Below are 72,089 nucleotides of genomic sequence, written 5' to 3' on the forward strand. Positions count from 1 at the left end.
GTTTTTGCTCACTTGCTTGTCTTTGGGGTGCTGTTTGGGGGGGTTCCTGGTGTTTGGGGGTTGGTTTTGGGGTCTGGGAGCACTGCTGGCACAGTCTAATTTTGATTGCATTTGTTTTTCAGGAAATCCATGGTGGAAAACGGGAGTTATGGCTTAGCTGCACAGCGCGTTTGGACAGAATTGAAAGAAGGCCGATTCTAAGTATGAGATTTTCCATTTTTGCTTTTTGCCTGTTTGGGGGTGTTCTGCTTTTTTGAGGGTGGGTTGGCGGGTCTTGGGTCATTGCTGGGAAGGTCTAATACCGGATAAAAGTGGTTTGGGGACAATCCATGCTGAAAAGCGTTTTGGCTCTTTTTTAACTTAGGGCTCGTTAGGGTTAGCACTGGCAGCAGTATTGCATGTGTTTGAGAGTGTTCTAGATTTTTGCAACTGGGTTCTGGGGTCTTAGAGCACTCATGGGAATGTGTAATTTTGGTTGCAAGTGGTTTGAAGAAAATCCATGGTGGGAAAGGGGGGATTTGGCCTAGTTAAAGATAGCGTTTGCTACTATTCTTAACTTAGGGCTCTTTAGGGTTAGCAGTATTGTATTGCATGTGTTTGGGCGGGGGTTCTAGATTTTTACGACTGGGTGGGGTCTTGGAACACTTGTTGGAATGTCTAATTTTGATTGCAAGTGGTTTGAGGAAAACCCATGGTGGAAAAGGGGGGTTTTGGCCATACTTTCAGAGTGCGTTTTGGCACGATTTGAAATTAGGCCTCTGCGAGGTAGCAGCAGTATTTTGCACGTTTTTGGAAGGGTAATGTGGGGTGTTCTAGATTTTGGGGATTGTCATCTCTGAAAGTGACAGTATAATTTTTGCACTACACAGCGTGCCTTATATATTTTTTTCTCCGAGGTGTCTTTAACACTTACTGTTGTGTTTTTCCATCATCAATTACCGGCAGGCTTTTACCCTGTGCCATCGATGTACTACTCAGGCTTACAATTAGCGATCCGCAAATCCGCATCAGGCAGGCAGTGGACAGTCAGTGTGTCTGGTCACCAAGATTGATCGACGGAGCATCCGATGGAATGAAGGAGTACCGCGAATAAGAGGAATGGCTGGATGCATCAACTTCACAAATTCAACGGGACAACTACAAAAAACAGTAACAGTATCCAAAATTCTCCTTATCTTTTAAATGATATTCTTGTGAACTTGAACTTACTTCTACGAGTGTGACTCTGTGCGTTTGTTTGATCTCTGCTTCAAATTCATCCCTCCAGCTATTTGATACGTCTTTGCTATGTTTAACACTAATTTAATGTTCTAAGTGTTTATTCTCTGAGGGCAGAGAGGCAAGTGAAATTGCGTAATTACTGCAGCCCTGTACTGCCAACTTGTTCCTTCGTAGTTACTAGTAAGTTGCAGTAAGTAGTAGTACTACTTTTCAGTAAGCTAACCATCCATTTAGTAAACAACTTCTGGCATGCAGGAGTGCACTTCCTTTATGTCCCTTTAAAGGTTTATCAATATCTTCAAATCCAAAGATTTGTTTCTCTTCATTTGTTGTTTGACTGTCCATGCTGTGTTTTTTTTCCTCTCTACCAAACTTTCCCAAAAAAACCCATTCCCATCCAATTTTCAAACCCTAACCCTCTTCCCCAGGGCTGTGTGGTATTTCATTGAGGTGTGACTGACAACAACAATAAATTCCACACACTTGCTGGGGAGGATAAGGTCAAAGCAACCAGAAGTTTATGTGCGCCATCGTGGATTGATAAAAAGAACATCCTCCTCCTACATGACGTGAACAATCTAATGCTTAATGCTTACCTTACGTTGGCACTGCTTAGGCTACAATTTAGGGCACTGTTCTGTACCGTACTATCTATTGTACTGTTTCTAATGCTACGCTCAGGCCACTCAATGTTTAATTTCCTCTTTTTTTCATATGGTGATACTGCAAGTGTGTACCACTACTGCTACCAGCACAACAATGATATTGCATCGGTCGAGGATTCAAGTCAACAACCAACCTTAATCACCATTTGCAATGCAGCCAGCCCTGGGGCTACCCCGATTCTCAAACACAAATCACAGGTAAGATAAGCATTTTGGAGAGGTAGAATAATGGGCTGGGACTGGGAGGAGAGCAGAGATTGCCAGTACTACTAGTAAAGTTCTAGTAGGGCTATGAATTCACTAACTCGGTTACTGGCACTTTGGTACATTTCAGGACTAGATGTTTCATTCATGCTGGTATGTTGGAAGAAACCAAACGTCCAGTAACCACCGCCCACCCCCACACAAAATATTATGAACGCGTATACTATGTTTTGGTATGAAAAATAATTATTAAGAAATATATTGAGGTAGTCAAAAAATGAAATAAATTAACCCTTCTGACCCCCCTACCTAACCCCAACCAATGTCCAAAAGTCCAAAAGTCCCCTTTCCCAAACACCCAATTCCCACCCCCCCAACAGTATTTAAAAAAAGGGGCAAGGGACAGTCACTTCCTCCGGTGGCGTAGTTTTGCAAGCTGTTGCTTCATGTCCCGCTGCTCTTTGCGGAGGTCCCGGAGCTGGCGCTGATGTTTTTTGGCCAATCGCTCCAGGTACTCCACTCATTTGCGTAGTCGGCGCACACGAACAATCCAGGATCTGGGGCGCGGCACTGATGTTGTTGCTGCTGTGCGGTGGTGGCGGGAGGCTGTCGGGCCACGGCTCCGTTTGGCTGGAGGCTTCTGGCTGACGGACCCGGGGGCAGTGGAGGAGGATGTAGATGTTGATGTCTCCTCATGCTCCCGAGCCCACAACCGCCGATACTCAACACAGATAGCCTCCAGCTTACGGGCCCTGGCCCGGACAGCCTTCTCCTCCAGCTTATGGGCCCTGGCCCGGACAGCCATCTCCTTACAGGTGAGCGTTTTGGGAGTAGCATCTATGAAGAAAGAAAGAAAAATACTGTAGCCAATAGTCTTTAACATAAAGTCAAAATAATTCAACGGAAGGTTGACACTCAGTAACACCAGCAAGTAGCAAAAACAGCATAACATTTTGGCATGTATCTTTCCGCCATCTTTGTAAGCCTGTGACACTGTGAGTTTCAGGAATTCCACTAGCAGCCCTATAGGGTGACTCACTACTACATACATAGTCAGAGAGTAGTAAAAAAAGGCCTTTTTTACATTTTTTCTCTTGTTTCGCTAAAGAAATTACTGGTACGTGAACTTGTGGTAGCCGCCATAATGGCAGCTCACTCAGCTTTCACCCAAGAAATACAGACACAGGCCATGATGATGAAGACTCGCAGTACTTTAAGCAGTACATGCAGGTGAGGATAGGAATGTCTTACTTTTCAATAGGGGTGGCACTGCCACTGGCCAAGCAAAATGTAACAACCTAGGCAATTAAGTGCAACTAGTCATATAAGGATGATAATAGAGAGGAAAACACTAATTACAGTTCACATTCAGATATTTATTAACACAGTTGAAAATTAATTGAAAAACACATAATTATACAGTATGAATCAAATTACAACAATGAGATTAAAATCAACATCATGACAAAAATACAGATTATATTCAAAGTTTAATAAGTGGCACAAATATATCTCCACGCGCGTTTCGGCGACCAGCGCCTTCTTCTGGAGTTGCCACACACTACTAGTTCTGTGACTTTAGAGTTTTTCAAGCAGTTTGTGATCCGTAAGTTCAAGGTCAAGGATAGTATAGATTGATTAGAACCGTGGGTAAAGTTGATTTTAGACTTATTTAAGTTCGTTTGTTTGGATATTTATAGATAGTGGTTCATACTATGAACTTTTGATGTATTGAACCAGGGATAACACGATAGCTTTTAAAATTGGTACTGGAGCCAGAAGTCAAACACATTTATGGATGAAACCCAAATCTGGGAACCGATAGATAGTTACATGCCAAGAGCGGTGGATAGATCAAAACATACGAATCTGAAATAGATATAAAACATGAGTAATGACTCCTGGTCGCTGATTATGCTGATGATAAACTGCATTAAGAAGTATCGAATAACATGTATAAGAGGTAACCTCCGGATATGAGGATTATTTTTCAATGGCAGTATTCCGCAATATGTATAAATCTTTAAGCCGACCAGGGGCATACCACGGGCTTCTTCCACCGCTAAAATATTCCTGGAAGAAGCCCGTAGTATGCCCCTGGTCGGCTTAAAGATTTATACATTTTGCGGAATACTGCCATTGAAAAATAATCTTCATATCCGGAGGTTACCTCTTATACATGTTATTCGATACTTCTTAATGCAGTTTATCGTCAGCATAATCAGCGACCAGGAGGCATTACTCATGTTTTATATCTATTTCAGATTCGTATGTTTTAATCTATCCACCGCTCTTGGCATGTAACTATCTATCGGTTACCAGATTTGGGTTTCATCCATAAATTTGTTAGAATTCTGGCTCCAGTACCAATTTTAAAAGCTATCGTGTTATCCCTGGTTCAATACATCAAAAGTTCATAGTATGAACCGCTATCTATAAATATCCAAACAAACGAACTTAAAAAAGTCTAAAATCAACTTTACCCACTGTTCTAATCAATCTATACTATCCTTGACCTTGAACTTACGGATCACAAACTGCTTGAAAAACTCTAAAGTCACAGAACTAGTAGTGTGTGGCAACTCCAGAAGAAGGCGCTGGTCCCCGAAACGCGCGTTGAGATATAATTGTGCCACTTTTTAAACTTTGAATATAATCTGTATTTTTGTCATGATGTTGATTTTAATCTCATTGTTGTAATTTGATTCATACTGTATAATTATGTGTTTTTCAATGAATTTTTCACTGTGTTAATAAATATCTTAATGTGAACTGTAATTAGTGTTTTCCTCTCTATTATCATCCGTATATGACTAGTTGCACTTAATTGCCTAGGTTGTTACATTTCGCTTGTTCGTTTATCCCTGACCTAGGAATTATTAGATTCATTTTTTCAGGGGGTCCTTGATACTTATACATACTGCCACTGGCCATACTTCATTCACTTAGCGTCTGCTCTACTACATCATACACCTCTGCTATCGACGAGGAGGATAAAGAAGATAACATCCAGGCTTCCAAAGTACGTCTATGATTCTTCTTAATGTCTCAAATGTACCAAAATTTCTTTTTGTCAACAACCAACTAACACCCTTTTCATTATATTTTGGAAACCGCCGTCTTCTTTCTTATGTTGAATTGCATTCAACAAAACCATTCTTTACAGTCATAAATAAATATTAAGACTCGCTCGTCCTTCGTTTCACCCTTCTTTAACTTTTCGTTCTTCACATCCCTAAACTACATCTGATATGACTTGGCTTCACAATAAAAATTTGCCAGCTGAGTTGAAGTGAAATAGAGGGGGCCATTGGTTACCAGAGAAGTACCGCCGCTAATGCTATTAAAAGTCAAAGTTGACTGTCTTCTCCGTGATAGCCCCAAAAAAGTAGTTCTAAATTAGTAAATGTTCTTGGCAGTACAGTGTACTTATACTAGTGTACTGTGTACTACTGTACAGTACATCATACACTCCTTTACGAGCCTACTCAAAAAAAATTCAATAAATAAGGAGTATAATAACTTACCACCATCCGCCGCCGCTGAGTCTTCCCCCCAGCTCTTCCTGTTGGCGCCGACGCATCCAGAGTGGACCCCTCCGCACTGCTGCCCCCGGCACTTGTGGTAATCTGTGCCGCATCAGATGTTGTGACGTCTAGGAAAAACATGTCATATTTTCAGATGCCATACACAACCCCCTATTTTGTCTCGAAATGGAAGAAAATGTTACATAACACATTTTTTATTACTGTGATTGAAAAAAAGTAACGGTTTTGGGGAGGGTATTAACCTTTTATATGCTTATTCCATTAAATGCTACACTTCTTCTTATGACAACTGATGAATGCTTGCTTAACGTGCACCATTTTTCTCATTACAGAAAGAAGATTCCATTGCCCTTCTGCCAGACGATTCGCCAACTACTACTGAGTCATCACCAGCAGTACTTTAAGTACTTTAAAGAAGGTGGGGGCTCACGCACAGTTATTCTAATAATTTCCTGTGTCTGTTAACTAATATTAAGTTTGAGTCATACTAATTTCATTCATGGAATGTTGTTTAAACTTTAACATCATCTTCATCCATCAGAATACTACGCTATTAAAAATAAAGAAATAATGTTTTCATTTCTTAATTGAAAATAAAACTTTAAAACTAACAAACACTGTGTGGTTTTTGTTCACGAATGAGTGAGCGGAAAGGTTTGAACTACTGCACTTGGCAGTCATGTTTCAGTGACTCAGATAGGCCGGGACTCGGAGGTAGTCTTCTTCTGTTCTTCTGGGTCGTAAAATCATTGGTCAGACATTGTAGATAGTTGGTCAGGGGAATCGGGGTTCAACTTCTGTTCGGACTGAGGTATGTCGAAAGTCGAACTGCACCTATCATCAACAATGTCCTATTTATCTTGTCCATACTTCTTCGTGTGTAGAATAGTCCCTGAAACAATAGCATTATGGGATGTGCTCCTCTCAAATCAAAAAGGCAACTGCTACCTTTTACTTGGTGTAAACAATGAAATTTTGTTTTTGGAAATTGTCAAAGAACTTACATTAAGAAGACTGGAATAGACAGCAAGTGCAACCCAGAGGACTGCACTCAGTGCCTAGAGCTATTGCTGTATCAGAGTTTTGTTTCACACCGTTTGCCAAATGGGCAAGCTTAGCTACCTACACAGACGGACTCATAATTGTAAATAGTAGTAGCACAGAGAGTGATGGTAGAGTCAGGATAAGAATGTAGAAAGTAGTCTACATTAGAAGAAGATCAAAGACTATTTTGTAAAACATAGAATTATTAGGAACCAGTTTGTAATGAATAGGAGCTGTAAAAGTTAGGGAAGTATAAGTATTAATATAACAATAGAACAACTTACTGGGGCCAGCAGAAGAGCCTGCAAGGGACTGAGCCTCTCCACCTTCTGCCACCGGAGTCTATGTCGCCGCCGCCTTGCCCCTGGGAGGTCCTGGTGATCATGAAATAATGAAACCCAACATGGATGATTGTTTTTTGGGAAATATTTGTTTTCTTTGTACTCAATCTAAAATTATGTTGGGGAAACAAATTAACATCAATTGCATCTGATCTGGTCATGGTCAGGATTCGCAGACCATCTAATAGGAAAGTTATGTAATTTACTAACTACATCAACAACAAAAAGGTTCTACTACGACTGCCATCACTCAGCAGCACGAGACGTCGCGTGACAGACACAGTCCGTCATCATGATTGCAGACCACTAACGTTTGTTCTATAACAAGTAATAAATATTATACTCAACGTATCAATCCACCACTATCTCTTCAAAGTGGCAGCAGCAGGAGTACAAAGAAGGACTAGACTTGAGTCTACTGTCTCTAGCATTACGCAGTAATGTTCTCAAATGACTAAAGAGTTGCAAATAAGTAAGCATAGTAGCAACGCCAATAACCAGGCGAGCACCTGCAATGACAGGAGCTATTTAAACATTAATTTACCTGCAATGTAATCGAATTAGCAGCATTCGTACTCTTCAGAAAAAAAATGGATTAGCAATATAACAGAGCAGAAGGAAAAAAAGCAGTTATTAAATAGCTACTTACCAAGGCCAGGGATCTCCACACCGAGCAGGTCAAGCATGTCATGCTCCAAGTCCAAGGTGTCACTCCACCGGTGCGTCACTTGCTGGTAGGTGCGCCGGACCCCAGACTCCTTATACATGCGCCGGCACACCTTCTCCCACAGCTGGCGACGCTCCCAGAGGCCGTAACCGGAAGCAATCCGCCCACCTGCTGCCACGGTTTTAGGGAGGTGGATTTGCACAGACACCATCAAGGCGGCCACCTCCACCGCGGAGAAGATCTCCCTGGCCTGGACTTCCTCCACCCTCAAACGCCTGCAAGGGAGCCGGGTACGGGGTACTGGGCCCTTCCCCTTGCCCTTGTCGCCTCCCTTAGCCATGGTCCTGGGCACAAGAAGAAGGAAAGAAGAATAGGTGTTAAAAAAATAAGAGAGAGAGCGAAAGAAATAAAGTAGGTAATAAAGTAACAAAAAGTAAAAAAAAAACACAAAATATAGATGTAGGAAATTGAAGAGAGAGATAATAAGCAAAAAAAGACAAAAAAAGTTCAGAAAAACATAGGATTACGAAGATGTGAGATGGATAGAAAGGTAGCATGCCCAAAACCATAGCAGTGAATGAAAAACAAGATGTCCGCACCCGTAGAGGATCGCGTGGGTAAGTTTGCGCGATATTTTCCACGCAAAAACGCCCATGAACACGTAATCGCGCGCCGCATACGACGCGAGCATGCAACAAGCGCCCGGAAACAGAAACACGTCATGCAAACAAGATGGCAGCGCCCATACACGACCGCATGGGCAACCTCGGGGTCGGTGCGCTGCAAGCGGTCCGCAAATAAGCAGAAAACCGCGCGAAAAAGCAAACAAAAGAAATCAGCAAATTTGCACGAATTTGCGGATTGCAAGTTCGATTTTGCACGAATTCGCGCCCCGCGAATCTTGCGAAATGGCAGAAAAACGAATTTTTTAAAAACTGAAAGCACTTAGCAGGTGCAAAACTTCAAGCTAATTTATAACCATTCCCTGTAGTGCTTCCTGAGGGGCCCCTCCAGTGTTCAGTTGCCTACTTGCAACTATTCTCTGACCCTGCTCTGACCCTCAAAGCAGGGTCAGAGAATAGTTGCAAGTATGGCACAATGCTCCTGTAAAAAAATAACTGCAACAGGAAGCACTTACAGCTAAGGAAGCAGGTGCAAGACTTGAAGCACAAATTCAGTGACACATTAACCAGCCCGAAATTAATTCATCTCAGTTGAGGCTGGGCAGGTGTGCTTTTCCCCCATAATCTACAGTGGTGAACAAGAGGGTGGTAGTTGTGAACCAGAGGGTGACAGTGCTGTACCAGAGGGTGGCAGGGTGAACCAGAGGGTGCTGTGATGAACCAGAGGGTGGCAGTGCTGTACCAGAGGGTGGCAGGTTGAACCAGAGGGTGCTGTGATGAACCAGAGGGTGGCAGTGGTGAACCAGGGGGTGGCAGGGGTGAACCAGAGGGTGGCAGTGGTGAACCAGAGGGTGGCAGGGGTGAACCAGAGGTGCTGTGATGAACCAGAGGGTGGCAGTCGTAAACCAGAGGGTGGCAGTGGTGAACCAAAGGGTGACAGTGCTGTACCAGTGGGTGGCAGGGTGAACCAGAGGGTGCTGTGATGAACCAGAGGGTGGCAGTGGTGAACCAGGGGGTGGCAGGGGTGAACTAGAGGGTGGCAGTGGTGAACCAGAGGGTGACAGTGGTGAACCAGAGTGTGCTGTGATGAACCAGAGGGTGACAGTCGTAAACCAGAGGGTGGCAGTGGTGAACCAGAGGGTGACAGTGCTGTACCAGAGGGTGGCAGGGTGAGCCAGAGGGTGCTGTGATGAACCAGAGGGTGGCAGTGGTGAACCAGGGGGTGGCAGGGGTGAACCAGAGGGTGGCAGTGGTGAACCAGAGGGTGCTGTGATGAACCAGAGGGTGGCAGTGGTGAGTGCTGAACCAGAGGGTGGCAGCAGGGGTGAACCAGAGGGTGCTGTGATGAACCAGAGCGTGGCAGTAGTGAGTGCTGAACCTGAGGGTGGCAGGGGTGAACCAGATGGTGCTGTGATGAACCAGAGGGTGGCAGTAGTGAAACAGGGCGTGGCAGGGGTGAACCAGAGGGTGGCAGTGGTGAACGAGAGGGTGACAGTTGTGAACCAGAGGGTGCTGTGATGAACCAGAGGGTGGCAGGGGTGAGTGCTGAACCAGAGGGTGCTGTGATGAACCAGAGGGTGGCAGTAGTGAGTGCTGAACCTGTGGGTGGCAGGGGTGAACCAGAGGGTGCTGTGATGAACCAGAGGGTGGCAGCGGTGAACCAGGGGGTGGCAGAGGTGAACCAGAGGGTGGCAGTGGTGAACCAGAGGGTGGCAGGGGTGAACCAGAGGTGCTGTGATGAACCAGAGGGTGGCAGTCATAAACCAGAGGGTGGCAATGGTGAACCAGAGGGTGACAGTGCTGTACCAGAGGGTGGCAGGGTGAACCAGAGGGTGCTGTGATGAACCAGAGGGTGGCAGTAATGAACCAGAGGGTTACAGTGGTGAACCAGAGGGTGGCAGGGGTGAACCAGAGGTGCTGTGATGAACCAGAGGGTGACAGTCGTAAACCAGAGGGTGGCAGTGGTGAACCAGAGGGTGACAGTGCTGTACCAGAAGGTGGCAGGGTGAACCAGAGGGTGCTGTGATGAACCAGAGGGAGGCAGTAATGATCCAGAGGGTGGCAGTGATGATCCTGAGGGTGGCAGTGGCGAACCAGAGGGTGGCAGTGATAAATCAGAGGGTGGCAGTGGTGAACCAGAGGGTGCAGTGCCCATACACGACCGCATGGCTAACTTCGCCATGCAAGCGGCTCGCGAACACGCAAAAAGCCCCGCGAACACGCAAAAAAACTAAAATTCGCAATTTGGCACGAATTCGGAAATTATGCGGTTCGCGAATTCGTATTCGCGCTATTTCGCGGACCGCGATTTTGCTGATTTCGCCCATACTTAGCAATAGTACTGCTAGTTGTTTTTGAACAATTCAGAGCTTCGCCCCCTCCTAGCGCCCTCTCCTTACTTTCAGAGATATTGTCACCTGGCACTGGGAGAGATCCGCGGGCTGTCGTTGCAGTAGTCCTCAGCTCTGTCTCTGACACAATCTCAGGCTCTCTCTCTCCACCAGAAACGTGAGTACTCCCTCTCAGGAGACTGCGCCCTGCCGCCCTGAGGCCCCGTCGAAGCTCCACGGCGGCTTTTCTCCAACGCAGGAGGGAGGCGGGGGGCAGTGTCAGCCTCAGGCTCAGGCACATCCGCGCTGAGCTAACCCTGGCGAAAGTGAGCCATCTTTCACACGCCGCCTCGAGGTGCTAGCTACCGATGTGGCTGGGGAAGGAGAGAGCTACGGTAAGGCTGCCAGGTGAAGGATTAGCAAGAGATTAGGGATTTGGAACACAAAATATGCAGAATGCCGGTGTGAAACTTCGCTCGTTACCCCAGGGAGGAGGAGAGGTCTGCTAGAGATGCGTGCACCGCCCTAACCAGCGGCCGCCATGTTTCCCGTGGTTTGGAGTGTTGACAGGCAATTAGCATAAAGCTCATGATCGGGAGGGTGCGCGGATCCTGTATGGCCATAGTGTTGGGGTTCAAGGGGGCCTGGTTCCTTCTGTCTAGTTCCCCGTTCGCGTTTTTTTCTTAAAAGTGCCAAGTGCATATGCAAATTTAAGGACGCTCCCTAGGGCTCGCTTTAAAAGGGGGCTGCCAACAGGAAACAGGTGCTTGGTTTCTTTATTGGTCCCTTGCCGTGTGGTTCCTGTTCCTGTGGTTCTACCTTGTTTCCCTTCCTTCGAGCTCCGTTCCAGCGGTCTTTTCTAGTGCTGGGTTTTGATCCCCTTTTTTCCCCTGCTCCCTTGTTTTCCTATTCCCTTGGGCATTTCTGAACCCTTTATTGGGGACCTGTTTTTGATCTTCGGTGACGTTCTGGGATTCGCGGCTGCGTTTCCTTTGAGTTTTAACGTCCCGTTATTATCCCTTTTTGTATCCAAACCATCTTGTTATACGCTGTGTTTGGGTGGTTTCACAAAGGAGCTGAATAACGGCCGTTTTTGCGCTACCTTCGTGTTCTTTTTTAGGATTCCAGGTTTTTTTTCGGTGTCTTTCGTATTCCCTTGATACCATTTTTCCCCTGTCCCTTTTTGTCCTAAGAATTGTGAATTCCACCCCCTTTGTCATTCTCGGTGTTTCCCGAGGGGGCGTGGTTGGTCTGGGGTTATGCAAGAAACAACCAATACGATTGCAGTGGAAGAATTCCTGTTTCGTATCAAGCCACTCCCGTTTGTTAACTGGGTTAATCAGGGAGGTCGGTGGTTCGTGTGTGTACTTGGCACTGGTAATCACAGTAGGGGTGTCTTTAATCTTGTCCCCTTCTTTCATTTTAGCGGTCTAGTCTGTGTCAAGCTGTCAGCTGCCAAGAAGCCAGAGGAGACGAGTTGTGTTCCCCAAGACCTTGGGTTCCCTTGTTTTGTTACCCACCTTCTCCCGGTGTCGTGTTCTCCACCATCCGTTTTTGATTGCGGGTGTTGGGGGTCACGGTGAGGGTAGAGGATTGGGACGTTCTTTACTCCTGCGGTGTTGGGCCGGTCGGCATCGGAACACATAGATATCACTATTTCTTTGTATTTAATTTGCGCAGCAACTACTGAACGGATTTCCACCATTTAACAAAAAGAGTTCTTTCTGAACCAAGGGCTACCTTTTTTGCAAAATTTGGTGCAATTCCGTTCAGCAGTTCGGGATGTAGCCGTGGCTAAAGTTTCCTATGGAAAATTGCATAGGGAAAACACGTTTTGGGATCCCCTTTTTTCTCCGTCCCCTCTTGACAAATCACCCCAAAACTTTCAAGATAGGAGTGGACCGGAGTGCCCCACATGTTTTGAAAATGTTGTGAAGATTAGGTGATCGACGCCAAAGTTATTGGGAATAGAATGCTGCTATTTTCCTATGATAACTAGGTCCTAACTATACCTACCTACTTGCGGCAATATATATATACAGTAAAAAAAACATAGGTTTTGCAGATGTTATAGTTAGGAATAAGCATTTTAAAAACGTAGAAATTCACTGAAAAAACCATAGGTTACATGGACGTTATAGTTAGTTGTACATTTGACTCATATAAAACCAGCGGAATTCGCCTGTTATAGTTAGTTGAGCTAACCATAACTGGCATGCTAGCAATGCACTGCTGATGTTGTCACATATTACATCACTCATGACAGGGTCAGTGACATCACTGATGACTTCAAGATAAAATATAACATTTAGAATAATATTACCATAGCAGTTGACACAACAAACATTTTCGAAATGATACAAAGAACATCAACACTTGTTTGTATTTTCTGCTTCTTTAAATCTTTTCTTTTCTGTTGATTTTGTTTCTGTTTTTCAACCATAGTTAACTCTTCAATCAATCAATCAATCATTTGTAAAGCGCACTACATACCCGCGAGGGTATCAAGGGACTGGGGGCGGGCGCTACTGATCGAACAGCCAGGTCTTTGAGTATCCTCCTGAAGGTCAGCAGGTCCTGGGTCTGTCGTAGGCTCAGTGGGAGGCTGTTCCATGTCTTGGCAGCGAGGTGGGAGAAGGATCTCCCACCGGTGGTTGTTCTTCATATGCACGGGACGGTAGCGAATGAGAGGTTGGCGGAGCATAGCTGACGGTTGGGGATGTAGAAGGAGAGTCGTCTGTTGAGGTAGGCTGGGCCGGTCTTGTGGAGTGCCTTGTTTGCGTGGATGAGGAGCTTAAAGGATATCCTCTTGTTGACGGGGAGCCAGTGCAAGTTTTGCAGGTGGGGGTGTGATGTGGCCGTGGTGTGGTACGTCGAGGATCAGTCATGCCGAGGCGTTTTGGATGAATTGTAGTCGTTTGATGAGCTTGGTTGGGGCTCCCAAGTAGAGGGCATTTCCGTAGTTGAATCTGCTGCTGATGAGGGCCTGGGTGACTGTCTTTCTTGTATCTGTAGGGATCCATCTGTAGATCTTGTGGAGCAATGCGGAGGGTGTTGAAGCAGGAGGAGGAGAAGGCCTAGACTTGCTTGGTCATTGAGAGCTTGCGTCGAGGATGATTCCCAGGTTGCGTGCGTGGTCGGTGGGTGTTGGGGCTGCCCCCAGTGCCGTCTGCCACCAGGAATAGTCTCAGGATGAAGGGTTGGAGCCGAGGATGAGAACCTCCTTCTTGTCCGAGTTCAGCTTCAGACTGCTGGTCTTCATCCAGTCGGTGATGGTCTTCATTCCTTCGTGGAGGTTGGCTTTGGCTGTCATGGGGTCCTTGGTGGGGGAGAGGATCAGTTGAGTGTCGTTGGCGTAGGAGATTATGTTGAGGTCGTGCTGTTGGGCTACGTGTGTGAGTGGGGCGATGTAAATGTTGAAGAGCGTCGGGCTGAGGGAGGATCCCTGTGGTATGCCGCAGATGATCTCGGAGGCTTTGGAATGGAATTGGGGAGGCGGACACTCTGGGTTCTGCCAGAGAGGTCCAATCCAGAGCTTTGTCTCGGATCCCTGCAGCATGGAGGCGTGCGCGTAGTGTGTGGTGGCAGACGATGTTGAAGGCGGCAGAGAGGTCTAGGAGGATGAGTGCTGCGGTCTTGCCGTTATCCAGCAGGGTCCTGATGTCATTGGTGGCGGCGATGAGGGCAGTCTCGGTGCTGTGGTTGCTGCGGAACCCTGACTGGGAAGGGTCCAGGATTTTGTTGTCTTCGAGGTATCGGGTTAGCTGTCTGTTGATGGTTGATCTCGGCGTGTTTCCAGATCTCTGGGAAGTTGGCGGTCCCGAGGGAGAGATTTATGATGTTGTGCAGGTCGGGTGCGATGGAGCTGCATGCTCTGTTGAAGATGTGGTGCGGGAATCGGTCTGACGGAGAGCCGGAGTGGCTTGTGCACATGGTCTTAATGGTGTCATCGATGCTTATGCTGGCCCGGGCTAGCAGGCGGTGGTGGTTAATGGTGTCTGTTGTGCTACTATCTGTTGGGGCTGTCTGGGTGTTGAAGCTGTCATGGATGTCTGCTACCTTGCGGTGGAAGAAGGTGGCAACATATTTCCATTTTGAACACACAACACATTTCTCATGAATGGGATATTCACCTAAATGGGAGCATAAAGCCTTCTCAAAAGATAATATTCTCTTACACATTTAAAATCAGGACAAACCAACAACTTTCCCCATTGCTCCATTCACTAAACCTTCTTCTGCATTCAGATTACTTTTCAAAATTACCCGACAGTTTAAACACACATCTAAAAAAAAATTCTAAGCCAGCAGTTTTTGACACAGACTTTTCCAAAGAATCCAATTTAGTCTGTAGTTTTTCTGAAAGAACCATTGTTATACCTTGATGCTCGATTTTATCAATAGCTTCAATGTGAACTATTTCTTGATTTTTCAATTTCATAAGCTCTCTATTAAATGTATAACACTCTTCCACTGTAGGCATTAAGCAAACTACAGACTTTTTTCTTTCATTTTCTTGTACATTACTTCTGCTGGTGAGTTTTCATTTCTAAACAAGTTCTTTAGTACAGGACTTTGAAAAGCTTGCTTACCATGTTTGCTCAGAACACCAATTCTTACATCTTTTAGAATATGTGTATAATCTTCATCTCTTGCTTGTCGTATATTCTGAGTGAGTTCTTTATATTCAAAATGTAATCAAAGATTCACATTTGCAATACTTCCCAAAAATTTCTTAGTGTCTTCATGTAGAAGAGTTTTAAACACTGTTTTTTTCCTTTTACAGGGGTTAGTTGTCGCAGATCTCCAAATACAATTAAATGTTTTCCCCCAAAGAGAACGTCATAATCTGTTTATAATACCTGTTGCATTCTTAAGTGTACAAAAGCAAGCATTACATTTGAGACCATGCTCACCTCATCAATAATTAAAAGTTTCATTTTCTTCAGCACTCTTGACACTTCTTAAGAAGCCACTACAGACAACTTTTGATATTGTAATTTATTGTCATGTTCCACTGGTCAATAATCTGTGCAAAGTAACTTCTTTAACATTGTGTGCAGCTAGTCCAGTTGGAGCTGTTACCACACAACATAAATGTGAACCAGTAGTTGTTTGAAGATAACTGGTCAAAACGCTAATTTAAAAAGTTTTACCTGTCCCAGCTTGACCATTGATGTACATCAGAATAGGTTTAAAAGATGAACGCAGACATTCTTTTTTTTCATGCAACAAACCATGACCTATCCGTTCTCTCACTTGCACTTATATTTCTTTCTGTTCAACATTTAATTGTTCTTATAACTTTTCCAATGTAATATTCTCCTTGTGTGCTTGTTGCATTGCAATTTGGACTTCATGCATAGCAATCGCTGCTCATTATCCAGCATTGGTTGTCCAAGAGGATCTTGACTACATAGACCACTACTTTGACTATTTTGAGAACTTTCATGAGCTATTTCAGCTATAATAGTCTTTTCCTGTTCAACTTCATCATTCAACATTTTTAAATATGTTGGAAAAATTGGACATTCAATGCAATCTTCACAAGCATTAAAACAATCTTCGTAGCAGTCAAAGTCTCCAAGTAATTCACTTTCTCCTCCCCATGGGTTAAACAGTTGCAGAAGTGCTAATTAGTAAAATTCTCGCTTATCTGGAGTTTCACAACAAAGTTTCTTGTGGTTTATAAGATTACCCTTTGCATGTTTTACTAAACAACAATGACATCCAACTACTGAAAACTGTCCTTCTTTTGAACTCTTTTTAACATTTCTTTTAAAGATGTAATGTTGAGGTACTTCATACAGACATAGCTGTGCCAGATCTTGACACCTTTCCGGATAGTATGTGTCATATTAGTTTTAATAATGTCTGTACTGTCTACCTCATTTGCTGCTAATTGTTAAATTTCCTCCAATGATTTCAACACTCTATTTCGTTTGCATGCAAGACCTAAACTTACACAAATGATTCCTCATGAGTTTGAATATAAACTTGAAGAGCACAAGTGGTCTGAACATTTATGCGATCCACTTTCTTGGTGCAAAATAATTTTCAAACTAAAGCTGTACAATTTTTTGCTAAGGTTATTCACTTGTGCAATTTCTTTCCACAATTGTTTCATCTGTTTTTTCAGATTTTGTTATATATGATGTAACATAACGTGCAACAGCAATTGAGTTATCTGCAACATACTGCATGTCTATGTTCGTATTCCGCATTTTTAAATGACTGGATTGTAGTCATTGATACACTTTGACACTTCTGTTCTTTTTAAGATATACGTATTCTTTGGAGATTTCCGAGTTATTGTGTGCCTTACAGAAGAAAAAAAGAATTTACTCTTCCTTTAGAAATGACTGGACGGGGAAAACCAAACCGACATTTGGTGTAAAATGTTCCTTTACTTTTGTATTTTCTTCTGCAATACTTTCCAAAAAGATGATTTTGGAAACGTAAAACTTGCTGTCTCAAGCTTCTTTCTCCTTCTTCTCTTGGAATCTCACATGTCACATACTGTTCGATGAAAGACAATACTGTTTCATCAGAATCATTTCCAAATTTAAGTGCATCCTTGATCCATAGTAGCATATGTATATGAGGTGCACCTCTTGCTTGATACTCCTTTCTCCAAAAGAAATCGGTAACTTCTCCAAGAGGTGGATTATTTTATTACAGATAAAAGGCATCAAAGCTTGAGACTGATGATAAAAATATCTGCATACATTTACAGGATCCAATGAACACAGTTCACCAGGAGTCTTTATTTCAACATTTGTTATATTGGAATTCGCTTGTCTCAGAAACTCAAGCGAATCTTTCCATGCATACTCTGCACAGCTAAGTGTGAAAAACCATGTTGGTGTACCTAAGTTCCGTAACATACACTTGAGTTCTCCATGACTACGATACCAATACTAATTTGTTATACATTGACATACCATCGAGTTGATTAACTGTGCTTCTAAATTTTCATCTGTTTCTTGAACTTTCTCCACAAATTCTTTCGCAGAAAGAAGTCATTGATGAACTCCAGTTTTAAGTATATGATTCACTGCATACGAGAGAGAAGACATATCACTTTCGAACAAAAGGTGAAATATGTATGGAATGCATTGTTGAAATCTAGGATCTTCAGAATATAATCTTGTTGACTGATATTCTGAAGCTGGAATCTGTGCACGTTGGTCATCATAGTGTCCACCTTCTCCAGTATGAAGCAACTGTGGAAAACAATGAGCTTCCAAGCTTTTCTCCCATACACTCATTGGAGTTCCCTGTGCTTTTTTCATTTGAAATGACTCAATGCTACTTCCTATCACTTCTTTTGAATCAAAGGACATATTGTGTAATGTTCATAAATCTCTTTAGTCCTTGACTTGTCCACTTTCTCTATTTGACGACTTGAAATTTCCAGATTCATCTTCTTAAAGTATTACCTGTTCATTCACATTTACATTTTTGTAATAAAAATTGTTCTCCATGAGATATAAGTTAGCCTTTTCAACTTTATTAACATCCACAAATTCTAGCCATATTTTCCGACTCTTTGTTGGTACAATATTTATTAAAATCAATACTGCCTCATCTTCAAATTTCTCTTCAGCAATAGTTTCAATGTTTTTCTTAAAATCAAAAGGTAAGTACACCACTCTTCCTTTCAGCTTTCTTTGCAAGTCTGTTGGTGGCAGTTTACCTGTTTTAGGCCCCATCCGAAATATAGTTTGAAAAGGATGTACAGATTGAATTAGAACCAACTCATATGTACTCAATTTGGCCAGCTCCTCCGGTATAGCTACTAATTCCAAGTTCTTTTGCACTGCTATGTTGTGTTCTTTCCTAATTTATCGTAACAATATTTACATATACGTTGTTCACTACCTAACTCAAATTGACCTTCAACAAACAAGTTGCAAATTCTTCCCACGTACCATTGTCCTGCTTTTCACTTTTCAATCACAAATCAACATTCCTACTATGACTTTTATAATTAGTACATAGTTTGGTATTTCAGAGCACACTACAATACATTTTCCATTTCTTCTTCAAACTCATCAGTGCTAATTACTTTCTCATTGCCTCCTGTACTGAGGGCTGGGCCTTACTTGAGCACATTGCTATGTTAGCATAGGCTTATTACAAGTTTAAACGCCAATTTACCTTTTTGCTGCTTTTGCGCACAACACTATATATAACTGTTGTTATAAGTTAGGCTGCGTGAATTGCTTCACATAAGAATGGCTTGTTTTCAACATCCCTAGACTTGCAGCTCGACCTTAGTCTGGACAGTGGGTGCTGAAGCCTCCAAGGTTAGCAAAACAATGTTCGGTGTTGTTCGAGCTGATCGACTTATGCACTAGACAAAACATGCATGCAGCTGCAGCTAACTGAAATCCTAGCGTCTATAATATCACACTGCATGCATGATTTAGACACTCTGAAAGGAAGCCTGTTTCCAGAGAGACAGGGAGCTATTGCAGATCCTGATGTGATTCAGTTCTGCTGATCTTGGAGGTATGGGGTCCCCTATGGGGTCCCCTATTCAAGCCTAAGAGACCTTCTATATTTTATAAACATAGTTCCTAGCTAGGGAGGGTGGCATACTAGGTGCTATATAACCTGTTCCCACCATCATTATAATATGATTTCTCCTTTTGTGTTTTATGGCGTTGTAATAATGCTGATCGTATTATTTTTAATCATATGTCTGCTTATGCTTGCACAAATACTGCATCGTAGAGCACAGTGTTAAAATAAATATTTTAAACTTTATCGTGTCTCTTTCTTTACCCATGTTGTGGACTGGTATGAGAATATAACGAAAGAGTGTTCTTGATTCCCAACATTCCTGAGAGTAACCTAAGTTGCATGTTCTGGGTTGTCTAATCATTGGTACCTTTACTATCGGACGAAGAGCTAATGTGACACTGATGCTAGTCGATTAGGGGTTCTAGGTACTGAGGTGAGTTTTTTGGTCCACCACAATTCACTGATGTCCTGGGTCTCTGTGCGCAGTTCTGTGTCTGAGCATTATCCCTGCAACATGGCGCACCTAACGTAGTGGTCTTATTTTTGAGACAATCGAGTACTGCTTATAACAATCCACGACACCCTCACTGTTGTTGACGGTTGACAGTGGTGACAGTTTAACCTACCTATAGTTAAATAGGTTCTTTCAAGCTTGACAATTTAAAAAAGGTTCTTCTTGAGTTACTACCTTTAGCGCTACATTTCTTTCACATTGTACTTTTAAATCTCCTGTGTCGCTATGGCTGATGTTGAGATTCTGTTTTATCAATGAGAACTAGTCTGTGAAGACGTAGTGAGAAATGTGTGATGTTGCCAGATGAAATAGATTATCTTCTTTAATAGCACTCACCCACCAACCTAGTTGGCTTTATTAAGAAAGAAAATCTCTTTCATTTGGCAACATCACACATTTCTCACTACATCTTCACAGACGTGTTCTCATTGATAAAACATAATTACCCAGGGATATGAACTAGTTCTCATACATCCTCACTCTCTCTTTGATACTGCTATTCTGACATTGAGATTCCTCAACATAGTAGGATGGCAGTACGCAATCAATTGCAGACCTATGGCTTCACTGTGGATAGCATGGCATTAGTTTTCGTGGTGAGTGCTGAAGCTGGTCTGTTTCACTCTTATACTCTCACGGCTGTGCCTTTGAACTACGTCCCATATAGGCACTGGAGATTCCTATTTCAGCTTGGCAGCATCGCATTTGGTTTAACGGCGCCCTTCCCCAATCAGTGACGGTGGTTCGGTTGGGCCCTTTTTCTATTCCAGGGGCCACGTGGCCGGTCTTGGCCGGTTACACGACGCATCCGCGTCACAATAAAGTCACTATAGCTGAGTTGCATGTGCTCTATGCCTCTTTGGTCATGGTAAACCGGGCCATGTCCAGGCAGGGCTGCCTGGAGCTGCGGGGCAACCAGCTGGACCTGCCAGGATGAAAATTAATCCTGTTATGGTTAATTCGGTTATTGGCAAGCGGCCCCAAGATAAGAATGAATTACCTTTTTGGCTTGCTGAGAAATTTGACCAGCTGGAAGCAGTATTTCCTAATACGTCTCCTGTTGAGAAACTCAGGATGTTGACGAATAGTTTGCAGAAAGACTTAATATGAGAGGTTGCTGATTGTGAGACCTGGGGTAAGATATTTGCAACGGTCTGTACTAAGTGCTTAAGCACTCCGTCTATGGCTGTCCTGCCCTCCGTCATTAAGCGTATCCAGGAAGAACACGTGGCAGAGGCGGCTGTTGAATTGGGAATGAGACTCATTGGAGTGTTTGAGGTTGTTTCCGATTTTATCTTGCTAATGTTAAGGGGGATGCTGTGAGCTTCCAAACATCCAATGCTTTACGCGTAGTCCCTGATGCCGAGAAGCCCCGGCAGTTACTGAAAATCATTGCTGATGCTTATAAAACCATTGGCCACAATAGTCTGGGTGTTAAGCCTTTTGCTAAAGCAGTAACGCAGAAACAAATTAAGGAGGCATTTTCTGATAAAGATGAGCGCCCCTCTTTTCCACAGCAGAATTGGAAAAAGAATAAAAAACAGGGAAATAAGCAACAGAAACAGGGGTCAAGTCCTGCATCGCCGATACCTGAGTCTACTGGGCGCACATATGATTTGCGCGACCGTGCTAGTATTAAGTCACCTGATTGTTTTCAGGTTCCTGATCAACGTTCTCCTCGCTCTTTGCAGGATACATTTGTCTCACCCACCAGTGGAGGGGGCCACGGCAAAGGTTGGGGTGCCCAGCAAAGCAGAGAGCAGCCCCACAAGACCGACAGTGAAGGCAAGCGTGACGACTCACAGGGTCAAAGACCCCATTTTCAGAAGAAGAAAGTTGCCGCTTTAACAGCGAGGTATGGCACAGATAGTGAGAAATGCAAAAACAACAGTTGATGGACAGAATGCAGAACAATGTCGTACATTCATCCCAGTACAGAGATCTGGGCCTAAATCCATCATTTTTTTTGCACTCCACATGTCCCACTCGGGGTGACAAATGCAAAAACAACAGTTGAGGGCCAAGACTGATTTGCATATGGCCATGTCTGAACTGGGGTGGCTTGGTGAGCAAAATAACGATGGATTAAACCCAGATCTGTGACTGGGTGTGAATGTTTTGCCATTGTGCAACATTCCGTCAATCATCTTGTGTGTTTTTTTGCTGTTCACCCTATTTTGGAAGGGTATTCCCAGACGTGGGTCCCGTGCTCACTACGCCACTGGAGTCAAGCTATCCTGGCTGAAGACGGCTGCTAGCCAGAAACCGGTCCTAGGATGCTTGATTCCGGTCCAGGGAAGACATGGCTTGGCAGTTCGGGCTGGACTGTTCCCATGAGGCACAGGGTCAAGACTGATTTGGATATGGCCATGTCTGAACTGGGGTGGCTTGGTGAGCAAAATAATGATGGAGTAAACCCAGATCTGTGACTGGGGTTGAATGTTTTGCCATTGTGCAACATTCCGTCCATCATCTTGTGTGTTTTACGGATAATGAGAACACAGCTTCAGAACCTGACATGGGTGCTGACGTTAGACAGCGCGGCGGAAATTACAATAGTGCAGGAAGCATTGCGTTCAAATGAAATAGCCGCTGGAAAGGAGCTCATCAACTAAGCTCCCGGGCGCAAGGATCACCAATCCAGGTGTAAATCCTTGCATGCCCCCCTGCACACCTCCTGTTGTCGCTCCCACACCGGTCCGGGCAAGAAGAGGTCCAAAGCTACAAAAAAAGCTGCCGCCAGCATAAATAAGACGAGACGAAGGACTCCCTAACAATCAAAACTACGAGCCCCTGAAGCTAGGGCACTGGGACCACCAAACTCCCGAGTAAACAAATCCTCGCCGGCACCCCCCGACCACCCTCCTCACCTGGCCTGCCGCCTACCCAGTCCCAGAGCACGCTGGAAGAGGACGAAGACATCCTGCTAGTGCTTTTTTTGGCGAATAAAGCCTCTGCAAAAACTCGGGACACCTCGGTATTGCCTCAAGAACCAAAACCGAACGTTCCCAGGAGCTCACAGGCTCTCCCCGCCCTGCAGATCGGCCGCGGACCCCTCTAATAATCACGGGAAGCAGCCACTGCCATGAGGTAGGCGAGACAAAATTAACTTACGGTACCTAACTCCGGACCTCGTCCGATGCTCCCCTGGGCTCAGAGAAAAAAATAATTATTTATATAAATAAACCAATGTTGACAGAGAGAAATCCATAAAGAATCCCTATAAAGACACTCACCTGCGGGCCAGATCTGATCACATCACGGGCCCCGCTCCCTTTGGAAAGAGGAGTAACAGACTGGAAATCGACGAGAGACCCGGGGGATTCCACCAACCGTTGGGGTGCCTGACTCCGAAATGGCCGCCCCTCAAGACTACACAAGCTGAAGTACAATCCAGATAGAGCAATAAGTGTTCCCTACAGACACTTTTGAACCTCTGCTGGGCCAGATCCCATGATATCACGGGCCCCGCTCCCATCGGAATGTAGAATAACTGCCTGAATTCGACGAGAGACCCGGGACACCACCAACCCTCGGGGCGCCTGACTTCAAAATGACCGACGCACAAGATGAATTATGTTCCCAATAGAGCAATAAATGAGCAAATAAACCTTAGAGACACTTTCTGAACCTCTGCTGGGCCAGATCTTAGCATATCACGGGCCCCATGGGAAAGAGGAGAAATGGTAGGAAACAGACAAGAGTGACCCGGGACAACACCAACCCTCGGGGCGCCTGATTTCTTTATGGCCCCCGCAAGACTACACAAACCGAATCAGGATCCAGCTATAGCAGTAAGTGAGCATAAGAACCATAGAGACACTCATCCTCTCCCATCCATAGGGAGATGCAACCCCCCACTTGTTTAACTAATTACCTAAGCCCTCACCACTCGCCTGTACAACGCCCAGATCGCACCTCAAACCAGAAGAAGGTAGAGAGACTAAATGCACTTCCATCTAGTCTCCCCTTCCCTCTAGAGGGACGCCCAGGATCATGATACACCACGGAAACGGCCCGGCCCCTCCTTCAGCACCTTTTCTACCTCACCCCTGTACTTCCCTCTTCTTATCAGACCCCGCTATTCCCGACCCACATCTCTCTTAATCTGTACTTCCAAACCCCATCATTCCGGAACTGGCCCTCATCTAATCTGAACACGCAATACCGTCCCCATTCTACCCAAACTTGCACCAAATTCTCCTATCACCTTGCACCCTGCCTAAGACCCGCCCCCTCCTCGGAGTCTGCACCCACCGCCCCCCTACACCCCGCAGACACTATGCCTCCCGACAGGATAGCCCACTATGCCCTCCCCCCTTCGAATCTCGCTACTCTGCTAGGCCAGAACGCCCTATTGATCCGCTTCCCACCTGCCCTCTCACCCAAAGAAAAGAAGAATTTTTAACAGAAACTGATCCGACAACATCCCGAATCACTCTTTGCAGACACCTACCACTGTCCCTCCAAAGGAATGGTAAAAACTGACCTTATCTTCAACACAGAGAGACACGAGGCATGGAAACACATCATCAGATAGATCCCACCTAAAAATTTCTAAAACCACCAACACCACACACAGTTGCAAACTTACAATATCACTCCCTCACCGCTCTAAGCGTAATGGAAATACCACGGTGACCATTTACTATAACGGCACAGTCCTGATACAAGCCAACAGCGAAAACTTGGAGTCCTTTGATACCCTCTTCGCCTCTCTACGGGACACTCCCTCTCATGCCCCCCTTCTCCCACCCATACTCCCACACTGGAGGAACCGGACCAGCCATTTAAATCCACCCTCTGTCTCGGAACTCACAATCAACAGCACTCGCCCCTCAGCACGTGCCTCCCTCCCCACTACCCCCAGGGAGTGCACAACCCCACCTCTTCCCATGTCCGACTCTCATCCACACTTGTTACCCACTTCTCAGAGTCTCCAGCGATGCCCCACAAGCCCGCCTCCTAGCTACGTCCCCTGCCTCTCCCAGAGGGAGAACAAGATCCACCCCCCACACCAACCCCCACCTCCATCCGCAACCCACTGCCCCGATACCACCCAGACACCCCACACGCCCTCCCCTACACACCACCCACCTCCCCAGACCCATATGCAACAAAGCCACTACTCCCCCATGAGGCCTTGCACCACAGGACACCCTCCTCACCACCCCCAGAGAGAACGGGCCCACCCTACTTCACAACGAGGGCACTCATCCCCGTCCGTCAGCTGCTGGCACAACAGACGACATCCCCCTCTACACCCCCATCAACAAAAACAACCCCCTCAGAACACCATGGGCTCCCAACCCCATCCATCACCTACAGGTGCTCATCCCCGCCCACAACCCGCCTCTCATTCTCTTCTACTCACACCGAACAACCTGAGCACTTGTCCCCCCGAACTCGCAGGCTACACAGCACCCACAACCCAACTAGACCCCCACCACCCTACACCCGTGGCCCCATCCAAACCCCATATAGACAACACAGCTTGCAAACTACCGAACACCCTGAGGCTCCCCTCACCCAAGCCCCACACACCTACTCAAGCCCAACCCCGCAACATCGACGAACTTGTGACCGAGCAACGCATTTCCTTGTTGGAAACCCAGATCACTACCATAATCCAGGGCCTCAGTGAAATCCTAGCCAACCTTGCTGCGCCCCAGAAACAGTATCACACCCACTCTCCCATCACTCAGACACAACACAATCCACCCACTACCCCTCGCAAGAGTTGGGAAACGAACGCCCTCGCCAACCTATCACAGCGACCGAAAAGGACCAGAGATGCTATGTCTGAGAACGACGCAGCTGATCTCGCCTCCTCGTATGACAATCATAATGCTGTCACGGTCCTATCTAAAATACAGGTGATCACCGGACTTGGTAGAGCTCAAGCCCTCCTCAACACACCAAGACCACCGGCCACCCGCACAAACATCCCTATGAAGAAACCCAAAACAGGGACGACCCCCACAAAATGCATGCTCATAAACTGCAGATCAGCCTCAAAAAACGCCACAGAACTAGCAGAATCCATCCTCACTCATGACATCGACTTAGCATTCATCACCAAAACCTGGCTCAATGACTCCTCCCTTCCTCTCCTGGACATCCTCGTCCCCCCAGGCTTTAAAATCACCAATAAAAACAGAATAGACAATAGAGGTGGAGGCTTTGCGATCATCCCCAGAAACAATTTGTCTGTGTCGGAATCAGAATCAGCCAACTACAACTCCTTTGAGTGCCTAACTGTCAACGTCATCATCTGCAACAAAAAAACAGTAACCAACCATCTTATCTACCACCCCCCGGGCAATTCCACCGCCTTCACTGAACACCTGTCTGACCAAATTGCCCACTGCTCCCTACGCGATGCGAACACTCTTATTCTGGGCGATTTCAACCTACACTGGAACGAAGATAATAATCTACTTATAAAAATCTGAACGAGCTACTGTTCAATAATGACCTCATGCAACACTGCATAGAAGCAACCCACAACAAAGGAGCAACCCTATATGCCATCATAGCCAATCAAGACACAGTGAAGATAAACCAAACCCTGCCCGTAGACTGGTCTGACCACCACCTAATCCTTTTCCAAATCTCTCACCCAGTCTCCATTCAATCCCCAGCCCAAGGACAACCGAAATGGACCAGAAATCTCACGCGTATCAACACGACTGACCTGGAGGAAAAAATCACCTCTCTACTCACTCCCTCCTCGGCTGAACTTTCCACAACTGAACTCACGGACCACTACAACACTTCCATGTCAACTATTCTCGATCAGATTGCCCCTCTGAAACTAAAGAAACCCAGGAACATTCCATCCAGATCCTGGTTCCAGACGGACATCAATAACGAAAAGAGACAATTTAGAGCCACAGAAAGACTCTGGAGAAACAACCCCTCCGCTAGCACTCTCGAACAACTCAAAGCAGTGCGGAAAAGCAACAAAAAACACATCCACAATGAAAAAAAAACTTTTTCTGCTCCGCCCTGGACAATGCAAAAAACACGCCTAATGAACTCTTCAAAATCATCAAGCAACAAACCACTAAGTCCACAACAACCTTCACCCAGGCCTCCTCAGTACTATGCGAAAATTTCGCCAGCTTCTTCGAAGAAAAAATCACCAAGATCGAACACTCGCTAGACACCAGCAACAATCCCGACAGTGAAAGCCTTCCCTTAGATACTACAGAAAGCACATGTCCTCACAGCGCAAATTCATGGACGGCCTTCGCCCCATCACAGAAACCGAGATTATCAAGCTAATCTCAACCTCCAAACCCGCCTCTCACCTCCTAGACCCTATACCTACTCAACTGACTAAAAACCTCAAACTCGCCATAGCTCCCTTCTGGTGCAGAATCATCAACAGCGTCCTCCAATCCGGCACTATACCTGATTGCCTCAAGGTTGGCCAAGTCACACCACTACTAAAAAAAACAGGCCTTGATTGCAAGGACCTGAACAACTTCAGACCCATCTCCAATCTCCCCCTCCTATCAAAAATCCTGGAGAAATGCGTCCTCTCGCAGCTAACTCAACACATGGACAACTTCAACCTACTTGACCCCCACCAATCGGGATTCAGAAAAGGGTTCAGCACCGAGACGGCGATCCTCAACATCACAGATGACATACACCAGTCACTTGACTCTGGCCAATGCTGCCTTCTCATTCTCCTCGACTTATCGGAAGCCTTTGACACAGTAGACCACCAACGTCTCATCAAGGCCATTAAAGAAAGGACGGGGGCCGATGATAAGGTCCTCTGATGGTGCACCTCTTTCCTCCAGAACCGCACGCAAAAGATAAGAACTTTACCTCTGACCTCCACCCTGTCAGCAGAGGTCTACCCCAAGGCTCAGTGCTCTCACCTCAACTGTTCAACATATACATGGAACCCCTCGCCACCATTCCTAATAAGGCGAAGATCCCCTTCCACCTACACGCCGATGACACCCAGATCTATCTAGACACCTCCTCCCCAGATGACATCCTCAGACTCGATAACACACTAAAAGAAATTCAAGGCTGGCTATCCCCAAACCACCTTAAACTCAACCAAATAAAAACGGAGATCCTCCTCATCTCCAACAAAGAAGAGAACCCACAAATTACGGAGTGGCTTAAAGCTTTGGATGCTCTAAAGGGCAACCTCACCTTGGCCAAGTCAGTAAAATCATTAGGAATCACCCTAGACCCCAAACTGGAATTGACCAACCACATCAAAAACTCTGCAAAGTCTGCCTTCCTCAACCTAAGGCTTCTTTCAAAATCAAACCATTAATTCCTTCCAAAGACTTCAAACAAGCCACACAATCGCTGGTGCTATCCAGACTCGACTACGGCAACGCAACCCTCACTGGTGCCTCAAAATCAAAACCTGGCTCCCCTCAGAACAACCCTCACCGCAGCAACCAGAATGGTCACTGGAATCAGGAAATTTGATCACATTTCACCAGCACTAAGAGAACTAAAATGGCTCCCAGTTGAACAGCAAGCCAACTTCAGAACGGAATGCCTCACGCACAAAGCACCTCCACACTGGAAAACCAGAATATTTAGCCGCCAAACTTAAGAGGGCCGGGCAGACGAGAAACCTCAGGAGCTCAGACTCCCTCCTTCTCATACCCTTGAAAACACACAAACACAAAACAGCTGCAAAATCATTTGCCGGAACCGCACCCAAAATTTGGAACTCCATCTCAGCAGACATCGGAACTATCCCTTCCTTCACAAAATTAAAAAAACACCTTAAAATCCTCCTGCTGAACCGCGCCCTCCCAAATGGATAGCCACGCCACCCCTTAGGACGGTGTTCTCTGACCTGACTCTGCTCACATCCTCCTCAGCCCACCTCAAGACTTTCCCTGCACATGATTAAGCGGCCTCACGATCCTCGGACCAGCTCCACTCAGCACTCAACTAGGCTACCTCAGGACTCTTCCACTCCGCCTTGACGGCTCAGGACGCCTGGTCTGCCGGTCTTTTTAGATCTACAGAAATCAGCATTCAACAAGGCTACCTCCGAACTCGTCCACCGCTTCCATAAGCCTTAGCATGCTTGAACTACCGAATCGTTCTTTTCTTTTTGCTGACAATCACTCTAATATGCTTAACTACCTTGAATCATTGCTGTAAAGCGCTCCGATACCCTCGGGTCTGGTCATCGCTATATAAAACTCCTAAAATAAAAAAAAATAAAATAAAAAAAAAATCTGAAGATGACTGCAATTGACATGTTTGTTACTGTTGAAAAAACTGACACTAGAGTGGCTCCCCCCGAAAGACTTCTTGAAATAGTCGTTTTAATTGAAGGTGACATACAACGTACTATAAAAGGGGTATTTTGGGAGAATCTGACTACTACCTATGACATTTTGTTAGCGGAGGCTGATTGGCCCCCATCGTTTGTTCTGTCCACTAAGTAAGGGGAGGAGGTAATCCTCCCTGCTTTCGTGCACAGAGTGCCAAAGGAGCAGGCCCTGTATTTTGCAGAAGAGTGGGCTAAGGTGCTTGCACCGGCATTGTACCGTACTCAATGTCGAGGGGACAAATTTTCCCCCAGACATGAGATACCATTGCTGTCTATGCCTCAGCCTCAACCCCAATATCCCAAGCAACGTGAAGCGAAAACTCCCTTGGCTGCAATCCTTGAACAATTGAAATATCAAGGTGTGATTGAAACGTGTGTGTCTCCGATGAATAATCCTCTTTTTACTGTGACCAAACCTGATGGCTCGTACCGCTTGGTATTGGATTACCGGCACTTAAACTCGCATTGTCGGACCTGCACGGTACGGAATACTCACAGTTCTGCCCTTGTGGATAGTCTCGTGCATAAGCGTTTTAAAACCACACTTGACATATCCTATGGCTTTTTTAGCCATAACCTGTCCTCTCTTAGTAGTCAATGGACAGCTTTCACCTGTGGTGGTAAACAGAAACAGTTCAGAAGATTAGCTATGGGCTATAAGAACAGTTCAGGAATCTTTGCTGCCCGCATTGTCTCTCTTTTAGAGAGACTCGACCCTGATGCATGTTCGTATGTTGATGGCCGCATCTGTATCGCATTGACCGCATCATTTGTATGTTTGCGGACTTCGGTTACAAATGTAACTTTACAAAGTCACACATTGCAGAGTACACAGTGTTGTTCCTGGGCTATGAGCTCAACAATGAAGGTCGAGGTTTAGCACCTCCCTTCCTGGAGAAATGCGCACTGCTGCACTCTACGACAACACTGAAAAACTACAATCTCTGCTGGGTTTTTTGAATTTGCCTTGTACAACCTACTTTTACCAAATCTTGCTGGCTGTCTGAACAATCTGCAATTTTATGATCTATGCAGTCTGATCTTCTTGAATCTAAATTCTTACTGACTTGTGACAACCACACAATCATAGTGATAAGAATTGTGCCAGGCGCAGCTGGTTTCACGTACCTGACTTTTAATGAGGGTGACACTGTGGAAAAAGTTTTGCCTGCAGTGCAGATGGCGATTCTGAAAGAACGGGCACTGTCGCAAGGGCAATGCATGTTGGTTGTAACACCGTATCCTGTCTTGGAGGCAGTGACGAGAGCCAGTGTACCGAATTCAAAAGCTTTGCACCCGAGGTGGATACAATGAGGCACGTCCTGACATCTCCGGAGGTCACGTTCATCTTTGACTCCTCTTTGCAAACACAAGAGTACTTGCAGTATGAATATGTTCATCCTGCTCCTCTCACCATGCGCCCGCTGGAGGACTTCCATTGTATCATAACACCGACGGATAGGCACAGCCGGCGACAATTTCAAAACATGCTTATTCTGCGGCCTGCGCAATAGTGGTCGGTACTATGGTGAATGGAGAGTTCAAGTCCGATGTCGTGGATACGCAGACATCAGGGGACTGTACCACCCAATAGGCTAAGCTACGTGCTCTGGTGCTTGCACTGGAGTACGCAGACCCTTGTGTGACTACTCTTATCGTGAGTGATTCTTGCTACTGTGTTCAGTCTTACAAATACAATCTATTCTTTTGGACTCAGAATTACTATCGCGATTCCAAAGGTTGCACGATTAACCCCAAAATGCTTTGGGTTTGAGTGGCTGAGCTTAAAGAAAATCTCCCACTCTTGTTTGTTATTCATATTCTTGGTCACCAATGTGTGGGGGTACACGCTGTTGGTAACTGTCTTGCTGATGAAGCAGCGAAGACCGCATTTGCGACATACTTAGTAGCAGCAGTTACACGCTCCAAAAATAAGATTGATGATGACATCTTGCCAGCTATTGCCGCAACAGAGTAGGGAGGTGATTACCCTAGAGGTTTCCCTTCACATTACGTTTATCTATTAAGTCCTGATAAAGTTCCCTATGTGAAAATTAAAGACGTTGGTGACAGGTTGATTCCTAACGCGGACTGCAGGCAGTCCTTGATAACAGAAGCTCACGAGGGTATGACCTCAGCTCACGCCGGCTTGTCAGCTACTGCATCTCTTTTATAACAGCGTTAATGGTGGCGTGGATTGTACAAACAGACACTTGATTATGTCCTTTATTGTGACATATACCAGTAGATTAAACCTTCAACTTCTTGGCACCCGCCCCGCCCCAGGTACATATATAATACACCACTTGGGTGTGTTTATTTAGATCACTGTGGCCCTTTCTCCTCTGATACTGTGCATAAGTGCATATTAGTTGCAGTTGATTTGTGCACACACTTTGTTTGGGTGTGGCCACAAAGGAGTACTGAAGCCATTACCTCATTGGGGGTCCAAGTCAAATCTTCGTCTCCATACAGGCCTGAGGGCAATTCGGTTGTGGACCGTGACTTAAAGCAATCCTTGACAGCTAAGGTCTTATGTACAGGCCGGAACTGGCTAGCCCATCTCTATAGCATGCAACATGCACTTAATAGACTCCCTAGAAAGTCTCAGGGTGGTCGGACCCCATACAAAATGGTCGTTGGCATCAAAATGTTTGTTCCGGACCTTGAGGGTCTAGACATGGCGGCGTGTGCCGCATGCCTTGCCGTAGATGAGCATTGTACTGTGTTACAGGACCTACAAAAGACCAGAGACAGTCTTGCAAAGGAACATTTGCCCTCCACATCTGATACTGCTCTTCAGATTCTAGTAGTTGCCTGGCTACCCCAAGTTGGTGATCTGTTCCGAGAGAAGGTGGAGAAAAAGAAGGAGTTTGGCTCCTCATATTGTGCACCAGTTCCTGTGCTTGGAGTGCAGGGTAAAAGAACAGTCATTTAACCACCTCTTCCTGGTTACAAGGAAAACCGGAACATCTTCATTGACCATTTCAAATTACAGCGAGTGGCCGATTCTTCTTAGTATGACTCCAGCGCTCTCGTGTCCAGCAGTGCTGAGAAATTCTGTTTTGGCTCCGGCGAGTTCCACCAGGCCTGACATGGCCATCGAGATGCCTATTGTTATTAATCCTTTGTTGAATACACCAGCTGGTGATGCCCTTAATGAGACAGAGTATACCTACCCTACAGACCTGTTGATGCCTGATTCGCATACATCTGCAGTTACCCAGTTACGCTTTTGTTTGACACTGACTCTGTTGTATCAAATTCCCCATCGAAAATTTAGATTTTTGCCGTTTGGTTTAAGAAACACATTTTGATACCCCCTTGGACTTACATTTGGCTATTGCTTTTTTCAATTTTTTGGTTCATGTTGATTGGATTTGTGGTGTATTTTTACTGTTTTGTAAATGGACACTATGTTAAACAGAGAATTTCAATTAGAATATTGATGGAACTTTGGCACCCCACTCCTCATCGCACATCATGAAGAGGGACCAGACGTTTGTTAATATCGCTGCTTGTCCCGTTTTAGATGGGATTGTATGGGATGCTGTAAGGTTTCAAATCCATGGTCCCACAGAGGTATTAATGTTCCCAATGTACTACGTGTTTCAATGGGGGATGTGGTCAAACAAAATATAGACTCTGATGATTGGGATGTCCAGGCCATCGAGGCTCTGTTTTCTGATTTGAAATATTATGCTGCTTTTGATGCTGATGATTTGTATTTGGACTCCGCAAATGATGCTGATTTATTTTGTTACAAACACTATGGTAATCACTTTCTGCACAAAGCAAACACATTTAGAAATGTGGTAAATTATACACAATGGTAACATTGTCCAGCTCCCATTGAGCGTTGGAACTGTATTCCAACGCTACAGCCAGGGTGAGATATGGGCTATCGGGAGAACTCACAGTGTCATTCGGGGTGGAGAGGGAGGTAAGGCAGGGTTGTGTTCTGGCGCCCTTTCTGTTCACGCTCTATAGGAATGGTTTGGTGTGTGCGATGTTGAAGGGGTACCAGAACTTACCCCTTATAGAAAAACGTCCAATACCCCCCCTACTCTATGCTGATGACACTGTGATCCTAGCTCGAACCCCCCTAGGACTTCAGCGCGCTCTCAAGAGGTACCACAGCTTCATGGCTAACTTAGATCTTAGAATTAATATAAAAAAACCTTTGTAATGTCCATTGGCTCTAGACACAAGAAAACCATGGACATTTTTTATTGAAAATATGAAACTCGAGAACACAAAGAGGTATCCCTATCTAGGAATTTTAATGGATAATAAATGCTTGTGGATGCAGGCAATTTAAGCGGGAAAATTGCTTTTTGTGAGGGCACCAACGTCACTAGTGAATTTTGCACAAAGACTAGGAAAAAGACCATCTACTGAATTGATCAAAATTTACCAGGAAAAATGCATAAGTGTCGCAATCTACGGTGCAGGGGTGTGGGGTTATGGTAAGGTGGATGTCCTTCAAAAAGTAGAGAATAGTTTCCTGAGATTTCTCCTCGCTGTTCCCCGAGGTTCCTCTACTTATAGTTGCCACCTGAAACTTGGCCTGTTGTATGTTACTGACATAGTCAAGCTAAAACCAATCCTCTATGGCACCGTCTTTGGGCATGCACTAAAACCACTTTTAGCCAAAAACTTATCCAGGATTGCCTTTCTCTCGAAAATGGCCATAAGATCGCCTGGCTCAATTACATTACAAAGTTTCTGAACGACCTGGGACTTGTAAGATATTACCACACCTCACAACACATGTTAACCATTCAAATCACATTGACTATTCAGCCATATCACACATTTAATTTGAGTGGTTATGAAAGGTTTCTGCTAACACGATTTACGTTGGACATAGACCCTAGGAAGCGATGCTGACTCCGATATTAAAAACCATGGGCCTTCGCAGATGTCGACCAGGCTATCTCGTCTTGCAAGTTTTGGAAGAACCATGTGTCGCTAAAAGTATTGTACAATTCCTGAAGTTTTGTGTAAGGCACAGGCCCAACCTAGAGTAAGTGATGAACTGTATAGATTAAATAAGAATGAAGCCACCTTTTATTTTTAGGCATTCATAGGTAACCTTAGATTGCTCATCAATATCAGATTCTGCACTCTAGCACTTTATTCGCCAGTTTGATTGCCAATGTTTTAACTTTTCAAAATTTTAAACAATAGATTTTAATAATTAATTTTATGTAAATCTTCTGAATTTTATTGTTCTTCTAAATTATGAAAACCGAATAAAGGACTTTTTGATTGATACTGCCCTAGTTAAAAATAAATCTAAAGTGGTTGCTGTGCTCCCTCCTCCGGTCGGGCCCATTGTTTGTTTCCTTTTTACCAGTTCTTATGAGCAATTGTGCTTTAAAAAACTTTAGGCCACATTTTCCAGGAAATGACAGATGGTACAAAATGACAGTGACTGCCAAATCTTGCCCAATAGATAGAGGGTTTCAAAAGGCATCCCCACAGAGTGTCGCAACCTGGAACCAACACAACTGTCACAGGTGCCCACGGTTGCCCACTATCAATACAATACAAAACCAAATTGACTCTTCACAGTAACTTACAGATGTCCTCAGATCAAAGAAGTTAGGGGGTGGCCCAGCCCGGCCTCATTCGGGCTCTGAAAAGTACGTACAGGCCCACCCTTGGCCCGTACTTCGCTGTGTTTGTCTTTATGCACCTCCAGGTGCATCCCAAATGCAGCGGGAGCATGGCTGCTTGAAAGGGAGCCTGGGGATTGTAGCCCTTGCCCCCGGCTCCTAGTGTGATAAAAGGAAAAGAATGGTATTGTAAGTGGGGATGTGAGTGTCTGAGTGAGTGTGTGAGTCTCTGATGATGTGGGCGGTAAACTCTGGAGGTTGGAATGCAGAGTTCAGCAAAAACTCTGCCAACCACCAGCAGAGCGGAGTTTACCTGCACTCTGACCTCTAGACTTCATTCCCCAACACTAGTGTGCCAGGAGGCACATTTGCAGAGAAGCTGACAAAGTGGCAGGGCCTCTGATGATGTCTGAGAAATCCCACTGTGTAAGAGTAACTGTTGCCAATAATAAGGGTTCTTGGCCCCCAACGCCCCTCAGTAGCCAAGATAACTTCATCCCCCAACCAGTAGAGCGCCATAAGGCATAGTTGTTGAGAAAGCGAGCGGGGCCTCTGGTGAGGACTGAGTAATCTATATGTTGGGGACTTACTTGTGGCAACAATAGGGGTTCTTGGCTGCAACTACCCTAATCAGACAAGGGGTCTTCATGGCCCTTATAGATGTTTCATGTTCAAAGTTATAGACCAAAGTTTATAATCATACTTTGAAATTTTCTAGGATACAGCTAAAGCCCGGTGAATAAAAATAACATTTTGGGGATAGTCCCTGGAGAAACATGCCAAATGCGTTCTGTACATGTTCCATTTTAAATTATCAGGGACACTACTGTGTGGGCAACAACGTGTACTTAGAGGTGATTTAATAATATTTAAAAGCAGTGATTGCCACAAGTCAAAAAGGGTTATTTTGACAGGTTTTACAGAAGGTTTTAGGCTGCTGTAGTCATTCTACATATGGTAGGCCTGAAGCCATTTTTTACAGGCCAAACGCATGGATAGCACAATAGGTGCTGCATCCCACAGGTGCTGTTTAACTTCCAAGTCCTGAACATATTTCTACACCATATATTAGAGACCTGTCAGCAAGTTAAATATGTCAATAAGAGATAAGACAGTTTAAACATGTTTAACCCTTCCACGCTCATGACGAGCTGAGCTCGTCATGAGTTGCGCCGCTCGCATGCTCATGACGAGCTCAGCTCGTCATGTAACGGGGCTTTTCGAAAAACGCCGCACAGCGCGAAAAAAGCCGCCGCACGCATGCGGTTAAAGGGGGAGCACCAGCAATTTACTCCTGTTTAGCACTTTGCACATAGTTCAATAACAAGAAAAAATGAGATCCAGAAAAAAATCAAAAAATCTGGGGTGACCACGTAGAAAAGACAGAATTACTATATTTTCAAATCACCCATACTACATTGTGAATGATCTCTGTCATGTTTTATGAAAGCTATGTTTCAAAGAGCCAGATGTACAATGCTTTTTTTAGGTTGCAAATCGCCCAATTCACAGAATCGGGCCATTTGCGACTGGAAAAAGGCATTTTTCTATATACAAAGACCTATTTTGAAATTTGGTACCTATTACCTATTTGTAAAATGGGTATGCAATTCAGTATTATTAAGGGGCATGTTTAGTGTGTCTCTACCTAATAGTGACAATGGCATATGTGAAGGCTTTTTTACCGAAAGGTGGTCACAAAACATTCACATTCTACCGCCTGCATTAAGTAGGTCATAATCCATTCACAAACTGTAAGGGGTCCCAAAGGGCCACTTCCCCTTTGTGAATGTTTTTTAAGCGCAGGCAGAACTACAGCTCTACTATGTTGTTATGCAGTTAGCAAATGTTGCAGCAGCATCTATAAAAGGGTATTGACCATGTCTGTTTTGATGCTTGTACTGTGTCTCTGGATTTTTGACTGGGAAGAAAGTCAATGATCAAACAACAATGGCAATTATAATCTTGACTACTTTACCATCTTCACTGCAGGGGTCACAGCATCCCACCAGAAGGCAGAAGCTGACCTTGAAATCGTATCCAACTACAAAATAGATATTTTGGAAGTTGGTCGCAGTTTGTGCATAGATCCAGCAGTGATTGCGGCAATCATTTCTTATGCCTCCTGTGTCCGTACTAATGGGTGTGAGGGAGGAATCGCCTTTGGTTTGATGCAGGTAAGCACTATCACCAACACTGCAGATCCATATATAATTCTCATTGAACATTGTGTCGCCAAATGTGTGTCTAAACCAGTCATATCGAATCATAGTACCAATGTTGCTTTGTATTTTAGCTTATGAGATCCTGGTACGGCGTCAGAGGTGCTTGGAACAGTAAAGAACACTTGCTCCATGGGACAATGGCTCTAATCGACATTATCAAAAGAATCAAGAAAAGGTTTCCAAGTTGGTCTCAGATTCAGCTCTTCAAAGGTCTGTATCAGCACACCAGGGGCTATTTCCTACTGCTCATCTTAAGTCTCACTCCCAATCCTTAAACCACCTCAGATCTCTAGGGGTGACAATTTTCTCGGGAATTGTGTTTCCTAAGGAGTAAGGTCTGCACTTACCTCTGTAAATGAACCCAAGTGGGTTGTGACCCCACTAATTTATGGGCAGTGCACTAGAAGGGTACTATTACAGGATGGATTGGGTTTGAAGCCATACAGATTGTTGGTGCAAACTCAAGTACAAGCTGCACTCCAGTGGATGAACCTTTAGTCCTAGACTGAGTCATGACTCAATAAATCAACATTACATCAATGACAGTGAAGCAATTGGGCCCCACAATGATAACATAGCGTATTAGATTTACAAACCACAAAGGTTTAGTAGCATATTAGCAAAGATACAAACTCACATCATTTAATGATGTCAAAAATCAGTATAATTCTAATAAATTCAAAATAGCAAATTACAAAACAAACTTGGATTGTTGGTTGACTCAGATGTTGGCCTAGGTCAAGCAACAGTCACAATCTCTGGCAGGTTGAACCACAAAAAGTCATTCGATTAACAGCCCCGTCATCGAGGAGCCGCTGGATGAAGTAGTGGTAAAGATTTCTTGATTCCTACGTTCAGACTTAGTCACTTTTAACTAAGTAAAAAATCTCCAGCGAGATGAGGCAGGAGGCCGTAGGAGAAGAGAGTTCTGGGAGACATGTGTCCCCTTTAGCAAAGGGCCACTGAACAGGATTTGATACTGTGGAAAAGAGCATAATGAACTACTGTGAAGTCAGCTTTATCGGAGATGCACCTCAGGTCTTCCCTTGGTTCTCAGAGCAGTTTATTAGCCCAAAGGTTCCACAGGTTTGGAGCACTTTTAGAAACAACACCAGGGGTCCAGGACTGAAGGGGCAGCACTTGGAGGGGTTAGGACTCAGTCAGGCTGGGTCCAGGTCCAGGTTCAAGATGCTGGAAGCCTGTTATATCCCTTTAGCTGTGAAGAGGAGGCCAGTAAACTAGTCTTTGGAGTCACTCTGATTTTCTTGGATAAAGGTGATAAAGCAGGGCTCTAGCAGCAGGGCAGGCCTCTGAGGGTGCATGCGGGCTCCAGGCAGTAAATCCTCCTTTAATTCTTTTTTTATGTGAATGTTTACAGTTTAGGTAATTAGAAACTTAACAATGTACACATAGATAAAACGTACAATAAAATGTCTTCTTGTATTTAAGACACGATTTCACATTTTAGGGTATAAACTCACGCTAGTTATGATTAATAGTATTCATGTACATTCAATGATGTTCCTAACTTGCACAATAACATTTCTTAATAAATCAGAAAATGTTCACATTCTACAATATACACTGTTGTCCCCATGATAGATAGTTTTCTTGTGCAACTAGTAATGTTCCCGATCATAGGTAATAAAATCCAATACCATCTTAAACAGAGGTCAAATAACCTTCAGTCATAGCTCATGATAATCTAAAAAATGTGATCCACAATTAATTTAGTTTCCGAATTCAACAGAACACCTTTTAATTTATAAACAAATTCATAGTAATATAGACTATTATAACCATTGGATGAATTAAATTAACATTTGTTCCGCTGTAAGGCATAAGACCTCTGGGTAACTAATTCAATATAGTATTTAATTACATGTTGGTGTTATGCTTTTTCGAACATTTAAACCATAATATGTCACCAATTAATTATATAAGGATATGGTCAATGCTCCTAATAAATTTCGATTTTCACAGCCTGGTCGTGAAGGTTTAGAAATGTTGTGAGATTGCAGCTCCTTTGAGGCTCTGACGGATCTAGCCCTTGCTTTATAGGAGCTCGGCATGTCCTTACATCCTTAATCCTCTGATAATTAGGGCGTTTCTTAATAAACTGACTCCTGCCTTAAAAAGCATGGGGCATATGCAGATTAAATTAATAAGGTCCTCTTTTTTACTGCTGCAAAGTTGAGACATTGTAGGACCTTTATGTACCCAGCTTGGCTGGTTCACAATCGATGATAATTTTCCAAAGCGTACGGCAATCACCTGTCTTGTTAGATTTACATGAAAAGTAATACTTAAGTAAGGTGTGGTGCAAGAGTCCTACAATTTTTTTATCATCATCCAGGCATGTGATCTAAGGCTGAAAATGTTTTTGTCGAGTAACAAGGATTGGAATTTTGCGATTTCGTTTATGACTTGTTTAAAAGTTGAAAAAGGCAGATTACTGTTACATAGTTCGGCCGTGCAGGTAAATGTTAACGATTTTTGGAGATATTGATTATATGCAGATTTTTTATTGTTTTCAAGTTCTGTCCATAGGGCCCTAATGAGTAGAGTAATATGATCTATAAAGATGTGGTTCTGTTGGGAGAGTGAACATTCCTTTGTTAAATGTGTGTAGTACATCCTGAATTTTTAATTTTCAATAGCAAACATTACAAACTTAATATTAAAAATGTAGAAAATGGTTCAACAACACTTTTTAAGAACTAAATTGGGATAAATGGAACCCACCATATAGACAAAACAATTGTTTGGTCAAAAAATGAAGATTGTATTGTATGAACATTATGTATACATATCAATGCATATGGCTGTCAATAAAGCAATTCAATACAAAGCAATGAAGTGATTGTAGTGCAGAAAAGGTGACTTGTGATGATAGGTGAAAAAGTGTTATACATATACCATACAAATGGATGACGCTGGGGGTCACATAACTAGTAATGAGTATAGAGCGGGATTTTGGTACACCGTGGAGCTGGTTGAAGTGTACCGGGGCACCGCACTAACGCAGCAAAGGAAGAGACGTTTTCACACGGGACGCGAGGAAGAGCGACGAGAAAAACGTGAGTCACCCCACTGTATATACATAAGACTGCGAGCTGAGCAGGGCGAAGGGGCATAGTTCATCTAAACGCGGTTCACTGTCCCGCAACGGCTAACAAATTGAAGTTAATTCTTTTTCCAACTGATGTGTGATGAAACGGATCGCCGCGAGGCGGCGCTAGACATCTTCAAAAAACGAGCTCCCACTGCACAGGCAATGCCCATGAGGGGAAGCGCTGGGTCGAAATCGCTGGATGCCCTGTCTGTTTTACTAAACAAGTTAGAACGCAGCAGTGAGAAGGAGATCAGAAAATGGTGGGAGGCCACTTCCCTCCAAAATTATATGGATGTTGATAGGGTTCCACGGGGGCTCCGGATTTATATTGTGCCGGCATACGAAAATCCAGACCCCATGTTACTGGAACAATGGGCTGAATTGATGGCTGCGTCCTGTAAGGCAATGTTGGACTTATTAGTTAAGTTCGCCTGGAGTGACCGAAAGAAAGCCCTAGAAGAAATCGCATCCTTGGAGAATGACCTCTCCAAAGAGGAGGACCAAACAAAAATACAGCAACTGAGGGATGAAATGAAGAAGAGACTCATGAAATATGAACTCAAAATAAGATCTAGAAAACAAGAAAAGTTCGAAAGGGACGAACGTGATTATAGTCAAGGGAGAGTATTAACGTTTTCGAAGAAATACGATGGTGCAAGAGCAGCCATGAAGGATAAAAGCAAAAAGCAAATGGCGGAACCAACGGTGGAACTAGTCACCTCGGAGTCGAGTGCCACAGATGAGGAGCCCTCTGGGGAAGAAAATCTGGGAACAACGAGCCAAGTGCGGAAGAATCCTTTTCACTTGGAATTCAACCTAATCAAAAAAACGTGGCTGAGAGGGGGAAAGAGCAAACCCCCAGACGACGACGATGTACAAGAAGGGGCGGTTGGCAGAGGAAGAGGAAGAGGCAAAACAACAAGTTCCAATACCCGCAAGAAAGGCAACAGGTGGTAGACGGTGATGATAATCTAACAATAATAAATCTCACTGACAAAGACCTATCGAATGTTGAGAAAGACACCTTGCAATTGGGCCTCACTTTCTGCCCTAGTGAAAGACTGGAATTCACACAAACAAGAATCGACCTTTTCAAACTCGTAAGAAAAATGAAGTTACATAAATTCCACAAAATGAAACCTAGTGATGGTGAATTGCATCACAAGAGTAAGAAGAAAAAGAAAACTGCCATACAATCCACTGACATTTTAACGGTAAGAGATTTACGCTCTGTTCAGACATTACAAGACCTAAGAGAGGAACAAACACAAACAACTGAGACAACAATAGGTATTGAGCAGGAATCACCGCAAACTCATTTTAGAGCTGTCTCACAGTTTATCCCTCAGATGCCTTTTGATGCAATAGATACCTTTTCAGAGGCAGTTACACAGGATATTGTGCATTATAGAATGAACACCAGCAACAAGTGGAATGTGAAACAGAAACATAATCTAACTATCGAACAACAATCCGCCTTGGATAACATCAAGAAAATTGAGAAAATGGTATTGAAGCCATCTGATAAGGGCGGTAATATCGTCCTATTATCAAGAGAGCAGTACTGCAAGGAGTCCCTCCGCCAATTGCATAATTCAGAAAACTATATTATTACTGATGTGAGGGAGTATGAAAGCAGTATTAAGATGTACCATGATCTCCTAACGAAATGGCGGAACAAGTCCATGCTGGACATGGATGAGTTTCTATTTCTGCGAAATCCTGAACCAATTACTCCCACGTTCTACCAACTCCCAAAAGTACACAAAGACATAATCAATCCGCCAGGACGACCTATCGTCTCGTCTAAAGGTGGACTTACGGAGAATTTATCCATCTACATTGACTACTTCTTGGCTGAGTTTGTGGTGAACTTAAAATCATATGTGAGGGATACGAAACATTTTATAGAACAGATCGAACACATCACTTGGGACAAATCTTTTCTGCTCATTACTCTCGATATTACGAGCCTCTACACCTGCATAAGGCACGATCTGGGGGTGAAGGCTGTTGAGTATTTTCTTGATAAGAGATCCGGCAAATACAGGGAGCATGGTATAATGCTGATTGAAATGTTGGAATTTTGTTTGCAAAATAATATATTCTTATTTCAGGATACCCTGTTTAAACAAATCTCTGGGACCGCCATGGGAACCTGCTTCGCCCCCAGCTACGTGAATCTTTTCGTGGGCTGGTGGGAGGAGCAGGTGGCCATTGCCGGGGTCAACAGCAAATGGGCGGATAACATTGTGGTGTGGCGTCGTTATATTGACGACTTGTTTGTGGTGTGGAGGGGCTCCTCCACAGAAGCCAACAATTTTATCAGGGATCTGAATAATAATGATCTGCATCTGATATTTACTGCTGATGTGAGTAGTGAGGAAGTTCACTACTTAGACCTTAGAGTTTTTGTAGAGGATGAAAAGTTACAAACTACCCTCTACAGAAAACCCACGGCAGGGAACAGTATCCTCCACGCCAAGAGTAGCCATCCACCCAGCCTAGTAAAAAGTATTCCATACGGTGAGCTACTAAGGCTGAGACGCAATTGTTCCCGTGAGGAGGACTTTACAATAGCTGCCAATGAGTGCATACGGAGATTCCGCATGAGAGGGTATGATCCGGAATTGTTAGATCTAATCTTGAATAAAGTGTCTAGGATCCCCAGACGACAACTCCTAATGTGCGAGTCTAGAAAAAAGGAAAGAAAGGGAGATAGCGAAAACATCAATAAATTTAGAATGATAACTACTTTCTCAGATGGAGCGAATGCCCTCAGAGGGATGCTCAACAAGAGTTGGCATATATTGCGAACTGATCCAGTGATTGGGAGTGATGTGCCGGAGAGACCACTGATTACTTTCCGAAAATCACGTTCCATCAAGGATATGGTGGTACAGAGTCATTTAACACCCATGAAAAGTTCTGGACAGGGCACACTGCGAGATATGGCTGGATTCTTTCCCTGTGGGAAATGCCGCGCATGTGAAAACAGCCGGAGAATTCTCTCTTATACTGTCCCGGGCCTGAAACAACCAAAGAAGATTAAGCATTTTATAACATGTACAACACCATATGTGGTGTACTGCCTGTTGTGTCCCTGCGGGCACAAGTACATAGGGAGTACAATAAATGGGGTTAAAATGCGGGTCTTAGAACACCAACGGGCCATTATGAATAAGGACATAACGTACCCGGTGGCGAGACATTTCGCCCAATCACACCAGAGCAACCGTGAACTTCTCCAATATTTTGGAATAGATCATGTCCCACTGAACCCTAGAGGTGGGGATAGACTTACGCGTCTACGCAGATTGGAATCACGTCATATAATTGACATGCAGACGAAACAGCCTGGGGGCTTGAACATTGGAGAGGAACTTGGTGTCCATCTGGGTAAATAGCCTTATGTCTTAGACTCTAGGCCCTCCCCCCCTTTTTATGGAGCATAGCCAGTGTATACATGCAGAAGGTCTAGGATGAAATGTGAACTTTGGAACCTGCAGTTACATTTGCTGATGATTACTTGCTCCATGTTGTCTTTCTTACACATGCATTAGACATGTGTCACTTGCAGCGCTAGTCAGATTGTTTCTTTGTGTACTTCGAACATGAACATGGATTATTTCTCAATCTCTTCTTGTGTTTCTTTTCTCCCACTTGCTTAATCTATTAATCTATTAATTAATTCTAATTCTTTTTCTCCCCCCACCGTTTTTATCCCTCTTCCCCCATATTTTTCCAATTTCCTTTGTTCCCCTTCAAATGGCATAAAAAGTTGCAATATGTAATGATGACCATAAGGGATGAACTTGGTTATACTGTATATACTGTATATATTGTACATAGTGCTAATCTGGCTTGATTAAGATTTTCTGAAGTTTTGGCTTTGCCAAAGTCGGTGACATGCCGATACACGGCGAGATCTTTGTGATTTACCACCGACTTGGGTGTGTTTTTGTATGAAATGCAAATAATGATGATTCACAAACAACCCACGGCACAATGGGACTCTGATCATAAATTGATGTGATATGTTGGAATTTGTAAATACTTTGTAAATAGGATCTGCTGGATTCCGTGATTTGCCGATCCACGGCAAGATTATTGTATTCACTGCCATTTAAGTGAATGTAGGAATCAGTATAAATCCGTGGTCAAACTTGCATGGTGTTAATAGAACCATGCACGAGAAGTACCCACTTATAAATGGCCGCTCCATTTACACAGTACGTAATGGTGTCTGTTTTTCCCCTCACATGTGACAGGAAGTGAGGTCTGCTTATAATGTGCTGGATAACATTGCATGCATTGACACTGACGAAGGACTTACAGTCCGAAACGCGTTTGTCTGTTTGTTGGAGAAAGCCGGTAATAAAATCAACTGAGAACTATACCCCCGTGAGTGCGTGATCGTTTCCTTGGATTCAGGGACGGTTGGAGCTGGAATATATATATATATATATATTTATATATATTTATATATATATACACATATTACCTACTGGCGGTCGCCAGTAGGTATATATAGTAAGGATTTTTTCTCTATGGGATTTTTGAAAATTCTATGTCTAATAACTTTGCCGTTTGTGGACGGAATTGGCTGAAATTTTCAGGAAAATGGAACATTTTGTTTCTGAGCAGTCCCTGAAAATTTGGGGGGGTTTCGTCAAAGGGGGGGCCGAGAAAAAAGGGGGGTCCCAAAACGCGTTTTTCCCATGTTAATTTCCATAGGGCGGTTGGCCTCACTTTTAGCCAGAACGGCTGAATGGATTTGCATGAAACTTGGCAAAATTGTCGGGACTGTTAGCCCGATGTGCCTTTGCTAGGTCTCAATATATGTGCTCCAGTGGATTTTGATAAATTAACGTTCAAAAAAATATATATATCTGTGACAGCGCTCCGGGTAGCGCCCCGGTTCGCGTACCTGACGCGTAACGGAACTTCGCGAAGTGAAGCTGATTGGGTCTCCGGTGTCTGTCAACATTCTAAACAGTCCGGAGCGGCCGCCATCTTGTCTCTCAGTCGGATCGAGAGACAAGAGGAGGCCAAAACAAAGGGGGAAATGACCATAAGGGGGCATAGTAGATCCTCCCTGACCCTCTAGGTTTGATGTGGAGGCTTTAAAAGGGCCCCGCGGGGCAAAGAAAAATAAAAAAAAAATCTTTTTTTTGCGTGGGGAGCGCCCGGTACGCGCACCAGGAAGCGGTCCGAGGAGCGTACTATGAGGAAAAAAGAAAGACAGGGTATAAAAATTTTAGCAATTTTGTTATAAATGGAAGGTAGTTCTGAAAAGAACTGTTTTTTTATTCTTTTTCTTTTTTTTCTTTTTTTTAATTAATTTTCTGAACAATTTTTTGATTTTTTTTGATTTTTGAAAACTATTTTGTGTTTTTTTAGTGTTTTTTTAGGGGAAATAACAAAAAAGCAGGGTTTGAACATGTCTCAACAGGAGCAAAAAAAAATAAAAAGGATTCATTGTTTTCTCATCTTGTTGCATTTATGATTTTCTCCAACTCGGTTAATCAAAGTAATACTCTTCTCTCCATAACAAATAGTTCCTCCACAATATATACAAGCTATTTTGTAGTGTTCAAAAGAGCTTGAATATTGTGGATTATTTCTCGGCCTTCTGGTCCGGCGAATGAGCTTTGTCCACTGGAGGTGCTGGGGATGACATTTGGGGGGTTGGCAGCAAGATCCCTTACTTGTGCTTGGGAAAGATTATTAGGATGCCATCGCTCCATGTGGCGAATCATTGTATGATTCCCAAAGCTGTATTTCTAGTTGGGGTTGCCACGAGAAAGTATATTTTTACATATCAAACAAGACACCTGGGGTGCATTGACCTTCTTTTGTCCAGGTGGAATTTAAAAAAATTGCCATATGTAGTGCTCTTTAATATGGCTCTGCCTTGGTGTTTCTGGCAGGAACTGCCTTACTTGCTCTTCCTCCACCGCCTCCTCTTCGTCCTCATTATCTTCCTCTCTACCAAAGTCCAGTGTTGGAGGTGGTCCTTTTGGTGGTGGTGGTTGCTGAGAAGCACCAGCTGCAGCTATTACAGAAGCCATTGTCAAAAATAGGTCTTGCTCTCTGGAAGTAGAAAGTAAGAATGAGGTAAAAACAAGGAGGGGTTTTCATCATTTGGGAAAAAAATAGTTCTAAACCAATGAAAAGTGTTATTTTTAGGTCACATGACCTAGCCTAACAACATTAGGAAACCAAAAGTGAAATGAACCAATGAAAAGTGTTATTAACAAGTCACATGACCTGTTATGCTTACGTTACGCGCTCCGCGCCGCGCTCCGGATCGCTTCCGGGAAGCTGCGCTTCGCGCCTCGCTTCACGGACCGGAGCGCTTCCGGGTGCGCTAACGCGGCGCGTCATATGACGCATTACGCGACAACGCGATACGTCGCGATTACGCGACGCGTTACGATGTTGTTTTCTAATGCAGTAGTTGCGCAAACAGAACGTTTACCGGTTCGCGGACCGAATCTTTCATCCAGACACTTATATATCCTCTCATTCTTCAATATGTAAAACATATTTAAACTTTACAGAAACACACAGTTCACTGGATGATGTCATCAGTGATGTCATCAGTGATGTCATTTGAGATGTCATCAGTGATGTCATCAGTGATGTCACTGACCATGTCATGAATGATGTAATATGTGACATCATCAGCAGTGGATTGCGGATGCGCGATATATAGTTAGTGCAACTAACTATATATGGAATTTCATTGGTTTTATGTCAATAAAATGTCCAGCTAACTATATATGGTCTCTAACCTATGGTTTTTTCAGTGAATTTTCAAGGTTTTGTAAATGCTAATTCCTAACTATATATGGTCTATAACCTATGGTTTTTTCAGTGAATATATATATATATATATTACCTACTGGCGATAGCCAGTAGGTATATATAGTTAGGATTGTTTTCCATAGGGAAATCGCATCATTCTATTGGGAATAACGTTGGCATCGGTTGAGGAATTTTCCTGAAATTTTCCTTAACTTTGCCTCACGGCGCTCCGGTTCTTCCCTGAAAGTTTGGGGGGGATTCGTCAAGCGGGGGCCGAGATAAAAGGGGGTCCCAAAATGTGTTTTCCCCATGTTAATTTCCATAGGGCGGTTGGACTCACGTTTAGCCCGAACGGCTGAATGGTTTTCCACTTGGCAAAATTGTAGGGACTGGTAGCCCGATGTGCCTTTGCTATGTCTCAAGATATGTGTTCCAGTGGTTTTTACGAAAATTAACTTTGAAAAAATATATATTGGGCTACATTGGGCTATATATATGTTAGTGCCCAAATGTAGCCCAATGTAGCCCAATGTAGCCCAAAGATGGCCACCAGAGACTAAAAAAAACAAATGTAGCCCAAATATCAGCCAGATGTAGCCCAACTATAGCCCAATGACAGAATGTCCCAGAGTGTTCTAAAGAACAACTAGAGCGCTAACAGTCTTACTTATGACAAAAGTATGTCACACCTGAAGTAATCTTGATTGGAATAAAGTGTTAACACTTAAAACATTTAATTTGCAAAGGAACAAAATGAGGGGTTTCATTTTGCCATAGAAATTATGATTAGTGCTGAAGAAAGAAAAATTAGGGCACATTTTGAGTGACTTCTCAAATCCTCTTATATTTCATTAAAAAAATTCTGATATGCAGTCTCCCAAGATGGCCACCAGAGACAAAAGAGCCTGTGCTTAAAAACTCTGTTAGCAAAGCAGGCATTTGAGATTTAAAAAACGTTTTAATATATAAAAACGTTATCCGCTAATAGAATTAGCATTTAAAAAACCTTGCGAATTCAATAAAAAAAAACATAGGTTTCAGGCCTTATATAGTTAGGAATTAGCATTTAAAAAACCTTGCAAATTCACTGAAAAAAAGATAGGTTTCAGGTCTTATATAGTTAGGAATTAGCATTTAAAAAACCTTTGAAATTCACTGAAAAAACCATAGGTTTCAGGCCTTATATAGTTGGGAATTAGCATTTAAAAAACCTTTGAAATTCACTAAAAAAAACAAAGGTTTCAGGAGTTATATAGTTAGGAATTAGCTTTTAAAAAACCTTTGAAATTCACTCAAAAAACTATAGGTTTTAGTGGTGTTATAGTTAGCTGGACATTTTACTCATACAAAACCATTGAAATTGCTCCTATATAGTTAGTTGTACTAACTATATTTCGCGCACCCGCAATCCACTGCTGATGATGTCACATATTAGATCATTCATGACATGGTCAGTGACATCACTGATGACATCTCAAATGACATCACTGATGACATCACTGATGACATCATCCACGTGACAATCACATACACCTTTTCATACACTATTACAATTTTTCATCACTCTTTGTAAAATACAGAGTATCATATTTAAATCCATTGTCACAGCAATACAAGTATCTAAAAATCCACTCAGTGATTCATAGATGTATACACACATCTAATCACTTACCTATGGATTCACTCATACATGCTGTCAATGAACAATAAAACACTATCAAAAATACTTATACATCTATATCGACATTAAACAACAGCACGCATCCTATTCACATATGAAGTCATCCTACTCACTTATGCAAACAATGGATCATACTTACATATTTACTTAGCAAAACACTTATACAAACACCACTTCTTCTATTCATTTAGATAGTAAGTCTTACTTAGTGAATTATAAAATCATTATTACAAGTATACAGTTATCCATACATTCACTCACACAATCATTGTGTCTTATGTATACTTATTTATATACAACAACTGACACATACACTGCCTTTTATTTTTCTAGTTTGTTGGACCTGTACCATTGAGAAATATATTTGCTCATCACCACACCAATAAAGATGTTCACTCACCCAAACAACTGTTAGAACATGTAGTTTTAACTTCATATATCTACTGAATCAACTATTCACACATCTTTGGACAGTCACACACCCCCCACCGAACCACACACACTTTCACACTCCCATAAAAATACTCAGTTAACTAATCAATAACTAATATAGACTTTCACATAGCTAGTAACCAACTGTAGAATCAGTTTACACAACAACTGACAAAGTGATACAGATATTCACACAGTTTAGTCACTATCCACTACATTCAGTGAGACATTATAAATTGGTCAAGTAAACAGTCAATTACAATGCTACTAAATCCTCCATCCAAATATTTATTTGAATATATCCACTTATTCTTCAATGCAAATTGCTATATATATATATAATGCATATTTAAATAACGAAGGAAACCACATTCACTGGATGATGTCATCAGTGATGTCATCAGTGATGTCATTTGAGATGTCATCAGTGATGTCACTGACCATGTCATGAATGATCTAATATGTGACATCACCATCAGTGGATTGCGGGTGCGCGAAATATAGTTAGTACAACTAACTATATAGGAGCAATTTCAATGGTTTTGTATGAGTAAAATATCCAGCTAACTATAACACCACTAAAACTTATAGTTTTTTGAGTGAATTTCAAAGGTTTTTTAAAAGCTAATTCCTAACTATATAACTCCTGAAACCTATGGATTTTTGAGTGAATTTCAAAGGTTTTTTAAAATGCTAATTCCTAACTATATAAGGCCTGAAACCTATGGTTTTTTCAGTGAATATATATATATATATATATATATTCACTGAAAAAACCATAGGTTATAGACCATATATAGTTAGGAATTAGCATTTACAAAACCTTGAAAATTCACTGAAAAAACCATAGGTTATAGACCATATATAGTTAGGAATTAGCATTTAAAAAACCTTATTTTACTCACACAAAACCATTGAAATTCCATATATAGTTAGTTGCACTAACTATATATCGCGCACCCGCAATCCACTGCTGATGATGTCACATATTACATCATTCATGACATGGTCAGTGACATCACTGATGACATCACTGATGACAACATCCAGTGATTATGTGTTTCTGTAAAGTTTAAATATGTTTTACATATTGAAGAATGAGTGGATGTATAAGTGTCTGAATGAAGGTTTTAGTAGGTGCGTGATTGACTGTATGAGTGAGTGATTAAATGCGTCTTACTGAATGCACGGGTTAGTGACTAAACTGTCTGAAAGTGTGCATCAGTATGTCTGTTGTTGTGCAAGCTGCTGCATGTGTTGATCAGTAGCTATATAAGTAGCTATATGGGTTATTGATTGGTTGCACAAGTATTTGTATGGGAGACTGAGTGTGTGTATGGCTGGCTGGGAGGTGTGTGACTCTGTGCAGATCAATGTGTGCTTGTATCAGTGATTCTATAAGAGAGTAACTATGTGTTAGTATATGTTTCAAAAATGTAAGGTGTTCTGTGTTTAACTGTATAGATGAGAAAATGGAAGTGTGATTGATTCTTTTCAGGACTGACAAGGTGTGTGAGTAATTCCATGGATGAGTGGCAGAGTGTGAGTGTCTGTATAGGTGTATGAGTGCATATGATAGTGTTGTAAAGATGAGTGATTGTATGTATGAATGATTGTATGAGTGAATGTGTGTGTAGACATAGGAATCAGTGAGTGCGTATGTAGTAACTAGTATTGGTGTGTCAATGGTTTCAAAAATTATACTCTCTATTTAACACTGGGTGTAACGGAGGTTATATTAGAGTGTGAGGAGATGCATTGTATTATCACATGAATGATATCATCAGTGATGTGATCATTGATGTCAAGTGAGATGTCATCAGTGATGTCATTTGAGATGTCATCAGTGATGTCATCAGTGATGTCACTGACCATGTCATGAATGATGTAATATGTGACATCATCAGCAGTGGATTGCGGGTGCGCGATATATAGTTAGTGCAACTAACTATATATGGAATTTCAATGGTTTTGTGTGAGTAAAATAAGGTTTTTTAAGTGCTAATTCCTAACTATATATGGTCTATAACCTATGGTTTTTTCAGTGAATTTTCAAGGTTTTGTAAATGCTAATTCCTAACTATATATGGTCTATAACCTATGGTTTTTTCAGTGAATTTCATTGGTTTTTTAACAGCTTATATCTGTAGCTGTAAAATGTATTCTTCTTTAAATCCAAAAATATATTTTATATGTTTATTAATAACTTTTTTTTTTTATATTTTTTTTTCTTCGTTCCCGCTTCGCGAATCGGGAAGCTTCCCGTTAGCTGACCTTGATGCCGCGAAATAGACCGCGAGCCGGTAAACCTTTCTTTACCGCAACTGCCGCGTTAGAAAACAACATCGTGACGCCTCCCGTCCGCATGACGTTTCGCGTTGTCGCGTGATACGTCATATGACGTGCTACGTTAGCGAACTGGTACGCTTACCGAGTCGCAAAGCGCAGGTTTCTGGAAGCAAACCGGGAGGCCATGCAAAGCGCGTAACGTAAACACAGCAGGTCATGTGACTTGGTAATAACACTTTTCATTGGTTCATTTCACTTTTGGTTTCCTAATGATGTAAGACTAGGTCATATAATCTAAAATGAACACTTTTCATTGGTTGAGAACTATTGTTTTTCCCAAATGATGAAAATCCCTCCTTCTTTCCTCACTCTGACTTTCATCATTGTGAGAGAAAGACCCTTTGTTACCAGTGAGCAATGGCTTCTTTAGTAGCTTCAGCTGGTGCTTCCCCACCACCTCCACCACATCCAAGGAAGAGTGGACCACCTGCTAAAGTTATAATTCAGCAAGAAGAGGAAGAAGAGGAACAGGACGACGAGCACGAAGAGAGGCACTTTTTGCCTGATGAGCCCAGGACGTCTCACCGGAAAGAAAACTTCATTTGGCAATTTTTTAAAATTCCCAAAGGTCAGAAAAAAGTAAATGCAAGATACGTAACTTGCCTTATATGTCAAGATAGACTGTCCAGAGGGACCGACAAAAAATACAGTTTCGGAAACTACACAATGCATCGCCATATGACTAGGTGGCATCCTAACAACTACAGTGCTGCACAGTTTCGTAACGACCTAGATAATCTCCCTATTATGGCCAGAAGATCTGTTGTACCGGAAGTAACGGGACCAGAGGGCAGGGAGATGGTGCCAAATATACAAACGAGATTTCGTGAAGTAAAACAAGTCTGCGTACATTGCAGTGGATTCATTTGCTACGGAGAAAGTAGCATCACTCTGATCAACAGAGCTATTGACAATCATGCTCATGTTTGTCCGAAACGCCCCAAACAATAAATTCTTTTTTTTTGTTTTGTTGCTCCTGTTGAGCCCTTTACAATGAATCGTTTTCGTTGCCCCCTCCGAAAAAACCCCCAAAAAAATATAAAACTGTTCAGAAAAATTCAAAAAAAGTAAAAAAAAATTCAGAAAAATAATAAAAAAAATATAAAACAACAAAAACAATTAAAAAAAAGTTCTTTTCAGAACTACCTCCCCGTTATTAAAAAATTGGTACAATATTTGGAACTGTGCCAACCTCTATTTCTCTTAGTTCGCTTCCCAGTTCGCTCCCCGGTACGCGAACCGGATGCGAACCAAAATTTTTTTTTTTTTAAAAAGAACAGTAAGTATAAGGGAAGGAAACAGACAGTTATGTTAAAAGAAAGACAGCTATAGGGGAGTAAACTAGAGATACTATTACCCGTAATCCACTGCTGATGATGTCACATATTACATCATTCATGACATGCTCAGTGACATCATCAGCAGAGGATTGCGGGTAACAGTATCCCTAGTTTATTCCCTATAGCTGTGTTTCTTTTAACATAACTGTCTGTTTCCTTCCCTTATACTTACTGTTCTTTTAAAAAAAAATTTTTTAGATCAGTCAGAAACAGTGAAAGTAATGAAATATAAAAGACTACGTAGAATATGAGCACTGTATGCAACAACTTTGACACTTACAGAAGCCTCACCTTCTCCATGCCTCCTACACAGTTCTACATGTACATCATAAATGCAAACAGAACAGAATTAATTATACATGTTAAATGGTTTATTTTTGCTGTTCTCAGAATGTATCAAATTTCACTAAAACAGTGACTTGAAGGTATTCATCATATAACAGCGGGGAAAAAAAAACACAATCAAAATGATTGTGTTTAAAAAACCCATACAACATAACAAATCAGAATTCAGAACTCCTTAAAGTTAACTTACTTTCCATGACGGCCAAGGATGTCCTATGAACAGCTTACACTCTGTTGTGCTGTTATTACTTTCAACCCGCCACTTTCTGAAAGAAAACCTCCATCGTTTTCAAAAACATGTTACATACAATAAATGACTTCTCGCTCTCTACCACACGTTTCCACAAGGCCAAATCGTGTCTGAGCCATTTATAACTCTTAGAATTCTTTTAAGCCAATCCCGTCATGTTGTATTTCCGCAACTTTCACAATTAAAATGTTGAAGATCATTTTCACAATCCTGGACTAGTAATATCTTCCCCTTCTTGCTCAATCATGTTCTACATTTCCTATCACACTGATACTGCTTACTATGAAGCAGACTTACACTACCTTTATGACTAGTACAATTATTTAATTCTCTACATCACTTTTAATGACAAAGCAATGTAAAACAGTAGACAGCATTGCAGACTTACATTCCCTCTACTCCATGTTTTGATTGGCTGCTTCAATTAGCTTATAAAAAGAAACAGTTTTTCTGAACTCATTCAAAGTGCACGTATTTCTCCATGACGTCCAGTGTTATGGTAAGAAGTTATGTCTCTGTACTACACTTATCCTCAAGGCCAAATCGTGTAGGAGCCATTAGAACTTCTTGAAATTCCTCAGAGCACATCCCAAGATTCTTTCCCTAAAATTTTGGTTTTAAAAACACCAGGTAAGAGTTTTTAAGGTCATACGGCAATTTTTTTTTAAAAATTAAAACAGAATCATTGCAGAATGACCAGCCATTTCTACACTTTAAATAAGCTGTATAATGTCCTGATGTTATTGAAGGACCATCATGATATATAATTTCTACAGTTACAAAAGTCCTTCCTGATATTGACAACTGTGAAGCCACAACATTTTTAATTAAAGTTGTCAATTTTGTTCCATCAGGCCTACATCGTTGGAACATTAAAATGACATACTGGCCATATGTTCGTATAAATAATGTGGACATCATTTCAGATTTACATTGGCTACACTTCATGTTGTGATCAGCTGCTTTTACTAGCTTATTAAAAGAGACTGATTTACTGTCTGGCAAAGTTAAATATATAAATCTTTCTGAGTCTACACTAGTAGTACTTGATACCCTACAGTTCTCGCAGTCATGCTGCCATTGATAAGAAAGCCCAAACAGGTGATCTACATCTACACCTTCAGCATGCAATACATCAAGCATATACATTAAAAACTCCTGACAATCTTGCTGAATATTTTGAGAGAATTGTGTTTGACCTGAACATCTGTCTAACAGATTTCGAATTTCAGACACACTTTCTATTTTTGTTCTATCAGTGCTACATTTCTCTAACACAGAATTTAACAAACTGCAAAATCTTTGATCAGAATTGACCACAATCTCTTCTTTTACATTTTCTAGAGAAAACAAAACATTAACCACTACATTAGCATAGCAGTTGACACCACAACTGTTTTCAAATTGAAAACCAACAACATCTTCAACAGAATCCTTTTTGTTTCTGCTTATAATTTCAGGTTCATCAACTTTTCGTCTTTTTGCTACAACCTCCCTAGTATTGGTCACATTTCTTCGTTTCCGGCCTACCACACGTTTCTCAAACAAAGGATATTGAGGCAAATGTGGCGCATACTCTCTTCTTAACCTATTGTATTCCTTAACACAATCTAGATCCGCACAAATGTTTGTGACATCACACTCAATCAAGTACAATCACGATAAAGTTCTAACTCGTGACAATGCCACATATGCCATACCCTCCTGGAACACAGAACTGCCAATATTCACCAATGCACTGTCTACACTTAAACCTTGCGATTTATGGATTGTCACCGCATATGCCAAGCAAACAGGAAACTGCTTACGGCGAACATATAAGTCTTTTACAAGCAAAAATCTAGCAGAACAACGACCAATTAGCTGTACTTCCTCAATGCCATCAAATTCAATTTTTAAAAATTCAATTCCATCTCTATTTCTGTATTTCACAAAATCAACAACATTACCCATTGATCCATTTACCAGACCTCTTTCAACATGTAAATTCCTTCTTAAAATTATACGGCAGTTTAAGCACACATTCAGAGTCTTTTCAAAACCTGCAGTTTTAGATATAGTCTTCTCTAATGAATCCAATTTTGTTTTCAAATTCTCAGACAAAATAATTGTTGATCCCATATGCTCTACTCTGTCAATAGCTTCCAGTTTCACAATCTCTTGGTTTTCTAAATGGAACATTTTGTTGTTGAAGATGGCACATTCTGCAAGAGTTGGCATCAAACATATTCCAGATTTCTTCTCAGTAATTTTCTGAAAAATATTCTCAGGCACAACATCTTGTTCTGGATAGAAATTTGACAGTAATCGTGCACTCGGTCACTTTTCCAATTCTAACATCTTGTAGAATATTCTTGTAAACTTCATCCTTCGCCTGACGCATATTTTCATGCAGTTCAGCATAATTTAAGTTTAACCATATATTGACGTTGCCAATGCTCCCTAGGCACTTCCTGGTATCTTCATGCGTGAGCATTTTGAACACAGGTTGTCCTTTCACTGGCGTCAGCTGCAGAAGATCTCCGAAAACAATGATGTGTTTGCCACCAAATAACACATCATACTCTGTTTTGAGAACTTCTTGCATTCTCAAATGCACAAAGGCAAGCATGACATTGGAAACCATGCTTACTTCGTCAATGATAAGAAGTTTTATTTTCCTCAAGATTCTTGAAACTTCACAACAAGCATCTCCAGATAGCTTGTGATATTGTAATTTGTTGTCATGCTCCACTGGCAGCATCAGTAAACGATGTAAAGTAATCCCTTTAATGTTATGTGCTGCCAGCCCAGTTGGAGCGGTAACAACACAAGACAGCGGTGATTCAGTCCTTTTCTTCAGATAAGATGCAATTGCTTTAAAGAGGAAACTTTTTCCAGTTCTCGCTTCTCCACTCACGTACAGTCGGACAGGCTTCAACGACGTACATGAGCACTCTTTCTTCTCATGACTTAATCCATGATCTATTTGCTTGGTAACTTCGTCATATATTTTCCTCTGCTCAACGTTGAGTTGTCTTTCCAAGTCTTCTAAGTTAACCGCATCCTCCTGAGCATGTGCCATGGCTCTTTCCACTTCATTCATGGCAGTGGCAGCTTCATTTTCGATAACAGGTCCTCCTAGTGGATCCTGACTCAATGAAACAGAACTCTGACTGTCCTGAGAACTGTCTCTGGCAATCTCGGCTGCAATCGTTGCTTCCTGCTCGATTTCCGCATTCAACATTTCTACATATTTGGGAAAAGCAGGACATTCTATGGTCTCCTTGGCGGCAGTGAAAGAGTCTTCGTAACAGAGGAAATCTCCAAGCAGTTCCTCTTCTGCACGCCAAGGCTTGAAAAGTTGCAAAAGTGCTAAATAGAAAAACTCCTTTTTTTCAGGAGATTCGCCACTCAATTTTCGATGGTTTACCAAGTGGCATTTTCTTTGCTTGACCAGACATCCCTCACTTCCAATTACAGCATACACTCCTTTCTCAGTATCTTCTTTGATGTTCCTCTTGAATATGTAATTTTGTAGAACCTCATACAGACAAACATTCTCGAGGTGACTGCTTCGATTTGGATAATATGTATCCAACATGTTGGTCTTCAAAATGTCGGTACTGTTTGCCTCCTTTTCCGCCAAATACTCAATTTCCCGCACAGGTTTCAGAACTCGATTACGCGTTGCAGCAAGACCAAGACTCGCCCAAACGATACTCCTAGATTTGGCATAGAGACTTGCTGAAGACAACCGGTCAGAACATTCGTAAGCTCCGATTTCTCGATGCGACAACATCTTCAGACTGAAACTGTACAACTTCTTACTGAGGCTCTTTTCATGGGAAATGTCCTCCCACATATCCTTCAATTCTGTCTTTTCTTTTTTGGTGATGTAAGATGTTACATACCGAGCCACAGCCATACAGTTATCAGCCACAAACTGTATATCCATGTTAGCATTCCACATGGACAAAATCACTGGGTTGTAGTCGTTGATGTACTTGGACTCTTCGTTCCTCTTCAAATTGTATGTGTTTTTCGGTGATTTCTTCATCACATTATGTCGCAGCGAAGACATCAAACTGTTTACTCTTCCTTTAGAAATCACCGGTTGTGGAAAGCCGAAACGACATTTGGTGTAGAACTTGTCATTGTTACGGAATTTACGACGACAGTACTTTCCACAACGATGGCTTTGGAAATGTAGAACTTTTTCTCTTAGGCTTTTCTTCTCCTTTGCATTTAGAACAGCACACGTAGAATACTGTTGTATGAAACTAATCACTGAGTCTTCTGGATCTGTTCCAAATTTAGGTGCATCCTTGATCCACAGTAGCATATGTATATGAGGAGCACCTCTTGCTTGGTACTCCTTTCTCCAGAAGAAATCCAACACCTCTCCAAGAGGTGGATTCTTCTTATTCATGATGAAAGACATCATAGCTTCAAATCTATGATTGAAGTACCTGCATACATTGACTGGATCCAAAGAGCACAGTTCTCCGGGTGTCTTGAATTCGATGTTTTCAATGTTTCCATTTGCCTCTCGTAGAAATTCAAGTAAGTCTTCCCAGCCGTACTCGGCACAGCTCAGAGTGAGGAACCATGTGGGAGTTCCTAAGTTCCTCAGCATACATTTTAAATCACCATGACGACGGTACCAGTACTCATTAGTACCACGCTGACACGCCATGAGATTAATCAGGTGACAATCCAAAATACTATCTTGGACATTGACTTTATCCATAAAGTCACTTGCCGAGATGTTTTGCATGTGTATACCACTTTTCAAGATGTGGTTCACTGCATATGACAGTCCAGACAGATCGCTTTCAAACAGGAGATGAAACAAATAGGGAATACATTGTCGAAACCTAGCATCTCCTGCATACAATCGCAAAGTCCGGTATTCAGAAGCAGGAATTTGATGAGGTCGCTCATCATATCTTCCTTCCTGACCTGTTGGAAAAAGCTGTGGGAAACACCGAGCTTCCAAACTTTCCTCCCAAACACTAATGGGACTCCCTTTGGCTTGTTTCATTTGAAACAACTCAATAGCATTCCCCATGACTTCCTTGGAATGCAAAGGATGAACACTATAATGTTCATATATTTCTTCACTAGTAGAGGGTTCTACTTTCTCAATTTGACCAGCACACAAATCGCTATCCTCTTCCTCACTTACTTCCTCTTCTGCAACATATACATTCTTATAGTACTTATTATTTTTTTTCAAATACAATGTTGCCTTTTTGACTTTCCTAACATCCACTAAATCTTGCCATATTTTCTTATTCTTTGTCGGAACCCCATTAACTAAGATAACCAGAGGTTCCTCTTCCACTTTTTCTACTCCAATTGTGTTAATGTTTTTCTTCAAATCTAGAGGCAAATAAACAACTCTTCCCTTTAATCCTCTCTGTAAATCTGATGGAGGCAATTTCCCTGTCTTTGGCTCCATTCTTACAATAGCCTGAAAGGGATGGATACTTTGAATCAAAATAGATTCATAAGTATTTAAATCCTTCAATTCAGAAGGAATCTCAACCAATTCCAGATTATTATGAACTGCTCTAGCAGGCATCTGGTTTTGATTTAATTTGGTACAACAATAAGTACACACACGTTGATCTGATCCCAAATTAAAACAATTTTCTACCATCAAGTATGTTGTGAAATCCTTCCATTCACTATTATTTTCCCTTTCACTTTTTGCATATAAATCCACTAACTTAGTCTGATTCTTATAATAAGTGCGTCGACAACACACACAAGTGAAATTAGGCCTCTCACTTGATTTCACCTGAAACGTCGCAATTTCCCTCTGAAAATTATCTGTACTGGAAACCTGTACAATATCTTCCACATTACCCTCTTCTTCTGGGTCAATTTCAACATTCTCCTCTTTACTTCCAAAGTAACAATACTCAATTTCTTCACAAATATTCTTCACATCTATTTCAGAACCATGCAAAAGAGCAGCGCATAATTGTTTAAGCATAATTGCTGGACTCTTAGCATAATACAACATTCTAACTAATTTTCTCACTTTATTATGATGCACTGCTAGCATCCTGAAATGATGAAAAACACTCTGGCATACTCTCCTGGAAAGACAAGCCAGTGAATGTCCATGCAAACCTGTCACTTCTCTCACTCTGCAAGGATCTATTTCTTGCAACAACTTCATTTTCTGCTTCAAACTTTTCTTATTAAATATCCGTACAAAATCACAAAGCAAATTGATGGAATCCTGTCGCACACTGCAAATACTACTACACTTCCAGGTGTACACAGGACCCTTAGGACGTCTTCCTAAAACCTCATTACCTAACACCTCTTCTGTCTCTGTTGTCACAAGTTTTTCTTTTTCAACTGGACAACCATCTTTCACTTCATAAGCTTGACTACTGGTGTCAACTGCATGCACCAAATCATTATCCTGGAAATAACTCTCCTCATTAAAAAACTGCCTCACAACTTGAACTATGCATCTATTCTCCGGAAAAAACTTCACAAAAATTACTATGATTAACTATTCTCTTCCATCTACTATTTCTTTTGAAATCATAAATTGCCTTGTTTAGCTTCCTAATTCTATTGATTATCAAAATAAATAACTTACGTTTAATTTCAAATGCCTGATCAATAACTTTCTCAACTTTTTTTTTCTCTTATAAAAAACCACTTTCTGTTGACCTTTCTTAATATTTTTTAACAAATTGCCAATTATCCTGTTGCGGAACATTCGTTTACGAATGTCCCTAAACTGTTGTTTTCTTCTACTATCATGCACAGAGTTATCTCTTGCTCTAGCAGTAACATTTTTCATTGGCCTTTCCTTTCCGTTTAAATTGCTTCTCTTTTTCTGGACTGAAACATTTTCTGTAGTAATACTTTTTTTACTACAAATATTTCTTATGAATGTTTTTATGGTCTTACCCGGTGCTTTCTTGGTGACTTGACAAGTTTTTTTGGTAGAGGACTGCTGCATTATTTCATGGACCTGCTGTCTTTGACGTTTTGCAGCCTTTCTAAGTCTTTCTTTGGTTGGCATGCTCAAATCTTGAAATGATCTGCAGTTGAATCTGTGGTAAAATATATTAAAAAATGTTATTAACCACTATTACCCAACAGTAAATCAATAACAGTAATCAAAAACTTAAAACACTACTTGACATTTTTACATAGAAGATTTTTTAGTGCTTGGCAAATTTAGAATACAGAAATAGAATAAAAGAAATGGAATTTATATTCATTTTACCTGTGCTATTTTATATGTGAATCTGATCTAATTTTATGAGCATATTTTAATATTTTATTGAAGACACTACACATAACCTGTTTTTGAAGGTGTGTTTAATTTAAAATTAAACAGTTTACATTTTTACTTTTCATTTATTGTAAATTTTAAAAATAAATGTTTATAGTTCCATAGGCTCAAGCAGGTCAGCTTCCCACCCTATGTCATACAATTCTGACAAATCTGCATCCTCATCATGTTCTTCTTCATCCTCAGGATTTAAATCATCCAAGGGATCTACTTCCACTGACGTTTCAATTACGAGTTCAATGATGAGGTCAAGATCAACTGATTGCTGATTGTCGCTCATGTTGATGTTGTCGTTATCTTTAAAGAAAGATAACAACAATGAGATGTTGCAGAGTAAGAGACAAATCTCAGAGATTATAATAGTAAAATTGTTTAACAAGAGTAACATTTTGCAGCTATTATTTAGCCATGTCCAGCGATGCTGAGGAGGTGAGGCCTATGTCCAAGTTTTCAGTGAACAGGACTCATCTCTTCTTAACCTTGGATAAGCCTCACCGACTCTGTGTCCCCTGCTCATACTTAAATGTACAGGGGCAGATTTATGTTAACTGGCGCATCCCCAGGGATGCACCAGTTAATGTGCACCGCTGCTCTGCCACCCATGGTGTGCCGCATTTACAATGTGGAGCACCATTGAGTGAAAACAGCACAGATGCGTCACGCATCTGTGCCGCAAAAGCAGCACATTGCAGGAATCACGTCGTAAGCGCAACATGTCTACTGCAATGCACAGGAGCAAGCCTCACATTGCATGGTGCATCACTCCTTATGCCTGTTTCAAACAGGCGTAAGGATTTGATTCAGCATTGCTATAAAGCTGACTCAGTGAAATCTACTAAATTTCACTGTGTTAGTTTTACAGGGCTTTCTTGCAAATTAATGCATACCTTGCAACAAAACACCTATATGAAAACTGACACAGGTTTCATGTGGCACAGGACTTTACAGCATGACACATCTGCTTAGATGCATCAATTTTTAAATATGTCGCCACATAGCAAATCTTTTGCACCGCCGCTGCGTCACAAAAGTGACGCACAGCGGCGCAAAAGAGTCACACACCTATCATAAATCTGTCCCTAACATTTTAAATGATTAATTCAGGATGATGATAAGGTGTGGCCTATCCAGAGGTTTGTTTAAGGTGAGGCCTACTCAGGGTTGCAGATCAAATTTACGCTTGTTGAAGAATACAGAGGAGATAATACATGTAAAGGCCTACTAATGAAGTAAGTCATGTCCACTTCACTCTTGAACAAAGGCCAGACCTCTTTTGTGTCCGTGGACAGACCTAAACTTCATCTGCACAATGTCATTCGTAAACTTAGGAAACACAGGTGATGAAAGTGTTTTTTTAAAGCCTTTGCAGCGTTTTTGGGTCACTTTTAACATGGCTATGTAACTCAAAGAATCAAAATCTAAATTTGCCAAGCACAGGTGGGAGCATATTTACAAGGAATTTGCACCACGGGGAAAGGTCTTTTAATATAAAATGGGAAAAATAACATCAGAGACACTCAAATGCCTTATAAATATGCCCCAAACAACCTATGAAGCTCTAGCAGTACATATCCAGAAATGTAATTGATTTCAAAAAACGTGTTTAAACACAACATATAAATCAATTGTATACCTACATTCATGGGGAAATGACTTTAAATGTCCTTAAGACACATGAAAGCGATTTTTTAAAGCCTTTGCAGCATTTTTGGATCACTTTTAACATGGCTATGTAACTCAAAGAATCAAAATCTAAATTTGCCAAGCACAGGTGGGAGCATATTTACAAGGAACTTTCCCCACAGATAAAGGTCTTTTAATTTAAAATGGGAAAAATAACATCAGAGACACTCAAATGCCTTATAAAGAAGCAGACACCATTATTTCCTTGTCATAAATTTTAAAAGCATTCCTTTTCCACAAAAACGATTTTCAAGTCATAATTTGAAAACACTGCACATGGGGAAATGACTTAAAATGTCCTTAAGACACATGAAAACGTTTTTTGATTGCCTATGCAGCATTTTTGGGTCACTTTTAACATGGCTATGTAACTCAAAGAATAAAAATCTAAATTTGCCAAGCACAGGTGCGAGCATATTTACAAGGAATTTGCACCACGGGGAAAGGTCTTAAATTAAAATGGGAAAAATAACATCACAGACACTCAAATGCCTTATAAAGAAGCACACACCATTATGTCCTTGTCATAAATTTTAAAAGCATTCCTTTTCCTCAAAAACGATTTTCAATTCATAATTTGAAAACACTGCACATGGGGAAATGACTTAAAATGTCCTTAAGACACATGAAAGCGTTTTTTGATTGCCTTTGCAGCAATTTTGGGTCATTTTTAACATGGCTATGTAACTCAAAGAATCAAAATCTAAATTTGCCAAGCACAGATGCGAGCATATTTACAAGGAATTTGCACCACGGGGAAAGTTCTTAAATTAAAATGGGAAAAATAACATCAGAGACACTCAAATGCCTTATAAAGAAGCAGACACCATTATGTCCTTGTCATAAATTTTAAAAGCTTTCCTTTTGCTCAAAAATGATTTTCAAGTCATAATTTGAAAACACTGCACATGGGGAAATGACTTAAAATGTCCTTAAGACACATGAAAGCGTTTTTTGATTGCCTTTGCAATATTTTTGGGTCACTTTTAACATGGCTATGTAACTCAAAGAATCAAAATCTAAATTTGCCAAGCACAGGTGGGAGCATATTTACAAGGAACTTTCCCCACAGATAAAGGTCTTTTAATTTAAAATGGGAAAAATAACATCAGAGACACTCAAATGCCTTATAAAGAAGCAGACACCATTATTTCCTTGTCATAAATTTTAAAAGCATTACTTTTCCACAAAAACGATTTTCAAGTCATAATTTGAAAACACTGCACAGCTCCTATGCACAAAAACACCCTGTCAGTACTAATACTTCACATTTTCTCCAATTACAATTTCTCAAAGAAACAAAATCTATTTGTAAAACACTTGAGACAAAGCAACATTTTAAAAACACAACTTTCTTCATAATTTTCTCCTTAAAGCACACTATTCTCTATCTAAATAAAATGAATATTTTCTCACCTTAGCAAATACTTTATGAGTTTCAAAACAGTCTCAGAAATACACCAATTTGTCTTCAGCAGAACAAAAGGTATGCACTCCAGAGGCTGCAGCTATAGAAAGCACAGAAATGCTGTAATTCATCACACATATCTCTCATGTCACCCAATCAAAACTCTTCCCTCACTTTTTTCAAATCAAAACCCTTCCCCCCTCTGCCCTGTCTGCCTTTTTTGCATAGCAACCACCTCCTGAAAGACCTCTGGTGTTTGCAAGTTCACACAACAATGTTTCAATTGAACTCTGAACTCTCAGTGCACCTGCATATCCAGTTCAATCTTTCATTTAATGATTTTTTTTTGACCATTCAAAATACATCTTTCAAATAACTCATCCATGCACCCTAACTTTCTGTTTTCAGCAATCAAAATCCACCAATCACTGTTACTGCTTCATTAACACAGAAACTCCACAGTTTTTTCCATTTTAAACTCTTATTTTTTCAACTGCCATTTCATTGCCACACTTCATCTGACTGCAGCAGAACCTTCTCTCACCATGTTTTCTGTCTGGATTGTTGGACATAGTTACATCTACTGGGCTCAGAAGTATGCTGATAACAGAAATGTACCTAACCTCAATTTACAAGATGTGGAAATTAAGTGGTTTGGCCACAGAGGATTAAAATGTCACCAATTGATACCATTGGTGAAAACCTTAATGCATTTGCCAAAACCTGACCTGTTAATTGTGCACTGTGGAGGAAATGATTTGGGCACTTTGACTGGGGTAGGTCTGGAAATGCTTTTAAAGGACACCTTTGAGCAATTGATGGCACTTTTTCGAGGAAGCATGTAACCAAATCTGTTTCAGCTTACATGAGAGACCATGGAATGGGCTCCATGTACAACATGTACAACAATAACTTGCGTTACTACATGCAAGATATCTACAGAGGAGATGGAGTTCACTTCTCAGATGAGGGCAACAGAGTTTTCATTTTGAATTTAAGACTCTGCATTGGTACCTACTTATAAGTACCTAAATCTACCATAAACCCAAAAGCTCTTCTCAGAGCTACCCTACATCTGATCTCTCACAATTATTATTTTACTCTAACTTTTTTTACTAATTTTCAACAAAGTACGCTCCCCGGAGCGCTACCCGGTACGCGAACCGGAAGCTAACCGCGTGAATTTTTTTTTAAAAATGTTTTTTTTTCGCACATATGGGCCTCCTCAGCCATCCTCAGAAAACCTAGGGGGTCAAAATACGTCTACCGTGTCCCCTTCTACCCATTCTGATCATTATGTGCCCTCCATCTTGTATCTTAATTCGACCGAAACACAAAATGGTGGACTCCCGTAAAGCTTAAGGTTCGTGTACCGGGGCGCTCGCCAGTTCGCGTACCGGGGCGCTCCCCGGGAAGCGCTCCATTAAAAAAGGTGGGAAAGTAATTTACAGAAGAAACCCTTGAGACACTTTCACCAAATATAGATTTGCTCATACTACATACCAATCCCTACCATTTTCACAAATTTGGTTGAAATTCCATTTAGCCATTTAGCCTGTAGACCTCTCTAAATACCGTGAGGTAAATTACTTCACAAAACACATCTGAAGTGTTGGAATTGACAACCAATGAAAATGTTACTTTCATTTTCTACTTTTTTTACCTGACATTTGATTGGTTATATACCTGAATATATATAAAGGAAGAGAAGGAAACACAGCCATTTTGACTACTACTTCCTGGTGTACATTTCAATAGGATTTTCACTAATCACTTCAACTTCTTTGTAAAGGTAAGTTGTTATTTTAAAAACTGAAGTATATTGTGCACTATAAGTTAATATGGTAAACTTTTTCTGATAGTTATATACTATCCCTCTGTAGTAGTTATAGATTTAGATAGACTTCTCTGTTATAGTTATGGATGGAGTTAGGTTTCTCTTGTATAATTATGAATTTACTTACGTTAAATCACATACACTTTTTTATATTCCTACTTCCACTCTGATACTATACACTGCCCAAAGATAAATTAACTGATAAAAACTGCCTATCTAAAATTAATCCCATCAGTGCCCTATCTGTACTAATATATTTTTTTTTAATCCAAATTTCAGGCAAAATGGAAGGCGAACAGAAAGTTTCATTTCAAATTGTCCTGCAAGAGACCAACCAAGAAATAATTGATCCAAATTATATAGAATTTATGGATGAAAATTGGGACCAAGAACTACTGCAATGTGTGGAAGCAGTAGATGTCCTCCTTGAAAATGAGGACATTTTACACACTCAAACATTACAAGCTATGTTCAATGAAAATAACGACATTTCAGACAGTGAAATGTTAGACATTTTATTAAATTTTGAAACACAATCACAATAATAAATAATTGCTTAAAAAATAAAGAAATTAAAAAATAATCAACAAAACAAACAATCAATTAACATACAACATTAGAAAAGTCTATCATTCTTTTTTCCTTTTAGTACGCTCCCCAGAACGCTACTCGGTTCGCGGACCGGGCGCTCCCCACGCAAAAAAACAAAAAAGTATTTTTTATTTTTTTTGCCCTGCGGGGCCTTTTTAAAGCCTCCACATCAAACCTAGGGGGTCAGGGAGGATCTACTATGCCCCCTTATGGTCATTTCCCCCTTTGTTTTGGCCTCCTCTTGTCTCTCGATCCTACCGAGAGACAAGATGGCGGCCGCTCTGGACTGTTTAGAATGTTGACAGACACCGGAGAGCCAATCAAGTACGCGAACCGGAGCGCTGCCCAGAGCGCGCTTACAGATATATATCTTTTTTTTAACGTTAATTTCTCAAAATCCACTGGAGCACATATATTGAGACCTAGCAAAGGCACATCGGGCTAACAGTCCCTACAATTTTGCCAAGTTTCGTGCAAATCCATTCAGCCGTTCGTCCTAAAAGTGAGGCCAACCGCCCTATGGAAATTAACATGGGAAAAACGTGTTTTGGGACCCCCCTTTTTTCTCGGCCCCCCCTTGACAAACACCCCCCAAATTTCCAGTGGCTGCTCAGAAACAAAATGTTCCATTTTCCTGAAAATTTCAACCAATTCCGTCCACAAACGCCAAAGTTATTAGACATAGAATTTTCAAAAATCCCATAGTGAAAAAATCTTAACTATATATACCTACTGGCGACCGCCAGTAGGTAATATATATATATATATATATATATATTCACTGAAAAAACCATAGGTTATAGACCATATATAGTTAGGAATTAGCATTTAGAAAACCTTATTTTACTCACACAAAACCATTGAAATTCCATATATAGTTAGTTGCACTAACTATATATTGCGCACCCGCAATCCACTGCTGATGATGTCACATATTACATCATTCATGACATGGTCAGTGACATCACTGATGACATCACTGATGACATCTCAAATGACATCACTGATGACATCACTGATAACAACATCCAGTGATTTTTTGTTTCTATAAAGTTTAAATATGTCTTACATATTGAAGAATGAGTGGATGTGTAAGTGTCTGGACGAAGGATTTAGTAGGTGCATGACTGACTGTATGAGTGAGTGATTAAATGTGTCTCACTGACTGCATGGGTTAGTGACTAAACTGTCTTAATTTGTGCATCATTATGTCTGTTGTTCTGTAAACTGCTGCATGTGTTGATCAGTAGCTATATGAGTAACTATATGGGTTATTGATTGATTGCCCAAGTATTTGTATGGGAGACTGAGTGTGTGTGTGGCTAGCTGGGAGGTGTGTGACTCTGTGCAGATCAATCTGTACTTGTATCAATGATTGTATAAGAAGGTAAGTATGTGTTAGTATATGTTTGAAAATGTAAGGTGCTCTATGTTTAACTGTATATACAAGAAAATGGAAGTGTCATTGATTCTTTACAGGACTGACTAGGTGTGTGAGTAACTCCATGGATGAGTGGCAGACTGTGAGTGTCTGTATAGGTGTATGAGTGCATATGATAGTGTTGTAAAGATGAGTGATTGTATGTATGAATGATTGTATGGGTGAATGAGTGAAGGTGTGTGTAGACGTAGCAATCAGTGAGTGCGTATGTAGTAACTAGTATTGGTGTGTCAATGGTTTAAAAAATTATACTCTCTTTTTAACACTGGGTGAAACAGAGGTTATATTAAAATGTGAGGAGATGCATTGTATTGTCACATGAATGATATCATCAGTGATGTGGTCATTGATGTCAAATGAGATGTCATCAGTGATGTCATCAGTGATGTCATTTGAGATGTCATCAGTGATGTCATCAGTGATGTCACTGACCATGTCATGAATGATGTAATATGTGACATCATCAGCAGTGGATTGCGGGTGCGCAATATATAGTTAGTGCAACTAACTATATATGGAATTTCAATGGTTTTGTGTGAGTAAAATAAGGTTTTCTAAATGCTAATTCCTAACTATATATGGTCTATAACCTATGGTTTTTTCAGTGAATTTTCAAGGTTTTGTAAATGCTAATTCCTAACTATATATGGTCTATAACCTATGGTTTTTTCTGTGAATTTCATTGGTTTTTTAACAGCTAATATCTGTAGCTGTAAAATGTATTCTTCTTTAAATCCAAAAATATATTTTATATGTTTATGAATAATTTTTTTTTAAAATATTTTTTTTTCTTCGTTCCCGCTTCGCGAATCGGGAAGCTTCCCGTTAGCTGACCTTGATGCCGCGAAATAGACCGCGAGCCGGTAAACGTTTCTTTACCGCAAGTGCCGCGTTAGAAAACAACATCGTGACGCCTCCCGTCCGCATGACGTTTCACGTTGTCGCGTGATACGTCATATGACGTGCTACGTTAGCGAACTGGTACGCGAAGCGAGTCGCAAAGCGCAGGTTTCTGGAAGCAAACCGGGAGGCCCTGCAAAGCGCTTAACGTAAACACAGCAAGTCATGTGACTTGGTAATAACACTTTTCATTGGTTCATTTCACTTTTGGTTTCCTAATGATGTAAGACTAGGTCATATAATCTAAAATGAACACTTTTGATTGGTTGAGAACTCTTGTTTTTCCCAAATGATGAAAATCCCTCCTTCTTTCCTCACTCTGACTTTCATCATTGTGAGAGAAAGACCCTTTGTGATCACTGAGCAATGGCTTCTTTAGTAGCTTCAGCTGGTGCTTCCCCACCACCTCCACCACATCCAAGGAAGAGTGGACCACCTGATCAAGTTATAATTCAACAAGAAGAAGAAGAAGAGGAACAGGACGACGAGCACGAAGAGAGGCAGTTTTTGCCTGAGCAGCCCAGGACGTCTCACCGGAAAGAAAACTTCATTTGGTAATTTTTTTAAATTCCCAAAGGTCAGAAAAAAGTAAATGCAAGATACGTAACTTGCCTTATATGTCAAGATAGACTGTCCAGAGGAACCGAGAAAAAATACAGTTTCGGAAACTACACAATGCATCGCCATATGACTAGGTGGCATCCTAACAACTACAGTGCTGCACAGTTTCGGAACGACCTAGATAATCTCCCTATTATGGCCAGAAGATCTGTTGTACCGGAAGTAACGGGACCAGAGGGCAGGGAGATGGTGCCAAATATACAAATGAAATTTGGTGAAGTAAAACACATCTGCGTATTTTGCGATGGATTCATTTCCTACGGAGAAAAAAGCATCACTCTGATCAACAGAGCTATTGACTATCATATGCAAGTTTGTACGAAACGCCCCAAATAATAAATACTTTTTTTTTATTTTGTTGCTCCTGTTGAGCCCTTTACAATGAATCGTTTTCATTGCCCCCTCCAAGAAAAACCCAAAAAAATATAAAACTGTTCAGAAAAATTCAAAAAAAGTAAAAAAATGTTCCGAAAAATAATAAAAAAAATATAAAACAACAAAAACAATAAAAAAAAAAGTTCTTTTCAGAACTACCTCCCCGTTATTAAAAAATTGGTACAATATTTGGAACTGTGCCAACCTCTATTTCTCTTAGTTCGCTTCCCAGTTCGCTCGCCGGTACGCGAACCAGAAGCGAACCAAAAACAGTAAGTATAAGGGAAGGAAACAGACACTTATGTTAAAAGAAAGACAGCTATAGGGGAGTAAACTAGAGATACTATTACCCGTAATCCACTGCTGATGATGTCACATATTACATCATTCATGACATGCTCAGTGACATCATCAGCAGAGGATTGCGGGTTTTTTGGCAACGTGCCTTATCCACGGTTTAATAACGCTGCCTTTTGCTTTATATAAGTTTTCAAATTGTATGAAATATATACCAATAGGTCGTTATGAACCTTTAGGTAGTGCTTTTCTTCATGAGGTCTGGTCGCTTCCATACACATACAGATGTTTCAAAGATGATCAAGAAGTTTATCTGAATGGAGAGAAATGCACTGAGACGCCAGATCATTCACTAATGTGTAGGCACATACAGTTACACGGTTCATGCAACAAACACCGACCAAATATGGCTTGCGTGTTGCAAGGCACGCCAGTTCCTGCTATCATCCCCACGTTCAAGTTGTTGGAAAATGGTAGTTATTTGATGCTCAATAATGAAGATTGTTCTGAGTTAATTAAAAGTATTCCTTTTATCGTAACAGTAAGTGAACGGGTTATTTGCTGCAGAAATGTTCTATTTCCTCCCACACATGAACATAGGGAGTTTTCAATCTGGCCACAAATACCAACCTTGGGACAGATTTCAACGGCATGGCAAGAATAAGAGCTCTTTTGTCTCAGAGAGAGGTGGCCTTGAGTTCGGCCCGTGAAACTTTCGTGCTTCACATAGCGAACACCCGTACAGAGGTGCAGACCCTTTTCAATTCAGATTTGCCTTTCAATTTCAGCAAGATGGTTCCGACTATCTTTAACGCATCCTCCACAAAGACCCTGGCGCACTTTTTTAAAGTTGTTACCAGTGGTCTCGTGACTTCATTTGAGAAAATCTTTGGAGTCATCCCTGCTTCCTTTCATTCTATTTTCTCCACTCTGGTTCGTGGATTGGCATTTTTACTTGCATTACCAGCGGACGCTCTTGTGCTTTTTTACATTTTTAAATATGGATGTCCCTCCTATGCAACCTCCCACCCTGCAGCTGCTGACACTGTTCCGCAATCGCATGCTAGAATATTATGGCACAATGCCGTTGGCGATATTAAGCACGGCATATGGATTATCTTTTCGATTCTCCTACTTCACCTGTGTCCAGCCTGTATTTCACTGCCTGACCTGTGATTTCGATTGGGCCATTGATTTGTGTCTCTGCGGACCGGTTTCTCCTGACGTCGACTTTAATCAGCTGATGACTCCTATCATTACTCACGAGTTGGTTTGTCCTGGCGAAAGGATTATGGCTGTGGCATTGATGCATGGACTACTTGGTCCCTGGAATTTACTGGCGGCAGCACAGTATTTCTTGGAACAGAGCTTTCTTGAAAACCCACCGAGCTGTCCTCTGATGGTGATAGAGGATCCGGTGCTGGGAGAGCACGTATGTTCTTTTCCGCTTTTAAATTGGATGGCTGAACTGTTTTCGGATGAAGACGGTGATTTCCTATTGGAGGCTGTTGCAGCTTATTTTGCATACACAGTTATGTCATAGACCTTTTTCATGTTTGATATGCTGAGTACTAGCATTTCATTGACAATTCATTGACTTATTTGTCAAGTTTTTATTATTTACCTTGCCTATTGGCTTAAGACTCGATAAAGTACTTGGCTGTTTTATTTTTCTTTAGCATTAAATTTTCCTAGTTTTTAATGCTTTACCTTGCGGACCGTCCACATATAAACTTGCAATCTGCTCTCATGAGATGGCACTTCTATTATCTTATTCAGTTCGTTTCCGGATCATGGGGAGGTGTCATCTAGGTCCTGGATATCTTTACACCGTGTTAAGTTAGCATGGGCTCATTACCGGTTTAAACGCCATTTTTCCTTTTTTGCAACTTCTGCACACGACACTTAGTTGTTGCTTTAGCTTTCCACCTAGTAGTTCATCGTGGTTTACATGAGAATAATATGTTATTGCTCTACTATCTGCTTTGCTTGTTAAACTATATCTGTACAGCGAGTGCTAAAGTTTCAAGAACAACACGATACAGAATTGTTATGAGGTCTGATCTCCACGACTTCATACTCATAACATAAGTGCAACTTCTGCCAATTCTGGGCATGAGGCGGGTTTTATATTGCTTTGCCGAACACACATACACAACACTTGATGCGGTTCACATGAAGAGAGAGCTGGTGTATGCTGATGTGATTCCTTCAAATCTAAGACACTAAAGTATGGGCACGCCCTAAACCAACACAAAGAGACCTTCTTAGCAAATAATATAATATGTGTATTAGGGAGGGTGAGATATAAGCAGCCGCGGGCCGTGGAGGGAGTTACGGTGAGGCAGGGAGGCGGGGAGGGGGAGAAGCAGGGTGGAGCCCTCTCTACCTTGCCCCTCCCCCTCCCCGCCTCCC

The sequence above is a fragment of the Lissotriton helveticus genome, chromosome 8 (genome assembly GCF_964261635.1).
Source record: "Lissotriton helveticus chromosome 8, aLisHel1.1, whole genome shotgun sequence".
Taxonomy (NCBI): Eukaryota; Metazoa; Chordata; class Amphibia; order Caudata; family Salamandridae; genus Lissotriton; species Lissotriton helveticus.